The sequence below is a fragment of the Pelobates fuscus genome, chromosome 10 (genome assembly GCF_036172605.1).
Source record: "Pelobates fuscus isolate aPelFus1 chromosome 10, aPelFus1.pri, whole genome shotgun sequence".
Lineage (NCBI taxonomy): Eukaryota > Metazoa > Chordata > Amphibia > Anura > Pelobatidae > Pelobates > Pelobates fuscus.
The window spans coordinates 106,014,794-106,086,882 of record NC_086326.1 but is presented as its reverse complement, the minus strand read 5'-3'; the positions used below and the strand labels follow the sequence as shown (position 1 = coordinate 106,086,882).

General features: G+C 43.2%; 1 protein-coding gene across 1 annotated transcript; it reads right to left on the bottom strand.

Annotated features, from left to right (window-relative positions):
- Positions 1–16,496: 16,496 nt before the first annotated feature.
- On the bottom strand, positions 16,497–59,473 carry CBLIF (cobalamin binding intrinsic factor). The gene is made up of 9 exons (XM_063434712.1): positions 59,370–59,473; positions 58,793–58,984; positions 55,468–55,617; positions 55,054–55,206; positions 51,766–51,941; positions 45,682–45,868; positions 38,390–38,534; positions 29,842–29,960; positions 16,497–16,637 (listed from the first exon to the last, which is right to left on the bottom strand). The coding sequence occupies exons 1-9, from the start codon at positions 59,437–59,439 to the stop codon at positions 16,576–16,578; spliced, it is 1,254 nt and encodes a 417-aa protein (XP_063290782.1). The 5' UTR covers positions 59,440–59,473; the 3' UTR covers positions 16,497–16,575.
- Between the last annotated feature and the right edge of the window lie 12,616 nt (positions 59,474–72,089).

Genomic DNA, 72,089 nt, shown 5'->3' with positions numbered 1-72,089 from the left:
TAGACCTGAACTTACAGGAGAGATGGACGTAGCTCGCACTAGATCGAGATAATAAAGCTTGCAGCGCTAGAGCCATCTGGTCCATTCTGTGATCCATGGCATCAAATCTAGAATCGGAAGGACCAACCTGAGTGTTTGTACCCGCAGGATCCATGGCCCTGTCGTAATGTCAGGATCGGGACAGGGATCCAACACGCAGAGTACAAACAGGTACAGGGTACGTATACCGGACCTTAGAATGGCCGGACTAACGTAAGTAGTAGTAAAGAATGGTCTAGAGACAAGCCGAGGTCGAGGGAACGAGAGAGCAGGTAAACGAGAGACAAGCCGAGTCAAAGGGTAAAAGAGGTAAACGAGGTAGAACAGACAAGCCGGGTCAAAACCAAAGAAACTAACAGAATACAAGAGCACTGAGTGACTAGACAAGCTAGAACCACGACAGGGCAATGAACAAACGTAGAAAGCCCTCTTTTATACCCTGATTCTAAACAGGTAATCACGCCCCCGACGAATCCTCATTCGTGCTTGGGGCTTGATTGACAGATCGGGTTGGGTTGTCGTCATGACTTCGGCTACTGTACGCCGCGTCATAAAAGGAAGTAGATCCCTCGCGGCCGGCGTGTAAACGACCGAGGGAACCGCGAGGAACGAGTGATTCAACCCTTTTGCAAGGAAGAACGTCCAAGTGTCTCACCTCCACAGAGGTAGAGACAGCAGGTACCCTGACAAATGTGATGCATACTTTTAAAGTTATGAATAATGTGGGAAAACTGTATTTCTCTGCCTGTGCTAATTACATTACCCATTGTGTAAGGTCATTGTATCACAGGCAGAGGGGAGGATTTTGTGTGGGAGTGTGAGTGTATTGTACGTGTTTATTGGTTATTTTCAAAAACCCTGTGGGCAGTACTATGTTTGTGGATTGTGAATAAAAGAGGCTGTATGTGCCAGTACAGTCAGTTCTGCTTGACCTCAAAATGAAGTGTCGTCTCGTTATTTGGGTAATTGGATTGTATGCTGATTGCCAGGAGTGCAGGCTGATTGTATGCTTTTCCTGTTCAGCTGTTTACAGCATTCATATGTTTGAGAGCATTCATATGCTTCTCCGGTTCGGTGGTTGTGGTGTCTGCTAGAGTGCTTGGAGCCCTCAGGAAGCGCTAGGAGCATCCTTCAACGGAGGTACCCAGTCGGGGTGCCCGTCGATCCGTTACACTCTGCTTCATAGATTCTATTTCATATATCTCTTCTACCCTGATTACCCATTGCTGGAAGGAGGGCGTGTCAGGTTGCTTCTAATAGGTTGGTATCAAAGTTTTTGTGGCTGTCATCAAAAGTTTGGTCAATGTATTCTTATAAGCTATTAATGGTAACTCTTACTGAACAGGGCACACAGGCTAAGGATTTCCTTTTTCTGGATTCCTTTCTTAAACACCTAGTGTCTTATGTACAGACCTTCAGAGCCTTAGGCAAAGCACAGGCCAATATGAGAAGGATGACTCACCCTAAGAAGTTTGCTGGGACCTGAATAGCCATGAGCCATCTGCCTATTAATATAGGTTCTCTATGCCAGAACTGAAGTTCCTAGGAATGAAGACCCTCTGAGCAGAGGTCCACACTGACCTTCTTCTCCTTCAGGATGACGTCTTTACAATAAGTTACTATCACCTTTCTTCTCTACTAACAGTGGGGCACAGACTCAATCCATTATACCCAAGTTTGGTCCCTTATTACTTCTTGAGTGCTCCATGCTGTCAACGGTTATCTGATATCTGAAAGATACAGCAGATTGGTATTCCCGCTATCTCAGTGACTGGAATTTAAATTCACAAGTTTTTCATCAAATTTGGGATCTCTGGGGACCATTGGAGATAGACCTTTTCACATCTCGTTTGAATATTCAGGTGCCAGTGGAGACCGGATCCTGCAGCGTTGGCAACAAATGCTTTTACTCAAAGATTGGTCCTCCACCAGGAATTATGCCTTCCCTCTATTTGCGTTCATCCCGCATTTCATTCTTCACCTTCGTCGGGCACTCTGGTGATTTTGACCCTCTATTGGCCATCGCTGCCATGGCATCCTCCTCTTCTAGAGATAGCTGTCAATTTTCCGCATTTGCTCCAGTCCTTTCACTACCTACTGTGGGACCCGGATGGAACCTTCCACCCCTTTATCCTTCATGGCCTCCACTAACTCATAGTATGGCTAATTTCAAGGCACCCTGGTCTATCGATGGAGCTACGCAATCAACTATCCAACTTCTCAAAGGCGCATGGGCACCCAGCACAAGACAATCTTACAAGTATTGTCAGAGGTGCTGTCAGGGGTTCTTACATGAGGTGGGAATCTTTAATGCAGATATGTATGCTCACCCTTGCAGATCGACACAGTCCAAGGTGACCAGATAAGAAGCTACCTGGACTGTGAATCTGTGCACGGGGGCTGTGCAGGAAAGGATTCCAATGCAGTACCAACAAGGACATAAACAGCAGGATAGTCAAGGGATAGCCAAAGTCAAAGGATGTGTGGGGATATTTATGGGATAATAATAGTAAACAGTTGAGAATTGCCCACTATTTCAATTCTCAGATTCCCAAAGATCGTTATCGTGTAAGTGAAATGTATTCCATATAAATAAAATCACAATTTGTTATAAAAATAGATACAATTTATTGTGACAATTTAAATAATAATAATATGTAACATGCGTGATAATAATCAATGAATATTCAGTATAACATAGTATGCAATACAATATGGTAATGTAAAAACATCTCCCAATGGCTAACACAGACAATTGTCAAACACGATTTATGACTGTACTTCACAGAGAAACGAAAGTGGAACTTACACACAGACACAGAGCTTGCAGCTTAAGGCCATAAAACTTTAGCTGACAGTTAGAATAATCCTTTCAATGCTGGCTAGACCTCCTAGGTAATTAAGACCTATTCTCATGTAATTTTAAATAAAATAACATTTAAACCAGCTCATTAGTCATTTCCTAGAACCATCCAATAAGAGTAATCTACCATGTTCTATAAGCAGAATTTTAACTTGCCTAAACAGATATTTTATCTTATTTTAGAGCAAATCAATACACCTGGATAAATATCACGATATGCTAACATGTGATAAATCACATAAATACATCATTATTCTAATTCCATCTGCAGAATAGAATGGTTATAACTATGTACTTCTTATTTAACTAAGATTTCTAAATATCGAAATCTGATCGTGATTTATTTTGTCATATATCATGCTACCGTGTTTCTCCGAAAATAAGACCGGGTCTTATATTAATTTTAGTCACACAAAACACACTAGGGCTTATTTTCAGGGTAGGGCTTATTTATTTACGGTACCGGTATGTACATTGAACCCCCCCTTTAATTAATCCACCCCCCCTTTAATTAATCCACCCCCCTTTAATTAATCCACCCCCTTTAATAAATCCACCCCCCCTTTAATAAATCCACCCCCTCTAATTAATCCACCCCCTCTAATTAATCCACCGCCTTTAATTAATCCACACCCCCCTCTAATTAATCCACCACCCCTTTAATTAATCCACCACCCCTTTAATTAATCCACCCCCCTTTAATAATTCACCCCCCCTTTAATTAATCCACCACCCCTTTAATTAATCCACCACCCCTTTAATAAATCCACCCCCTCTAATTAATCCACCCCCTCTAATTAATCCACCCCCTCTAATTAATCCACCCCCTCTAATTAATCCACCCCCTCTAATTAATCCACCCCCTCTAATTAATCCACCGCCTTTAATTAATCCACACCCCCCTCTAATTAATCCACCACCCCTTTAATTAATCCACCACCCCTTTAATTAATCCACCCCCCTTTAATAATTCACCCCCCCTTTAATTAATCCACCACCCCTTTAATTAATCCACCACCCCTTTAATAAATCCACCCCCTCTAATTAATCCACCCCCTCTAATTAATCCACACCCCCCTCTAATCCACACACCCCCTCTAATTAATCCACACACCCCCTCTAATTAATCCACACACCCCATCTAATTAATCCACCCCCCTCTAATTAATCCACACACCCCCTCTAATTAATCCACACACCCCTCTAATTAATCCACACCCCCTCTAATTAATCCACACCCCCTCTAATTAATCCACACCCCCCTCTAATTAATCCACCACCCCTTTAATTAATCCACCCTCTCTTTAATTAATTCACCCCCCTTTATTTAATTCACCCCCCTTTATTTAATTCACCCCCCTTTAATTAATTCACCCCCTTTAATTAATTCACCCCCCTTTAATTAATTCACCCCCCCTTTAATTAATTCACCCCCCCTTTTATTAATTCACCCCCCCTTTAATTAATTCACCCCCCCCCCTTTAATTAATTCACCCCCCCCTTTAATTAAGTCCCAGACATAAAATGCCGGTATCTACTCACAGTTCAAAGAGTCCGACCACTGGGTGCCTCACCGCCCGGAATGGATCCTTCCGCTGAAGATCCGTGAAGGCAGACTGACGGCGCTGCGCAAAGGTAAAATGCCTAGGTCTTATTTTCGGGGTAGGGCTTATATTGCAGCCCACCCCGAAAATTTGGCTAGGGCTTATTTTCGGTGTAGGTCCTATTTTCGGGGAAACACAGTATTAGAAAATTTTAATTAATTTAGATTAATTAAATTAAGCCAGTATAATTACCAGTTGAGTAGATATTTTCATCAGATTAGTAGGTAGTCTCAGGAATTTGAATGTCATGGGTCTCTTTCTCTGTCTCCTGACTTAGCCTGCTTCCAACTGCTTCCTCTGCATACCTCTCTCTTCCCTTTGTCTTAACTTTTAAAGGGAAAAATTATCTGTTTGTCACTAGGTGATAGACCAATAGAAAACTGGAGGTGTGGTTACCTTCCAGATAGCAATTTAAGTATTTGGTCTATAGAGGGCAGTCTCGTCCCACTAAACATACCTATCCAGGAAAGAGTTAACTTTTCCTGGTGGCTATTTTGACGTCATTTAGTTTATCTTTATGGTTATCTATAACTTAAGTTTTCTGTCAGTTCAAAGTGTTTCTTTAAGTTTTGTCCAGACTATGTGTCTGGCAATTCTGCTATAATTTCTAATATTGACAGTTTACTTACAATGTGTCAGGGCTCCGCGGGCAGCGGTGAGGGGAGGCTGCAATCCTCTCGCAGCACTCACCCTCGGTCCGTCGCCGCCCGCGGTCCCCTCTCCCCTTACCGATAAGCGAGCGGCGTCCTCTCCTCTTGACACGCCGCTCGCGTCCTCCTCTCCTCCTCCCAGCGGCAGCATGTCTAACGCTGCATGCTGGGAGCCGGCACTATCATCTAAGCGCCGGGGTCACTCACGTGACCCGGCGTTAAAGCTACAGTGCAACCAACACAGTGGGGGGTATAGATATCCCCCACGTGTGTTTGTTAATACTGATTGGTGGTTAGCCAATCAGGATTCAGGCTAGGATTTAAATACTTACCTTTCCTGTCTATCTGTGCCCTGTTGTGGTCTTTGCTTTATAGTATTGATTCTGAACGTGTGCTTTCTGGTTACGTACTCTCTGGCTTGTTATACTGACTTTGTGACTTTCTCCTACCCTTTGACCTCGGCTTGTTTCTCGTTATTCTGTTTTCTGGTTCCCCTTACTCGGCTTGTCTCCTGACTATTCTGTGTGTGCTTAGCCCGGCCACTCTAAGGACCGGTACTGCACACTTTCTGTCTGTGTGTCTGTGTGTGTGTTAGCGTGTTGGGTTCCCCAGTATCGTGACACAATGGGACCTTATACAATATCGAAAGTAAAATTAACTTATTTAATCTTCTCTGTCACAAATGTCTGGGTTTAGAATTGATTATATTCCATTAGCATTTAGACAGTCTGTCCATCCCCCGTTCTCATCTCTTATCAATTTGGTTTGTATATACTAAGCATTCCTTTAGCTCTGGCAAAGTGGTTAGTTTTACAGAAGGGATAGAAATCTTGTGTCTTTTGTTAGCTGAAAATAACAAAATGGAGTCTGCTCTGTTCAGAATGATTTAGGCAATATACACTTTAATTTCTATCATAGCACAAAATGTCTGCCGATATAAATACCCTGACAGATGCCAGAGGTCAGGATTAACAAAGTGTAGCCAAAGTCAAGGGAAGCCAGAGACCAGGATAAATGAAGATAGAAGCCGGGGTCAATATGGAGTAAAAGTTCAAGAGACTGGAGCACAGGAACTGAACACAACCACAGGATCAAAGACTTGATAATGTTCCCAGGACGAAGCAGTGCTTATATACCCAGCAGATGACTGATCAATCTCAGGTGAAGCACAGGCATAGACAAAGTCCAGCCCCCAGTGCTGCAGACAAGCCAGGATGAACAGGACTAGAATAAGTTCAAGGACTAGGAACTGCTGTGGCTCAAAGGTAGATAGCAGGCCCAGGACAGCAAAGTACCAAGGGCGACCACATCTGGATGTTACGGTGAGAACCGTGACAGGTGCACATGAATGGTTGGTGCATGTAACAGGGTTTGGATCCCGTAATAGCTCCTTTGACAACTTTTCTCCAATTTCTGACTTCCCTCTTTGATAATGGGAAGGTATACCAGACAGCCAATTTGTACTTTTTGGCTATTTCAGCAGGACTTTGGGTATTGATGCTAATCCGTTCGGGTGTCCCCCATTAATGTGTTTGCTCCTTTTTGGCATTCATTTTGTGCGACTACCACTTCCACGGTACTCCACCCTATGGGACGTCTATCTTATTCTGAGAATCCTCACTGATTGGATGGATAATGATTCTTTATCCCTTGAACAACTTGTTATGCTGTTGTGCTTGATGAGAGAGTTTCATCTAAGGCATCTTGTAGTTTGGAAGATATCTTGAAAGCGGCTAATTGGTCTTCAAAATCTACTTTCTACGATTTTTACTTGACACGTGACTTTGACAAGAGGCAAATGGTGAAGGCTAGACGACTGTATCAGAGCATCTCCCAAACGGCAGTCTTAGGGGTGTTCCTTGTATGCAATGGTTAGAGCATACCAAAAGTAATGCAAGGATAAACAATTAGTCAACGGGCATCAGGGTCATGGGCTCCCAAGGCTCATTGATGCACATGAGGAGCAAAGGCTAACCAGTCTGGTCCAATTGCACAGAACAGCTACTGTAGCTTAAATTGCTGAATAACTTAATGCTGGCTATGATAGAAAGGAGTCAGAACAGACAGTACATTGCAGTTTTCCATATATGGGGCTGCAAAGCTGCAGACCAGTTAGAGTGCCCATGATGATCCGTGTCCACCACTGATAGTGCCTTCAATGGGGACATGAGCATCTGAACTGGACAATGGCGCAATGGAAGAAGGCTGTCTGGTCTGATAAATGTAATTTTTTTTAGATCAGGTGGATGGCACAGTGCATGTGCATAATTTACCTGGGGAAGAGATGTCAGCAGGATGCCCTATGAGAATAAGGCAGGCTAAGGCATTATTATGCTCTGAGCAATGTTCTGCTGGGAAAGCTTGGGTCCTGGTATTCACGTGGATGTTACTTTGACCAGCACAACCTTTCTAGAGATTGTTGCAGACCACATTTACCCCTTTGTGATAGTGGCGCCACATACAACAGAACATGTTCAGAGGTCTTGTGAAGCCCATGCCTCAATGCATCAGAGTTATTTTGTCATCACGGTTGGTGTTACACAATATTAAGCAGGTGGTTTTAATGTTGTGGCTGATCAGTGTATGACATATACAGTTATCAAATTTATATCATGCTTTTTAAGATATATATATATTTTTTTATGCCTGGAAATGCTAGCAGAATGCTTGGTTGTATAGGGAGAGGTATTGGCAGTAGAAAGGGGGAAGTGCTCATGCCATTGTACAGAACACTGGTGAGACCTCACTTGGAGTATTGTACGCAGTACTGGAGACCGTATCTCCAGCACGATATTGATACTTAAGAGAGAGTTCAGAGAAGGGCTACTAAATTGGTTCATGGATTGCAGGATAAAACTTACAAGGGAAGGTTAAAGGATCTTAAATGTATAGCTTGGAGGAAAGACGAAACAGGGGGGATATGATGGAAACATTTAAATACATAAAGGGAATCAACACAGTAAAGGAGGAGTCTATATTTAAAAGAAGAAAAACTACCACAACAAGAGGTCCTAAATTAGAGGGGTAAAGGTTTAAAAATAATATCAGGAAGTATTACTTGACTGAGAGGGTAGTGGATGCATGGAATAGCCTTCCAGCTGAAGTGGTAGAGGTTAACACAGTAAAGGAGTTTAAGCATGCATGGGATAGGCATAAGGCTATCCTAACTATAAGATAAGACCAGGGACTAATGAAAGTATTTAGAAAATTGGGCAGACTAGATGGGCCGAATGGTTCTTATCTGCCGTCACATTCTATGTTTCTATGCTCTTCTTTGACCTAGCAATTGTCAATATCTACCATGCTCGTTAACAAGTAGCTCTGCAGCTGACAATGAACTCCCATCTCACCCATCAAGGGTAATTCTACTGCCTGTAATGCCTAATTGAAGTTTAATGGGCACTCTAAGCCGCATAATATTACTACAGCTCATTGTTGTGGTTACGATATCAGCACCAATAACGAGCATGTCCCTCAGACTGAGCATGCCATTTCAATGCTTTTCCAGGGCAGCTCAAACACAGACCCCTGCTGAAAAAAAGGTACTGTATTTGTTCTGCGGATTTAATGACACACTTGCTCTGTGGTTTGTTTGTTTTGTAGACTCTGATGTCTCCAGAGGTGGACAAAGAAAAAGTATTGTGCATGTATTTGGAGGCTTCTTGTGGGATTACTTGTATGTAGAGTGGAATTATTGTGGTGTTGTGTCAATAGGTCGGTTTCAGTTGTGTTGTGTTTGTGGTATAATATGTATGGCTAGAGGCTGTAGTGTGTGTGGCTAGGGGCTGTAGAGATTGTGTGCATATAGGTGCTGTAGTGTGTGTAAGAGCTGTAGCTGTGCATACAGGGGATCTAGTATGTACATACGGGATCCAGAGTATTTATAGGTGATGCAGAGTGTGTGTATAGGGGATGTAGGGTGTAGAGGGTGTGCAGTGTGTGGATGGATGCAGTGTGTGGAGAAGTGATGTGTGTGTGTGTAGGGATGCAGTGTATTTGAGGGGTGCACCCATGTGTGAGGGGTGCAGTGAGTGTGTGACAGGTTAATTGTGTGTGAGGGGTGCCATGTGTGTGAGATTTTCAGTGTGTGGGGTGTAGTATGTGAGGGGTACAGTGTGTGACTGTGTTGGATGGGATAGAGCCTATACATTATGAGTAAAGAGTGGGAAGGGAGCAAATATGCTTTTTGTTTTTCTTTTCTTTTAAAGGTTCACTATAGGCACCCAGACCACTTCAACCACTTCAAACAGTGAGCAGTCGCGTCGCGGGTGGGGGCTGGGGAGAGGGGACTTTTTTAAAATTAATTTTTTAACTGTTGAATAGACATGCCCCTACTCGCGGTATAGCGAGTAGGGGCATAATTTACTAATACTAAGTAATCTTTACTTAGTATTAGTAAATTTGGCTGAAAGACCAATTTTGGGCTTTCAGCCTTTTAGTAGATAACTCCCTAATACCGTGGGAATTAGGGAGTTATCTACTTATTCATTCCTGTCATTACATTGACAGGCTAAGTAACTTACATTTTATATGAATGTGTGTTACGTGATTGTTGTACGTGTTGCAAATGCTTACAGCTGAATCCTGGCTATGTTTGTGGCGAAACCGACCTCGCCACGTGTCCTTGGAGGGGGCTGATTGCCCGCCTCTTTCCTTTGGACTATGGACCAGACTTTATGGGAATGTGATACCCCAGATAGCCATACCATGGAGCCTATTCATATAATGAAGGACTATGGGAAAGACTTTAGCTCCATGGCAATTGTACTGTGTGAGTAGGATCTGCGCGCTATTCGGTAGTTTTGTGCGCGCAGATCCCAGCTATCTGGGGATAGGTGAAATGTCTGTGTGTTATGTGTAAATGTGACCTTATGTATTTTAAAGTGTTTTATGTCGTTTTGCAACCATGTGGTTAATGGAGTCTGCCTCTAGTCCTGGATAATTGGATTACTTCTCCAATTAACTCCAGGGCAGAAGGGAGGAAACCAGGGTGCATTGTGGGGATGTTTTTCTGCCAGCCAGGAGGGACAAAATATACTTTTAGTAACTTTTGAAACCCTGGTCGGATTCATGCCATTTTTTAATATGTTGTTCCCCTGAATGGATTGATTGTGGATATGTATTTTTATGTGAATGTGATGTATGGTTTTAAAGTTATGAAAGTTGTGTAAAAGTACATTTTACACTGTATGCATAATGGGATTATGTGTCACACTAAGGGGAGGGGATGTGTGGGAGGTAACATCTATGTCATTGGTTCTTTTATGCCTCCCCCTGGGTGTGGCCTGTATGTGTGAGTTGGAAATAAAAGCCAGGCTGGATGAGCCAGTCCAGAGTTCCTGTTTTACCCTCAAAGCGATGTGTCGTCTCGTTCTTTGGGGGAATTGGATTGTATGCTGACTGCCAGGAGTGTAAGCGGATTATATGCTTTTCTTGTTCAGCTGTTCCAGTGTTCGAGTGTCTCCAGTCGGGAGAGTGGTGTTTACAGTAGCTGTGCCTGTCTCTCAAAAAGGGGATTATCGCCTAAACTGGGTTTTATTCTCTTGTGTGTGAAACGGTCCGTTACAATTGGTGGCAAGCGGCGGGATCGTTCCTACAACCAGAGGGACAAATACAGACAACACCAGTCCTGGATTACAAATTGAGGGCAACGCTAGTATCCGTACAGCGACCCTATCCACGAAGGAATTTGGGAAAATGGGGTTTGTGGACCCCTGGGCAACACGCACACCTGAGGAAGAGAAGGAATTAGAATGGAGAGATATTGCCCGTACAGAATTATGGCATGATGCCCTGGAGGAAGTCCAGTATCAACGGCAGCAGCGCTTTCCTAGTGCCGCATACCAGTTGGAGGAACAAATGGCCTGGCGGATGCCGCTTCTGGGGGACCAACCCGGAGGGGAGCGGGTAAGACAACTTGAGTACCTCGTGGAAAGGGAACTGAGCCTGGACGTCTCATACCGGGCACTGTGGTGGTGCACTGTCCAGCCAGAGACATGGAGGGCAGAGGGCATCCAGCCGGAGGGGGATCACTACACTAGCCCTGGCCGTTGTGGAAGGCCCTAACAGAAGACGTCGACTTCGGCAGTCCAGCAGAGTCACGGTACTGGGCTATCGTGCATTATCGGAGTGGGCTGTCACAGGGCCCGAGATCTATTGGACTGGGACAAGACCGCCACCGTTTCGCTGCCATGGAACGAGAGCTAGAGATGGATTATGTCAAACTACTAAATTCCTGCCAGCCGCAGAGAAGGAACACAGACCGGGAAGACTGGGTGGCAGACCCAGACCTGCTAGCCTACAGCTTGGAAAACGGGGCCGAGGTACCCCCTGCTCCACTACCAGCTGCAGAAGTGGGGGACCTCATGGACTGGCCCTGGAGAGACCCACAGATGGCAGGGGGAGATGGGACAGAGATCTCTCTACCGGCCCTACAGGGATGCTGGGCAGTCGGCCCAGATCCGCAGCGGCAGTGTGTGTCCCAGGGAGCTGATGGCGTCATCCATCCTCCCCAGCGGCAGGCTGAGTTACAAGGGGCAGAGGTAGTTGTTCCTGCCCCCCCGCAGCAAAGTGATATGCCAGGAAGGCAGTGTGAAGTGAAGAGAGAGGAGAGCAGCGTCCTCCCTCCCCAGCGGCAGTGTGTACCCCAGGGAGCTGATGGTGTCGTCCATCCTCCCCAGCGTCAGTGTGTACCCCAGGGAGCTGATGGTGTCGTCCATCCTCCCCAGCGGCAGTGTGTGCCCCAGGAAGCAGAAGGTGCAGTCCTTCCTCCCCAGCGGCAGTGTGTACCCCAGGGAGCTGATGGTGTCGTCCATCCTCCCCAGCGGCAGTGTGTGTCCCAGGGAGCAGAAGGTGCCGTCCTTCCTCCCCAGCGGCAGTGTGTACCCCAGGGAGCTGATGGTGTCGTCCATCCTCCCCAGCGGCAGTGTGTGCCCCAGAGAGCAGAAGGTGCAGTCCTTCCTCCCCAGCGGCAGTGTGTACCCCAGGGAGCTGATGGTGTCGTCCATCCTCCCCAGCGGCAGTGTGTAACCCAGGGAGCGGATGGTGTCGTCCTCCCTCCCCAGCGGCAGGCTGAGTTACAGGGGGCAGAGGTTGTTGTTCCTGCCCCCCAGCAGCAAAGTGATATGCCAGGAAGGCAGTGTGAAGTGAAGGGAGAGGAGAGCAGCGTCCTCCCTCCCCAGCGGCAGTGGGTGTCCCCGGGAGCAGAAGGTGCCGTCCTTCCTCCCCAGCGGCCGTGTGTACCCCAGGGAGCTGATGGTGTCGTCCATCCTCCCCAGAGGCAGTGTGTACCCCAGGGAGCTGATGGTGTCGTCCATCCTCCCCAGCGGCAGTGTGTGCCCCAGGGAGCAGAAGGTGCAGTCCTTCCTCCCCAGCGGCAGTGTGTACCCCAGGGAGCTGATGGTGTCGTCCATCCTCCCCAGCGGCAGTGTGTCCTGCAGGGAGCAGAGACAGTCAGTCTCGCACCCCAGCAGCAGGACAAGAGAATGAAAGGGGAGACAGCTGGTCTCCCTTTCCACCAGCAGAGAGAGTGGCAGGGAGAGGAGCCTGCTAACCCCTCTCCCCAGCGGCAGTTCACCGTCCAGAGAGAGGAGCTTGTTACACCCTCTCTCCAACGGCAGCCTAACCCACCCAGGGGAGATGTTAAGCCCCACAACTGTGCAGATGGGACCGTAGTCTCTGCACTTACAGCACAAGGGGTAGGGACGGTCGGTCCTGTCCCCCAGCCACAGAGCGATATATCCAAAGTGGAGACAGTCAATCTCCAGCAACCAGGCTCCAACCAGGCTACTCCCGGGGTAGTGCTGGCACCAGGACAGAGTACCGCTGGTCTCTGCACCCTCAGCAACCCACCAAGGCAGCCTACCAGTCCCTCACACCGTGGTAAGGCACCTGGACATGGACAAGATTCTCCCTTACCCAGGTGTAGTAATGGTTTATTGTGGGTGGGCTGTACTGCTGTTTCTGTCTTGTGGGTGGGCTGCTGGACTAACAAGGGCACTGACCGGCAGGAGGTCAAGTACCCTGTTAGTCTGGGGGGTAAAGGGGAGAAGTGTGGCGAAACCGACCTCGCCACGTGTCCTTGGAGGGGGCTGATTGCCCGCCTCTTGCCTTTGGACTATGGACCAGACTTTATGGGAATGTGATACCCCAGATAGCCATACCATGGAGCCTATTCATATAATGAAAGACTATGGGAAAGACTTTAGCTCCATGGCAATTGTACTGTGTGAGTAGGATCTGCGCGCTATTCGGTAGTTTTGTGCGCGCAGATCCCAGCTATCTGGGGATAGGTGAAATGTCTGTGTGTTATGTGTAAATGTGACCTTATGTATTTTAAAGTGTTTTTAATGTCGTTTTGCAACCATGTGGTTAATGGAGTCTGCCTCTAGTCCTGGATAATTGGATTACTTCTCCAATTAACTCCAGGGCAGAAGGGAGGAAACCAGGGTGCATTGTGGGGATGTTTTTCTGCCAGCCAGGAGGGACAAAAGATACTTTTAGTAACTTTTGAAACCCTGGTCGGATTCATGCCATTTTTTAATATGTTGTTCCCCTGAATGGATTGATTGTGGATATGTATTTTTATGTGAATGTGATGTATGGTTTTAAAGTTATGAAAGTTGTGTAAAAGTACATTTTACACTGTATGCATAATGGGATTATGTGTCACACTAAGGGGAGGGGATGTGTGGGAGGTAACATCTATGTCATTGGTTCTTTTATGCCTCCCCCTGGGTGTGGCCTGTATGTGTGAGTTGGAAATAAAAGCCAGGCTGGATGAGCCAGTCCAGAGTTCCTGTTTTACCCTCAAAGCGATGTGTCGTCTCGTTCTTTGGGGGAATTGGATTGTATGCTGACTGCCAGGAGTGTAAGCGGATTATATGCTTTTCTTGTTCAGCTGTTCCAGTGTTCGAGTGTCTCCAGTCGGGAGAGTGGTGTTTGCAGTAGCTGTGCCTGTCTCTCAAAAAGGGGATTATCGCCTAAACTGGGTTTTATCCTCTTGTGTGTGAAACGGTCCGTTACAATGTTTGTATACTTTTTATTTAAAATTGTATACAATGTAACATTCTTCTTCTTTCGCTGGTAAGTATATTAGTACTTGAGTAGAAATTCAGTAATTTTGGAACTTCGGCAATTCGGACATTTGGAAGTACCCGAATGTCCGAATTTCCTGAAATTCGTCCAAATTCATATTCGGACCGAAACAAATTGCAACCCAGTTTTCACCACTTTCCCAATGTACTAGGCCAGGCATAGGCAACCTTCGGCACTCCAGATGTTTTGGACTACACCTCCCATGATGCTTTGTCAGCATTATGGGTGTAAGAGCATTATGAGGGATGTAGTCCACAACATCTGGAGTGCCGAAGGTTGCCTATCCCCGTACTAGGTGATCAATTTATGTAGTAGAGCTTCAATTCATCAAGGGGAACAATCGCTACCTTTAAGCCTGGAGGAGTCCCCTTACCTTGATCCCCCAGAGACTCCAGTAAATGACTGGAATATTGCAACAAACGCCAGAAACTAAAAATTCCCCAATTCTCCATAAATACAGGTGCTATTTTTAAAAGATGGGTGCTCAGATCAGACCTATCTGGAGATGTATAATGAGTGGGGGTTTAAGGATGTTTCGGTAAAATGTTGTGGGGGTTCGGTATTGGACCCTCTGTGTTCGGGAGATGAGTAGTTTAGCGAGGAACAGAGATGCCAGGGCAGTATAAGCTTTGTATTGACCCCATGCTGGGGGTCTGTGTTTAAAAGGTAGCATTGTGCTCAATAAAACTGGTTATTCTCTCCAGTATTATTTGTAATCTGATGACTGGGGAAAGGGGCTATAAACACTGAAATGTCAGCTAAGATGAAATTCCAGCAGAGATATCCAGCCAGGATATAGGAGCTTTGCTACACTCTACCAGTATTGCAGAACAGTTTTTAAATTTTGCAGGAAGGAAAAGGAACGCCATATGCAAGGTTATTCACTAAAGTTAGAATTCAAAGTGAATTCAAGGGGAATATCAAATGTAAGGCCAGAGTAGCAGAACTGGAAGCATAGCTTTCAGAATTGTTCCAGTTTGGCTATATTGACCTTGAATTTGAAATTCACTTTGAATTCTCACTTTAGTGAATAAAACTGATAATCTCTAAGTAAAAGTTTTATCCCTTCATTAGCTATGTAAAGGGTTAAGAAATATATGGAAAATGAAATTTCTATGAATTAACATAAAGTTTATTTATTTATTTTTGATCGTTTTAGATTATTTTTTTTAATCCATTGCTTATGATAATTATGTTAGCTATGCATCCAATATTTCAAATACATTTTATGTATTTATTTTTAATTAAAGGAGCTTAATAAAGTTAGTTAAAAGAGTTAAAAAGAATCACACAACAAACATGTTTTTTTAAACGTATCAGTTTGACAGCTTGAAAGACTTTTTGATGTTTCTTGTAATTGTTGTAATTTATTCTTTGTAATTACTGTTTTATAGTGCTATTTTTACTGAAAATGCTTGAACAAGATTCAAATATTATTTGTATAATTTGGCTTCTAGTTGCTGTTACAACTGGCATTTTTAGGATACAGTATTTCTGTCCTTCAGTTACACACACATTTAATTTCAAGTGTGTGTGTGTAACAGATACAAAGGTAACAGGTACAAACATAAAAACATGAAGCAAGGCGATGTAGATCAAATTCTTATTCACATATACATTCAAGTGAACCTGTAATATTCTTGCCTGTGTAACTTACAGATAACATATATTCATATGACCTTTCTTTGCATATTTACTGAAGCTGACATTTTGTAGCTGACCTCCCTAAGCCAATCAGCGGTGCCCCTACCTGGCAGCTCTCTGTGCTTCCTCAAACTGATTTGGAGACATGGAGATATGGCACTAGAGAGCAATCTTTGGGGTTAGACTGTTTGTGAATTATGTGACCCCTCTGGGTAAGAAATTGCTAGAGGATCCCTGGCACAATAACAAGGTTATTTTTATGCAGTTGTTATGGTGCCCAGGGTATTCTTTTAAGCAGATTTACAAAGGAAAATTTGTAACTGATAAGTTCACTTTAAATGATTTATGTGCTTATGACAAAATGGGAAATATCTCTAACAAATATTTATGGTTTGATTTTCTTATTTGTTTTTGCTTGTTTGCTTTTTTAGCTGATATATAAGCATATTTAAAGCATATACCGTTTTTAAAAACTCCTGAAATAGGTCAAATAATGTAGATTTTGTAGGTATGATCCTATATTGCATGTATATATATATATATATATATATATATATATATATATAAATATATATATATATATATATATATATTTTATGAACACCAGACATGTCCGTAAAAGGATAAAAAATTACTGGAAAAAGAAATGAAAAGCAGAACATGCAGAAATGTGTATTAATTAGAATTTGCTGAAAATGGCCAAGATGTGTTCCTTGTTGGTAGGTTTGTATGAGCTTACACCTAGGAGAAAAGTAAGAAAAGATCAATAATTAATATACTGGAAAGGATGGAAGTTCTTCACATTTAGAATGCATCTTTAAACAGTGATAGCAGAAATTAAAGTCTAGTAGTGATGGCCAGTCTTTGGACACCCTAAAATCGTGTAAAAATAGTCTTCATCAACAAGAGTCTCAAAGATTAGCTGTTGCTGGTCTACACTTGATTATACTTAACTAAGCAGGTGCACATATTTATAATTTTGTTTTATGTCTTATGTGTATTGTTCTTTTATGCTAACTGATATTTTCCATGATTGTTTTTGCATTGTGGTAGCTTTTATATATCTTTAAAAAAAAAAATGTTGATTAACGACATACGTTTGATACACATAACACACACAAAAAAAAAACATGTTAAACTGTATGCTGTTCCTTTAGCAATACAGTATGCTAATAGGATTCTAAAAAAGTGGTGTGAAGGACTTTTATGCAATTGCCTATATCAGCGGTTCCCAAAGTGTGGGTCGCGACCCACTGGTGGGTCGCAGGGCGATTCCCAGTGGGTCGCGCTGACCCACACATCCAGGGCCGCCGGCTAGTCAGGCAGACTGACACCAGGAGGGAGCCCGGCGGCTTGCCCAATATGCCACCGGGCTCCCTCCAATCAGTCTGCCCAGCAGCTCCGGTCTGCAGCTACGCCGGGTGCAGAGCTGCAGGCCGTGTGATAGGAGTCTCGCGAGCTCCCAGAGCGTTACCATGGCAATACTGTGGAAGCTCGCGAGACTTTTATTACACGGTCTGCAGCTCTGCACCCGGCGGAGCTGCAGACCAGAGAGGTAACCCACCGGACCATCAGGGAGACACTGGACCACCATGGAATTTATTACAGGTAGGACACAGCCCCCAGACATCCCCCTGCCCCCCCATGCAACCCCTTCACCCCCTGTCCTCCCCCAACTAACCCCTTCACTCCCTGCCCCCCATGTAACCCCTTCACCCCCTGCCCCCCCATGTAACCCCTTCACCCCCTGTCCTCCCCCAAGTAACCCCTTCACCCCCTGCCCCCATGTAACCCCTTCACCCCCTGCCCCTCATGTAACCCCTTCACCCCCTGCCCCCCATGTAACCCCTTCACCCCCTGCCCCATGTAATCCCTTCACCCCCTGCCCTCCCCCATGTAACCCCTTCACCCCCTGCCCTCCCCCATGTAACCCCTTCACCCCCTGCCCTCCCCCATGTAACCCCCTTCACCCCCCCATGTAACCCCTTCACCCCCTGCCCTTCCCCATGTAACCCCCTTCACCCCCTGCAACCCCTTCACTCCCTGCCCCCCATGTAACCCCTTCACCCCTGCAACCCCTTCACCCCCTGCAACCCCTTCACCCCCTGCAACCCCTTCACCCCCTGCCCTCCATGTAACCCCTTCACCCCTTGTCCTCCCCCAAGTAACCCCTTCACTCCCTGCCCCCCCAAGTAACCCCTTCACTCCCTGCCCCCCCATGTAACCCCTTCACCCCCTGCCCTCCCCCATGTAACCCCCTTCACCCCCTGCAACCCCTTCACTCCCTGCCCTCCCCCATGTAACCCCTTCACCCCCTGCAACCCCTTCACCCCCTGCCCCCCATGTAACCCCTTCACCCCATGCAACCCCTTCACCCCCTGCAACCCCTTCACCCCCTGCCCCCATGTAACCCCTTCACCCCTTGTCCTCCCCCATGTAACCCCTTCACCCCTTGTCCTCCCCCATGTAACCCCTTCACCCCTTGTCCTCCCCCAAGTAACCCCTTCACTCCCTGCCCCCCCATGTAACCCCTTCACTCCCTGCCCTCCCCCCATGTAACCCCTTCACCCCCTGCAACCCCTTCAACCCCTTCACCCCCTGTCCTCCCCCAAGTAACCCCTTCACTCCCTGCCCTCCCCCAAGTAACCCCTTCACCCCCTGCCCCCCCATGTAACCCCTTCACCCCCTGCCCCCCCCATGTAACCCCTTCACCCCCTGCCCCCTCTCCACAATGTAACCCCTTGACCACCTGCCCTCCCAATGTAACCCCTTCACCCCCTGCCCTCCCCATGTAACCCCTTCACCCCCCTGCCCTCCCCATGTAACCCCTTCACCCCCCTGCCCTCCCCATGTAACCCCTTCACCCCCTGCCCTCCTCCCCATGTAACCCCTTCACCCCCTGCCCTCCCCCCAATGTAACCCCTTCACCCCCTGCCCTCCCCCCAATGTAACCCCTTCACCCCCTGCCCTCCCCCCAATGTAACCCCTTCACTTCCTGCCCCCCCCAATGTACCCCTTCACTCCCTGCCCCTTCCCCACAATGTAACCCTCTCACCCCCTGCCCTCCTCCCCATGTAACCCCTTCACCCCCTGCCCTCCCCCATGTAACCCCTTCACCCCCTGCCCTCCTCCCCATGTAACCCCTTCACCCCCTGCCCCCCCATGTAACCCCTTCACCCCCTGCCCCTTCCCCACAATGTAACCCTTTCACCCCCTGCCCTCCTCCCCACGTAACCCCTTCACCCCCTGCCCTCCTCCCCATGTAACCCCTTCACCCCCTGCCCTCCTCCCCATGTAACCCCTTCACCCCCTGCCCTCCCCCATGTAACCCCTTCACTCCCTGCCCTCCCCCAATGTAACCCCTTCACTCCCTGCCCCCTCCCCCAATGTAACCCCTTCACTCCCTGCTCTCCCCCCCAATGTAACCCCTTCACTCCCTGCCCTCCCCCCAATGTAACCCCTTCACTCCCTGCCCTCCCCCCCAATGTAACCCCTTCACTCCCTGCCCTCCCCCCAATGTAACCCCTTCACTCCATGATTACCATGATGTGCCAAGTTTATGCACCTAAAGCTTATTGCCAAGCTGTGCCAATTTTATGTATTTAAAGCTGCCATGATGTTCCAATTTTATGCCTCTAAAACTGATTGCCACAATGTTCTGAATTTATGCCTCTAAAGCTGGTTGCCATGGTGTGCCAATTGTAAGCCTCTAAAACTGATTGCCATGGTGTGCCAATTGTATGCACCTAAAGTTGCCATGATGTGCCAAGTTTATACATCTAAAACTGATTGCCATGATGTACCAATTTTATGCATCTAAAACTGATTGCCATGGTATGCCAATTGTATGCATCTAGAGCGGATTGCTATAGTGTGCCAATTGTATGCATCTAAAGCTGACATAATGTTCCAATTGTATGCCTGTAAAGTGGTTTGCCATGGTGTGCCAGTTTTATGCCTCTAAAAGTAATTGTCATGGTGTGCCAATTGTGTGCATATAAAGCGGATTGCTATGGTGTGCCAATTGTAAGCCTCTAAAACTGATTGCCATGGTGTGCCAATTGTATGCACCTAAAGTTGCCATGATGTGCCAAGTTTATACATCTAAAACTGATTGCCATGATGTACCAATTTTATGCATCTAAAACTGATTGCCATGGTATGCCAATTGTATGCATCTAGAGCGGATTGCTATAGTGTGCCAATTGTATGCATCTAAAGCTGACATAATGTTCCAATTGTATGCCTGTAAAGTGGTTTGCCATGGTGTGCCAGTTTTATGCCTCTAAAAGTAATTGTCATGGTGTGCCAATTGTGTGCATATAAAGCGGATTGCTATGATGTGCCAATTGTATGCCTCTAAAGCTGATTGCCATGGTGTTGCAAGCAAGTGGGTCTAGAAAAATTACCATTTTGAAAAGTGGGTCTCGGCCCATAAAAGTTTGGGAAGCCCTGGCCTATATGCTTCAGTTTAATTCTCTCCCTGCTATTTTAAGGTCTATATTGTTCGGTTCCAAATGTCAAGAATGAATGTATGTTAAAGTGTTTTATGTCTTTTTGTAACCATGTGGTTAATGGAGTCTGCCTCTAGCCCTGGATAATTGGATTACTTTCCCCTTTGTCTTCAGGATAGAGGCCTCTATAAAACCTGCTTAAACCAGTTGCCATGCTGCCAGCCAGGAATCAAAATATACTTTTACTAACTTTTGAACCCCTGGTCTGATTCATGCCATTTTTTAATATGTTGTTCCCCTGAATGGATTGATTGTGAATATGTAATTTTTATGTGAATGTGATGTATGGTTTTATAGTTATGAATGTTAGGTAAAAAGTATGTTAAACTGTAAATGTTCTGGCCAGCAGATAATTGAGCTATGTATATTGCTAAAACTCAATTATCTAGCCTGGCCCAGAGGAGGAGTTTTGTGTTGCATAAATTGTGAGTTCTGTGTGCCAGTAAATCAGTCTTGTTCCAGCATTAAGTTTTGGCTCATGTGTGGATTATTCGGCGATTCCAGGGATATTTCTACTTGTGGAATATTGGGTGATTTTACTTTTATGGGAAGAAGGGAATGCTTGACGGGGATATTTTCTACTACCGTCACAACTGGTTGGCAGCGGCGGGATTTTCCCTTCTACTTTCCTTTACACCAGGATTCCAAGCAGACACTGGGAACAGTGAATGGAAGGCTGGTACACCCTGCTTAAAAGAAATACACTGAAAGAACTACTGGAAGTCCGTGGAAGGATTGCTAGCAACAAAACCAAGCGGGTCATCATAGCAGAATTAATGGAGCTAGACCAGGAGAACTTGGTTGCAGCAACGCCAGCAGTACAAGAGATGGAGACACCAGTGATTCAGGAGGAGGAATCACCAGCCAACAAGGCAATGAGAGAGAAGCTAGCATGGTTCGGTCCGAACCCAACGGCGGATGTGGTGCTGAAAGTGATGAACCTGTTAGCGGAGGAGGCTAAACAAATAAGAGACGCAAAGCTACAGTTAGAACTGGCAGCAGTCCAACAAGCAGCCACACGTTCTCCAAACAGTGAGTACAGCACAGCAGACACAAGGAAGATTCCGTTTAGCGCTTTTAAAGCTTTTAATGAAGAAGACTGTGAAATTGATAATTACCTGGCAGATTTTGAGCGACAATGTAACCTGCACCGAATAGATAGAGGAGAGTGGGTTTCAATATTGTCCGGCAAACTGTCAGGCAAAGCTTCTGATGCTTTCCGGACCGTGCCAGAGCAGGAGATCCATAGCTACGCCAGGGTTAAAGAAGTGCTCCTGGCTCGTTATGCAGTAACCCCAGAGTCCTACCGACAAAAGTTCAGGGACTCACGCAAAACCACGAAAGACTCTTACGTGGAATGGGCATGCCAGTTATCCCTGTCGGCCCCTAACTGGGTTAACAGCAGCCAGGCCACCACCGCAGAGGACATTTTGCAACTAATGCTCCTGGAGCAATTTTACGATAACATCCAGACGGATGTCAATGACTGGGTGGGAGATCGCAGGCCCATGACTCTACCAGAGGCCGCTAAGTTGGCGGATTAATATGCGGATACCCGCAAGACAAACCCAGTCACGCCACGGGTACAACCTCCACGACCAACGGTGCCCTACCACCCACCAGCCGCTAGATACCGACCTCCTAACAGACCGGTGACATCTAACCCTCGCTATCCACGCCAGGAGGACAAGGAACAACGCTGCTTCCGGTGCCAAAAGCTGGGTCACATCAAGCAGAATTGCCCCATGGACAACAACACCAGGTCAAATTGGTCTCGACCTGGTTACCGCCCACCAGCAGCAGCCCATTGTGTAGACTCGGCTTGGGATCCCCAGGAGCTGGGTCAGGAAGAACCATTGGGCACCCTTTATGAAGCCCTCATGGTACAATCTGTTATTACGGACAACAGGAAACACCATTGTCAGCTGGTCATGGTTAACGGAAAAAACGCCCGGGGATTAAGAGACAGTGGGCGACCTTTGGTACAAAGACACCTTATTAAGGCATCAGAGAGACCGGGGAAATCAATTGCTGTGAGAGTGGCAGGGGGGGCAGTATACCGTATTCCTACTGCACAGGTACACCTAGACTGGGGTGTGGGAGCTGGCAATGTTCATGTGGGCGTCATGAAAGACTTACCTTCTGAAGTCATCTTGGGCAACGACATTGGCCCCCTGACTTCGACGTTCGCCTCTACCCCCACTCAGGAGGCCCACGCAGTAACCACCAGAGCACAAAGTCGCGCTGCCGAGAGCCATCCGCTTCCTACTGAGACCCAGGTAAGCCAACCCAACCTACCCTTGACTGTAGAACCCCTACCCTGGGACACCCCAGAAGACTTTGGGCGGGAGGTGACCAGAGACCCTTCCCTCAGAAAGTATCGAGAGAAAGCCAGGAGGGGCCAAGGGGGGTTGGAGAAGGAGCAATTTATCTGGGAGAAAGGCTGCTTGTACAGGCTCACCGAGACCCGGGGTAATGCACCACGGCCTAAGCAAAAACGCCAGCTGGTAGTTCCGCGGAAATACCGGCAGGAGTTGTTGAGGATTGGGCACGACGTACCCTTGGCAGGCCATTTGGGAATACGCAAGACAGGGTATCGGATAACCCAGAACTTCTTCTGGCCTGGCGTATCCGATGACGTCAGGGCGTATTGTCAAACGTGCGAGGTATGCCAACGTATAGGTAAAAAGGGAGACCACCCAAAGGCTAAACTAGTTTCCATGCCCATTATTGAAGAACCGTTCACAAGGGTAGCCGTGGACATTATAGGGCCCCTGGCCCAACCTAGCCATTCCGGCAAGCGGTATATACTCACCATAGTAGACTACGCCACCCGTTACCCCGAAGCGGTAGCTCTCTCGAACATACAGGCTGAGACCGTAGCAGAGGCCCTAGTTAAAGTATTTTCCCGAGTAGGCTTTCCCAAGGAGGTTCTGTCCGACCAAGGTACCCAATTCACGGCCGAGATAACCCAGCAGATATGGAAAACCTGTGGAGTTAAATCCCTGACTAGCTCCCCATACCACCCCCAGACTAACGGCCTGTGCGAGCGCTTCAACGGAACGCTAAAGCAAATGTTGAAGTCGTTCACAGGGGCGTACAAGGATTGGGAGCGATTCCTGCCACACCTTCTCTTTGCCTACCGAGAGGTGCCGCAGGAATCGACCGGATTCTCACCCTTCGAACTTCTCTATGGGAGGCGGGTGAGGGGGCCCTTAGATCTCATCAAGGATCACTGGGAGGGGCAGACAGAGATTGAGGGGACCCCGGTTGTACCTTATGTCCTGGAGCTGAGGGACCGCACGGAGGAATTAGCCCAGACAGTGCGAGAGAACCTCCAGGCGGCCCAACAGCGCCAGAAGGTATGGTATGACCGACGGGCTAGGCACCGGAGCTTTCAGATAGGCCAAAAGGTCATGGTATTAAGGCCGGTCTGAACAGACAAGCTCCAGGCTGCCTGGCAGGGCCCCTATAAAGTTATAGGACAGATAAGCGACACTACCTACACGATAGCCAGCTGCGAGGATGAAGATGTGAAACGAACCTTTCACATCAACATGCTCAAGGCCTATAAGGAACGGGCAGAGGAGGTAGCCGCTATCTGTGCACCAGCAGGAGAAGACACAGAGACCCTACCCCTTCCCGACCTATTGGGCAGTAACGAAGGGATGACCCAGATAGAGAAAGTCCAACTAGGTGAACAGCTGGAGCCGCAAGAGCGGGCTCAAGCTGTCCGCTTACTAAAAACAAAACAGGCCACATTCTCTCAGGAGCCTGGATACACACTCCTAGCCATACACAAGGTAGAGACTCCAGGACAGGCACCCCTGAGACAGCCTCCCTACCGTATCCCCGAAGCAGTCCGGGAAGGGATGCGGAAGGAAATAGATGAGATGCTTCGGCTAGGCGTAATCGAACCCTCAGAAAGTCCTTGGGCCTCGCCGGTAGTCTTAGTGCCAAAGAAGGATGGGACAACCCGCTTCTGTGTAGACTACCAGCGCCTCAACGACAAGACAGTTACGGACGCCTATCCGATACCACGGATGGACGAGCTGCTTGACCGTATCTCTGCAGGGAAGTATATGACCACAATAGACCTATGCAAGGGATATTGGCAGATTCCCCTAGCAGAAGATGCCATACCCAAGTCGGCCTTCATCACCCCGTTCGGTCTATACCAATTCCGGGTTATGCCGTTCGGGATGAAGAACGCCCCGGCCACCTTCCAACGGATGGTGGATCAGTTACTTGGGGGTCTCCAGAGCTTCGCATGCGCTTACCTGGATGACATCGCCATCCACAGCGATACATGGGAAGCGCACCTAGAGCACGTAGGGGTAGTATTAGATAGGATCAGGGGGGCCGGGCTGACCCTGAAACCCGACAAATGTCATTTGGGTATGGCGGAGGTACAATATTTGGGCCACTGAGTAGGATGTGGTAAGCAACGGCCGGAGCCGGCTAAGATCGAGGCCGTTGCCAATTGGCCCACTCCCCACACCAAGACACAAGTCATGGCTTTCCTGGGCACAGCCGGCTATTACAGACGCTTTGTACCCGACTATAGCGCCCTGGCCAAACCCCTGACCGACTTGACCAAAAAGAAGCTACCCCGACAAGTCCTGTGGTCCCCGGAATGCGAGGTGGCTTTCCAAGCACTAAAGACTGCTCTGGTTAATGCTCCGGTGTTGGTTACCCCAGATCCTAACAAAATATTTATTGTCCACGCTTCAATGTTTGGACTGGGGGCAGTACTAAGCCAGATCGGGGAGGATGGAGGAGAGCACCCGGTGGCATACCTGAGTCGGAAGCTGTTACCAAGGGAGGTCAGTTATGCCACCATTGAAAAAGTGTTTGGCCTTAGTATGAGCACTCAAACTCACACCTTACCTTTATGGCCGGGCTTTCACTCTCATCACCGATCACAACCCCTTGGTGTGGCTTAACCGTGTTTCAGGGGACAACGCCCGGTCGCTACGCTGGAGCTTGGCCTTACAGCCCTATGACTTTACGATTCATTATCGCCCAGGCAAGCAAAACGGGAATGCCGATGGATTGTCACGCCAAACGGATTTAACCTCGGACTAAAAGCTCTGAACCCGTCAACCCTACTGGACCAGGAAAGGTCCAACCGAGTTGCCGGAGCAGGGAGAAAAAGGGGGGCCATTGTGAAGGACTTTTATGCAATTGCCTATATGCTTCAGTTTAATTCTCTCCCTGCTATTTTAAGGTCTATATTGTTCGGTTCCAAATGTCAAGAATGAATGTATGTTAAAGTGTTTTATGTCTTTTTGTAACCATGTGGTTAATGAAGTCTGCCTCTAGCCCTGGATAATTGGATTACTTTCCCCTTTGTCTTCAGGATAGAGGCCTCTATAAAACCTGCTTAAACCAGTTGCCATGCTGCCAGCCAGGAATCAAAATATACTTTTACTAACTTTTGAACCCCTGGTCTGATTCATGCCATTTTTTTTAATATGTTGTTCCCCTGAATGGATTGATTGTGAATATGTAATTTTTATGTGAATGTGATGTATGGTTTTATAGTTATGAATGTTAGGTAAAACGTATGTTAAACTGTAAATGTTCTGGCCAGCAGATAATTGAGCTATGTATATTGCTAAAACTCAATTATCTAGCCTGGCCCAGAGGAGGAGTTTTGTGTTGCATAAATTGTGAGTTCTGTGTGCCAGTAAATCAGTCTTGTTCCAGCATGAAGTTTTGGCTCATGTGTGGATTATTCGGCGATTCCAGGGATATTTCTACTTGTGGAATATTGGGTGATTTTACTTTTATGGGAAGAAGGGAATGCTTGACGGGGATATTTTCTACTACCGTCACAAGTGGTTTGTTAATAACAATATAAACATTAGGCATGGGATAAATATTCCAGATCGGGAAAAGGGAAAAATATTTAAATATATATATATTTCTTCAGTATATTAAAAGCAGGAGCTTAAATGACAATTGGCCAATCCACTGTTTTTAATCTTCCTAGATTTGTTTCTTTTAGGATGTGTGCTATTTAGTGTGCAAGCGTGTGAGGTATAAATTAAAAAGTGGAATCTAAAATGTTAAATATGAAGAAAGATCACAAAATTTACATTTATCTACTTTAGCATAAAGACACATCAGAAGAAATATGATAACATTATACAAATATATACATGGAGCTTACACGAGATCCTACACTGAGATTTGAAGTAAGTGTTTCGCAGGTGTGAAATTCTCTACCTAGGAGGTTGTTTCAGCATTCAGCAGACATTTAAAAAAAAAAAATATATATATATATATACAATAAACAATACACAAGATCAAGCGCACTCTCCTATCTACTAAACAGCAACTTCAATGTTTACAGATTGTATGAGTTTTTAAAAGGCTTTTTTTTAAAAACACCTAATCTAGGCAAAAAATAATGGGGATTTAGTTACATTATATGATCATACATTGCATAAGCCTGCCACAACGTCAATGTACCCCATCTTTGGCAGGTCCTACTCTCACAGTCTAATGTCTGCTCTTATGAGATTAACCCACTTGGGGGAAAAAATCCATCTGAGGCTCTCTGCAGTACAAGGCTAAATAGGGACCTGAGATGAGGCACCTGTGACAGGGAGGGGTGCAAAACCAAGGAGTTGGCTAGACTATATATTATTTTTTTAAATTAATTTATTTTAATTTATTTGTGCAAAGTGGGACATTTTCAGTGGTATGAAAGTTAACACAAAGCCTGCCGATCCAAGGAGAAATATGTTATCCACTTTAGTTGTAAACTATTTGTTTTTATTGGGCAATAGAGAAAACAGATGTGTGGAAGGTTGAACTTGATGGACGAGGGCTTTTATAATCAATATAACATCGTAATGTAGTGGTTCTGGTGTCTAAAGCCTGTCCCTGCATACATCTTAATATGGGCAAACATTGGATTGGCTGAGATCATCAATCTCAATGAACTCAGACAAAGAGGCAGTGCGACATGGGAAATAAGGTAAGGTAACTTGGAGGATATATATCTTTTTACCCTCGTGCGGTGAGGAGGTGGTGGTCACGTAAATGGTGACTCTGGCCCTGTAGTGTTAGGAATACACACTTGTATTCCTAATGCTATAGTGTTCCTTTAACCACATAACAGACCATATCTGAACATATGTCTGGGACTGACCCTCTGTATTCCTGCTTAGAGAAGACTAAATGGTAACTTTTCAGTGACAGCTTCCTAGGACTGTAATACGATATAGAGCTTTTAGTGTCCCTTAATGTCTTGTGGTGATCTTTGACACTAACAATATGCAGGGCCGGATTAACATAGGGGCTGATGGAGCTGCAGCTCCAGGCCCAGGCCCATGGAATAGGCCCATTGTAAAAAAAAAAAAAAAAAAAAAAAAATTTTTTTTTTTTTTTTTTTTACAGACTACTCTTAGGTTTACCACCTGACTGGTATTTTAAGGCACAACTGGTATTGGAGGCTGCCTGGCCATGACGGTACTGCAGTAATACCGGCAATACAAATGCCGTATAAACAGCGATTACTCTGCAATACCAGCACCGGCCAGTAGGGGTCACTGTGTGTGGAGAGAGGCAGGGATAGGAAGTTACAGCATCTCCCTGCCTCTCTCTTCTCACTGATCCGTGAGAGTCCAGACAGCAGCTCCCAGCCTGCAGAGACAGACTACAGCTCAGGTATGTGAAGGATGGGGGAAAGGCAGCAGGGAGACATGTGGACACATTTCTCTCAGTGTCCCCATATCTCTCAGTGTCCCCATGACTCCCAGCCAGTGTCTGTGTCCCCATATCTCCCAGTGTCCCTATGTCTCCCAGCCAGTGTCTCAGTGTCCCCATGTCTTCCAGTGTCCCTGTGTCTCCCAACCAGTGTCTCAGTGTCCCCATGTCTCCCAGTGTCTGTGTCCCCATGTCTCTGTGTCCTTAGTGTCCCAATGTCTCCCAGTGTCCCCAAATGTCTCAGTGTCCCCATGTCTATGTCCACAAGTGCCCCATGTCTCCCAGTGTCCTCAAGTGTCTGTGTCCCCATGCCTCCCAGCCAGTGTCCCTAGTGTCTGTGTCCCTGTCTTTCAGTGTCCCTAGTGTCTTAATTTCCCCAAATGTCTGTGTCACCATGGCTCCCAGTGTCCCCTAGTCTCCCAGTATCTGTGTCCCCATATCTCTGTGTCCCCTTGTCTCTGTGTCCCCATGTCTCTCAGTGTCCCCTTGTCTCTCAGTGTCCCCATGTCTCTCAATGTCCCCATGTCTCCCAGTGTCCCCATGACTCCCAACCACTGTCCCCATGTCTCCCAGTGTCCCTATGTTTCCCAGCCAGTGTCCATAGTGTCTCAGTGTTCCCATGTCTCTCAGTGTCTGTGTCCCCATGTCTCTATGTCCTTAGTGTCCCCATGTCTCCCAGTGTCCCCAAATGTCTGTGTCCCCATGTCTATGTCCACAAGTGCCCCATGTCTCCCAGTGTCCCCATGTCTCTGTGTCCCCATGTCTCTCAATGTCCCCATGACTCCCAGCTAGTGTCTGTGTCCCCATGTCTCCCAGTGTCCCTATGTCTCCCAGCCAGTGTCCCAGTGTCCCCATGTCTCCCAGTGTCCCTATGTCTCCCAGCCAGTGTCCCAGTGTCCCCATGTCTCCCAGTGTCTGTGTCCCCATGTCTCTGTGTCCTTAGTGTCCCCAAATATCTCAATGTCATCATGCCTCCCAGTGTCCCCATGTCTGTATTCACAAGTGCCCCCATGTCTCTCAGTGTTCCCGGGTCTCTCATTGTCCCCATGTCTCTCAGTGTCCCCTAGTATCCTAGTGACACAGGACACACTAAGACATGGGGACACTGGGAGAAATGGGGACACAGACACTGGGAGACTAGGGGACTGGGCGACATGGGGACATTGGCACTGTGATACATAGGGACACTGATGCCAGGCTGGCCTTCCAATTCTTTGGACAGACATGCCCCCTTTCTGGGCATGTTTGCCCCTTTTGGCAGTTCTGGTCACGTGATTCGCTTCAGTGGTGCACCCTTTTACCCCGCCCATGGACACTGCTGTTATGGGGTATGGATTTACTTGAAAGATGAAAGCATTAATTAGATAAAGAGATTAGCATAGAGTATGTGTTTTCTTATAGCTGCATCCTTTGAGTTTCCCTCCAACACCAACTCCATCAGATACATGACTCTTGGGAGGTATGACTGTTTTAGTATTTTTGGTCGATAAGTTTCTGTAATTAGGCCCCATCATAATTGTCAGCACCAGGCCCACTGGGGTCTTAATCTGGCCCTGACAATATGGAATGTATATCAGCATAGAATTTCAAATCTATTAATATTAGCAAGTTAGTAACAAACTGTCCTATGTGTTAAACATATCAGGTGCAAAGGATAAAGTACATATATTAGAAATTAAATGTGGTCAGAAGACAATATGTATTCTTACCTAGTTGTAAAGGTGTTGTTTCATTAAAAAACTGCCAGTATGTCCTCTGGTTGTTATTTCCAGCAAGATTATTTATGCTTGAGACAAAGACACCCCACTCACTATCGGTAGTGGAAAAACTGGGGAAAAAAAGACAGACACATTTTGCAGGAATCAGCCAATTTAAAGGAACTTGCAGTAGATGGAAAAGTTTCATGCATCTAGTGTAGCTGAATATTTCACCTTTACGACAATGTGTTATGGTTTGATTGCATGTAGAAATGCTTTCAATTTATAACTAACAAACCAACTCATCAACCTTGATACTTCTATTATTTAAACAAAAAAAATTCTGAGTTTGGGTCCTGATTTACAAAATCCAGTCATTGGTCAATTCCATCAACAATGTCCACTTTTTCCAGTATGCAGCTGGATTGTTTTGTCCCATTCTTTTCAGGGCCATTCAGACTTTAGTGAATAACCCTTATAGTACCACTTTTGTTTGATCCTTAAATGCTTTTAGGTTTGTCCAATTATGTTTGACTATTTAAGTATTGCTCTGTGGAATCCTCATGGCTTAATCGAGACTACTGGTCTGTATTGACTTGCGTAATACTGCTCATTTTCAGCCTCTATTCATTATTCCTCCAAGTGACCTGACCGGTATCAGTACTCTTCTTGTTGGCTTATTACCTTGGTTTTCTTACCCTGATCATCCCTCCATACTCTGACCTTTATTGGTTTCTGACCTTGGTCCCATATCCTGACTACGCTTATGGCACATCCCTTCGTGCCCTGACCTCCCTGATATCTGATCTTGGCTCTGCTTTTAGGAACATGGATTACCCCCTTTGTGCTGTTCCTGCTGTTTTCCACACCCCCAAAAAAGGTTACAGTAAACTCCAAACACTCAATTATTCAGAGCTATTCTCTAAAGTGAGAATTCTCAGTGAAGTTAATATTTTAAGCCAAGGTAGCCGTTCTGAACGGATAACGTACTTTTTATATATGTTTTTATTTTGGTCTTAAATTTGTAATTCATTTTAATTTAATTTTTAATTCTCACTTTAGTAATAACCCTGCCAGTCTCTACCTTATAACGGACTCTGTACTTTGGTTTCCAAAGCTGCCTGATTTCATCACGTACTATGTACATTATTCTCCACTCCAGAACTGCCCTGTTATGCTGGACCTTCACCATGTGATCTCCTTTGTTCTTTACCTAGCATTGCTCTTCAGCTAAGTACAACTAAATGGCAAGTCTGCTAATAACCTTCACTGTTTCAAACCTATGACTGACAAGAGATGTTAAGGCGGTTAAAATGTGATTATTGTATATACTGTATTATCTACACTAATAATACTGCTATAATATCATTATTTTGAAGAGCTTTGTCCAAGTTACCTTTGTTCAAGCTAACTCTATTAAGTATGAGCTATTCAAATTATTTTGTTCTGCAGTCATTGCACAATGTGATACAATCACTGCCAGGAATTATGAATCCACCCTTATATTTAAGTCATGACAAAATAAACATTGAGAAAAACAACTGACAAGGAAGCTATTTTTTTTTCTGAGAAAATGGGTTGGCCACTCACTGTCTTTAATAATGTAAAAAAAGTGACACCATTACTCATGAATACAGTACTTGGAAACATCACATTCACCAAAAATACATGAAGCAATAACCCTGTGCAATAAAAAAAATGGCTGAATGGATGTTGGGCAGCATAAAATAAAATAACTTCCTGATTGAAGCATCAGATTCAAATGGACGTGTAGGGGAAAGTTGATGAGCACCAGACTGAAGACTTTTTGGCTTTGTTGACAATATAACACCGCCCAACCCACGTCCATGACCTTCTTGTTCCATAATAATTCTGATGAAGTGTACCCACCAATACTCTTCAATTACAGACCCCAAATTGTACCATCCCATTTTCAATAAATACATCCCACCAGTCTCTCTTAAACCCCTTGCACATTTGTATTTTACACAGAAACTATATAATGGCCATTATAGCTATCCTATTGCAATTGTATAGCCAAATTGCCCCAGAATCCATTCCACATTTTTTAACCCCCCTCCCAACTCCCTTACATCTAATTGTCCCTCTAGTCAGCCCCAAATGCTATATATTTTCTGTCCAGACATAGGTCCTTGGTGCCGCCATCTTTGTGTGGGTAGATGAAGTCCCTGTCGGATAAGTCATCTGCCCACACTAGATAGCGCTGTGAAATTCCTGAGCATGCTCAGTTAAACACTTGGGAATGCGAACGGCAATTTCATCCATTCATTCGTCAGAAAGATGAATTAATGAATAGATATGCCAGACGAACAAACAAACACCGAATATCAGTGTTCGATTGTTCGTTTAGTTTATTACAAGGAGGGAGCTACCTGTGCGCAGCTCCCTCCTTGTAATATGTAAAGATAGAAGCGGCAGGGAGCAGTGCAACATCCTAAGCCCCCCCATGTCCTCCCTCACTCTATGAGGGTCAATATGACCCCTATAATAGCATATGGGAGATTGAAATGTCCAGAATTCCCCTACTCGCTATGCCGCAGGTAGGGGCATGTCTACTAAACAGTGAGCAGCCTATGGCTGCTCACTGTATTAAAAATACCCCCCCCCCTCCTTCCAATAAATGGCCTCATTGTGGGGCATCTATTAACGATTGGGGGGAAATAATGTCCCCCTGAGGCCCCAACCGTGGCCTGCCGATGGGGCCTATTCAACTAAACGGGGGACATGAGTGGGTGGTGGTCAAAATGAAAACGAGGCCCCTACCCATAAGCGGAACCTATTACAATAAGGGGGGATCTATTGTCCTCCTCCCCGGCCCCCACCCCTGGGGGGGCAGGTGGGGGCCCTAAATAAAAATGTGGGGGGGGGGGCCTAGTGTCAGAATATTTATATTGGCAGACATTTTGTGCTATGATAGAAATGAAAAATGTATATTGTCAGAATCAATCTGAACAGAGCAGGCTCCATTTTGGATTTCAAGCTAACAAAGACACAAATTACTATCCTTTCTGTGACTAACCTAGCCGGAGCTAAGGAATGCTTAGTATATACAAACCAAGTGATAAGAAATGAGAACGGGGGATGGATTCTCTGTCTAGATGCTAATGGAATAGAAATAATTCTAAACCCAGACATTAGTGATAGAGAAGATTAGTAATTAATTTTACTTTCTAAATATTACAAGATCCCATTGTAAGTTAGGAGTCAATTTTAGTTTAAACTGTCATTTTAGAAGTAATGAAAAAAATTGCAGACACTAAGACTGAAGAAAACCATTTGAACTGATGAGTAAACTTAAATTATATTAACCATAAAGATAAGCTAAATAACATCAGAATAGCCACCAGGAAAAGTTAACTCTTTCCTGGATAGGAATGTTTAGTGGGACGAGACTGCCCTCTATAGACCAAATACTTAAATTGCTATCTGGAAGGTAACCACACCTCCAGTTTCCCTATTGGTTTGTCACCTAGTGACAAACAGAGAATCTTTCCCTTCAAAAAGTTAAGACAAAGGGAAGAGAGAGGTAAGCAAAAGAGTAAGGAAGCAAGGGGGCAAGGCAGTCGGAAGCAGGCTAAGTCAAAGTGAGCAACGAAGTAAGCAAGGGGAGAAGAAAGACAAGAAGTAAGAAGCAAGTGAGTCAGAGCGAGAAATAAACATTCCTTGACACTTAGCTACCTGAGAACATCTCTTTAACTGGTAAATATGCTGGTTTCATTTAATTAATCTAAATTAATTGAAATTTTTCTAATAGCATGATATATGACTGGATAAATCACGATCAGATTTTAATATTTAAAAATTTTAGTTAACTAAGAAATATATAGTTATAACCATTCCATTCTGCAGATGGATTTAGAATAATTATATATATTAATGTGACATATCACATGTTAACATATCGTGATATTTATCCAGGTGTATTGATTTGCTCTAAAATAAGATAAAATATCTGTTTAGGCAAGTTAAAATTCAGTGGTAGTGTGCTGGTGAAGCGCTATAAAATATTTAATTATAACAGTTGTGAATTTTTGTTATAATATTAACAATTTGTGAATAGACTTTAAAGTGTAAATATATGTATAAACAGTACCTTTTAGGTATACACAAAGGTGTCCTAAGTTGGTAATCAATACCTTAAAAAAAACAGAATATACCAAACATAGTGTAAACTGTGACAAGAAAAATTAAATTTAAATAAAGAGGGAAAATTCCCACTCACACTTTGGAGAGCTAATAGTGTATAGCTCAATTTGATCGCCCGTTGGGTCCGTGAAGGCGACCCTATCCCTTCTTTTTGCTGGATATTACTGTCTTGAAACTCTGAAATGTTGAAACATATATATGGTGCAATACCGTATGGTTCCAAATACGTATGAAAAAGAACAGGTTTGTACTCACAGACACAGAGCCATCCACATCGGCTCTGATCAAGGGTATATGTGGTTAAGGACCACACACCTTCTTTAAAAGAGCAGGAACAATGCCCACAGTGTTATAAAAATATAAGTATATTTATTACATAAAACTATTTGTAACAGTATAAAAAACTATATATAGCAATGTAAAAACACTGAATAGGCATATAAAAAAGTCCAAATAAATAAAGACCGGTATTCTCCAAGTTCCAGGACGCGTTTCGCTTTAACAGCTTCTTCAACTGGATAAAAAAGTCTCTTCCAGTTGAAGAAGCTGTTAAAGCGAAACGCGTCCTGGAACTTGGAGAATACCGGTCTTTATTTATTTGGACTTTTTTATATGCCTATTCAGTGTTTTTACATTGCTATATATAGTTTTTTATACTGTTACAAATAGTTTTATGTAATAAATATACTTATATTTTTATAACACTGTGGGCATTGTTCCTGCTCTTTTAAAGAAGGTGTGTGGTCCTTAACCACATATACCCTTGATCAGAGCCGATGTGGATGGCTCTGTGTCTGTGAGTACAAACCTGTTCTTTTTCATACGTATTTGGAACCATACGGTATTGCACCATATATATGTTTCAACATTTCAGAGTTTCAAGACAGTAATATCCAGCAAAAAGAAGGGATAGGGTCGCCTTCACGGACCCAACGGGCGATCAAATTGAGCTATACACTATTAGCTCTCCAAAGTGTGAATGGGAATTTTCCCTCTTTATTTAAATTTAATTTTTCTTGTCACAGTTTACACTATGTTTGGTATATTCTGTTTTTTTTAAGGTATTGATTACCAAATTAGGACACCTTTGTGTATACCTAAAAGGTACTGTTTATACATATATTTACACTTTAAAGTCTATTCACAAATTGTTAATATTATAACAAAAATTCACAACTGTTATAATTAAATATTTTATAGCGCTTCACCAGCACACTACCACTGGACTTACTCTTAAAGATAAGAACTTGGTGTTAAAGCTGCTCATTCGTTGTTTACACTTTGCAAATTAGCGCTAGTACTACCCTGTTTTGTTTGCACTTCTATTTTAAGTTAAAATTCAGCTTGTAGAATCCGGTAGATTATTTTTATTGGATGGTTCCAGGAAATGACTAATGAGCTGATTTAGATGTTGTGTTAATTAAAATTACATGAGAATAGGTCTTAATTACCTAGGAGGTCTAGCCAGCATTGAAAGGGTTATTCTAACTGCTAGCTAAAGCTTTATGGCCTTACGCTGCAAGCTGTGTGAAAGAAAGTTTTTCTTTGTCTCTGTGAAACCCTCATAAATCTCGTCTTGACAATTGGCTGTGTTAACCATTGGAATGTGTATTGCCATTGTATTGCATACCATTTTATACTAAATCTTCATTGATTATTATCACGCATGTTACATATTATTATTATTTAATTTGTCACAATAAATTGTATCTATTTTTATAACAAATTGTGATTTTATTTATATGGAATACATTTCACTTACATGATCACGATCTTTGGGATCTGAGAATTGAAATAGTGGGCAATTCTCAACTGTTTACTATTATTATCCCATAAACATCCCCACACTATTGTCCTCCAACCCCCACCCCTGAGTGGTGGGTGGGGGCCCTAAATAACAGTAAGGGGGCGACCTATGGCCCCCACCCCTGAGTGGCGGGTGGTGGCAATAAATTACAATAGGGGGGGATCTATTGTACTCCGCCCAGCCCCCACCCATGAGCAGCGGGTGAGGGCCCTAAATGAAAATGGGGGGACCTTTTGTCCTGCCCCCACCCATGGGCGATGGGTGGGGCTAAGGGTAAAAATACCCCCCTTCCACCTGGTGACTTGGGGTCCCCAAGCCCCTAGTCACCCCCCACCCAAATAAAATTAAATAAATCCCTACCTACCCCCTTACCCTAAAAATAGTGAAAGGGAGACAAAACTAAATACTTTAAAAAAAATTCATACTTACCATTAGAAGTCTTCCTTTTTCTAAAACCTTCTTTTTTTCAGCCCCAAAAAAGGCCAAATAAAAAAAAAAAATACCCGTCGAACTTATCAAATAAAAAAAAACCCGAGCACAAAAAAAAAAAAAATATCTGGCAGAAAAAAAAAAGACGCTAAAATTTAATCCATCTTCACTCGGCGAGGGCACGGTGCAGACTGAGCTCCGCAGGGCAGGGAAAGGCTTATAAAGCCTTCCCACGCCCTGAAATTTGACTCAGAGCACTCTGGTTGGCTTGGAATCCAACCAATCAGAGTGCTAGTCATTTTACACAGCATGGGAAAGTTCTTTGGAATTTTCCCACACTGTGTAAAAGGACTCAGAGCAATCAGAGCAAAAAGGAGACTTCTAATGGTAAGTATGATTTTTTTTTCCAGGTATTTAGTTTTGTCTCCCCCATCACTATTTTTAGGGTGGGGGGGGAGGTAGGAAGGGATTTATTTCATTTTATTTTGGTGTGGGGGGTGATTAGGGGCTTGGGGGTATTTTTACACTTAGCCCCCACCTGTAGCCCATGGGTGGGGGCAGGACAAAAGGTCCCCACAATTTTCATTTAGGGCCCCCACCCGCCGCTCATGGTGTACCACCGGACCAACAGGGAATGTAGTGTCCCCCCTCCCTGGACACAGTTAAGAGTCGGGGGTGGGGACCCAATCAATACAAACTGCTCACCCCCTTAGCACTTATCCCACATAGCATGCACACTGCATACACTACAGAAACACACACACTGTATGCACTACACAAACACACACACTGCATACGCAATACAAACATACACAACACACACACATACTGCATACACAAACACACACTGAATACACAAACACCCACACAGCATACACAAACACCCACACAGCATACACAAACACCCACACAGCATACACAAACAGAAATACTGCATAGACTATATACACACACTGCATACACTATACACACACTTCATACACAAACACACCCTCTGCATAGACTATTTACACACACACTGCATACACTACACGAGCACACACTGCATACACTATACACACACACTGCACACACTACACAAACACACACACTGCATAGAATATATACATACACACTTGCTCCTGTGTATCTGTATGTGTGTGTGTGTCTGTGATCTGTATGTGTGCCTGTATATGTGTATCTCTATGTGTCAGTGTTTGTATCTGTATGCTTACATTCAGGAAAAAAAACACTGATCAGTGCTAAATACATAAAAGAAAATTGTGGATGTTTTTTAAACTTGGGGGGTGGTACCAAATATAGGATCTGCTCTATATGCCAAATGCTCCAGGTACACCCCTGCTTCTGGCAATAGCTGCAAGCTGGATACAGCAGAGAGCTAAACATAGTCTTCCACTTCCACACAGACATGGCAGGGGTAAACACACAGGATCACTGCTGGCCTGTCTCGTTCAGTATCTTAAGTTAAAAAAGAATCCTGATTGTAAGTATAGTGTACTGCTTCTCAGTTTCCCCCCTATCTTGGTCAATTCATATGTGAATAAAATCAACATTAAGTGGCTGTAACCATCAATTTTAACACATCCTGTCCATCATGGGATACTGATATATGCCCCCACCAAAAAAAAAAAATCAGAAATAGCCTCTTTTCAATCCCCCTTTTTCTGATACCAGGAATGGCACTCTGAATCAAGAACCAAACCGAACATTCGGTTCCCACAACATTTGTGGTGGCTTGGAAATTGTAATTTTGTTAGATTGCCTGAACAGCATACATACGTTATCACACACTAACAAAAGATACAATGTAAATTCACTGTATTGTCAAATTCAATAGCTACCTCGTGACTGAATGCATTTTAACAGTATATGCATAGTAAGTTTAAACCAGAAACATATTGACTGAAAATTATACTGCGGTGCCATTTTAGAGTCAATGAGAAAATGTTCCCCCTTTCTTAAGCCCTGTTGGAAATCCATTTAAACTGGAAAGCTCAATAGTTCAGAATCTTGTAAGAAAACATTAACAGTTTCTAAAACTTGAGAATGGCCTCATGGTAAACAGAGGTAACAAATAGCCTAACTGTGGCTAACTATGGCTTTACTTGCTCACTGTGTGGAAGTGATGACACTAATCCTGTCTGTTTAGTTCCTCACCTGAACTCCTTGGAGTTGATCTGAGCAGCTTTTTGCATGACCTGCAACAAAGTTGAGCCTTCTGGGACTTCTACCTGGATAGTGTATTTGAAATATTCCTCTACTAGGTTATTAACTATGGTGTACTCCACTGTAATGCGAGGACCTGCAAAGGGGAAGGAGGAAGAACATATAGTTGAATCGATGATTATGAATTGCATTATTAAAAAAAAAAAAAAAATGGTACGTTATAATGAACTTAAATATATGACAAACAAAATCATCTATGATATAATATGAAAAAGATCATATAACAGCATGTGTAAATGAATTAAAGACTAAGAAATACATATTTTATAAACATGAACTTATATACCCAGCTGGAGCAGGAAAACATGAGCACTGTAATGACAGACGACCTATCTGTAATGACAACGTATCTTTTTTTTTTCTTTTTTTTTAAACTCACCTAATTCTTCCTGAGCTAGTGTGTGCGGCACACATAGCAAAAAGGACACACAAAGCAGATGTAAATACATGTTCTCAAGCAAAAAAAAAAAAAAGTAAGAAAATGTATAAATTACTTTCCTTATATAGAGCCAGCTGGCTTGTTCCACATATTCCTCCCCCACTTTGAAGCTTAATTCCCAACTACCACATTATCGTATCCTTCTGAAGACTGATAAACTTTTAGAGAGTAAACACCAAATGTTTTAAGGACCTGGCACCCAAAACATATTTAATGCGTGAGAACAACCCTGTTCGTGCTTCTAAGTGCCCTACTCACACACACTTCAGTGATAGCAGGCCTGCTCTGTGTTTACCCATAGTTAATGCCCAGGAAGTGCCCTGTACACCTTCTACATACATACTAATTTAATAATAACTTGGAGATATTGCAATTCTTGTATTGTCACATAGCAGAACCTTTAACATTTCTTCTAACATGTTCTAAGCCAGGTATAGACAACCTACTGACCCGCCAGATGTCGTGGACTACATCTCCCTGTGAAGAAAACTTTTGTTCTGTATTTTCTCCTATGTTCGGGCTTTTTCCTACAGTATTGTATGCATATTGAATCTATTGGTTCGGTAGTTTGAAACTACCGAACACCTACCACCCTCCTGGCTCATTAACTTCAAAAGAACCGTCTATTAAGTGCTCTCTGGGAGGCCGCTGTTCGTATAGCCGAATGCCATGTGGAACAGAAAACGGCGGCCATCTTGTTCGCACGAGGGGAGGCAGCGGGACTTGATCGTCAAGTGTCTGGAACTAAAATCGGACACTCGACCTCACTAACCACCGCTGGAACTACCGAACGCCTGCTTCCTTTAGTTGCCGAACAGCCAGGAGAGCGCCATTCAGTAGTTTTGTTCGTACGGACAAGGGGAGCAATCGCTCCTATGAGCCAGTAGGATCAATTTGGTACTTTATTAGTTTTTTACCTTTTTCTGAATTGACCGACCGCACACGCTGAATTCGTGGAACTGTTTTGGGCAGGAGCCTCGTGTGTGGTCAGTAAAATGTGACTTCCATACTTTTCAAGAACCCCTGAATCGATCTGTCTGGCTATTTGTGGGGATACCTTGTGTGGAAAGGGGTGTTCCAACTTTTGGGAAAATTGTGTGCCCTCTGCCTGGAGATAATTTATTTATTCTTTAACTTATCTCAATATCTCCCAGGCAGAGGAAGGGCGGAAGTTACTGTAAATCTGTATGGTGATTGGTTATTGTCTTTGTTTGCTGTGAGAGGTCCTCTTGCAGGAGGGTTTCTCATAAAAGCCAGTGTGTTTTCAATAAAATTCATTTTCCTGTTACACCCTTCATGAAGTCTAGGCTCATGTTTGGGGGATATTCTATTTGCTGGGGAGAATCGTCTTGGAAGATTCATCTACACTATTCCTCTACTTCCTACTGCAGCTATAATCACTTATGCTCAACTATTGGGAAAGGAATAGAAGACCGCAGTACCATAACCACTGCAGGTCATAACACTCCCCTGATGCTTTTGTCAGCATTATGGCTGTAAGGGCATTATAAGAGATGTAATCCACAACATCTGGAGTACTGAAAGTTGCCTACCCATGTTTTAAGCAGTAGCTTAGAAGTAAATCTGGTTACATAGTTACATAGCTGAAAAGAGACTTGCGTCCATCAAGTTCAGCCTTCCTCACATTTGTTGTTGCTGTTGTTCCAAAAGAAGGCAAAACACCTAGTCTGAAGCGCTTCCAATTTTGCCACAAACTAGGAAAAAATTCCTTCTTGACCCCAAAATAGCAGTCAGATGTCTCCGTGGATCAAGCAGCTATTACCCCACTAATTAGAAATTATATCCCTGTATGTTATGTTTTTGTAAGTATTTATCCAATTGCAGTTTAAACATCTGTAGTGACTCTGACAAAACCACCTCTTCAGAGGTCTCTTGCAGAGAATTCCATATCCTTATTGCTCTTACTGTAAAAAAAAACTTTTCTTTGCTTTAGATGAAATCTCCTTTCTTCCAGCCTAAATGTGTGACCTTGTGTCCTATGTATAGCCCTGTTTATGAATAGTTTTCCAGATAAAGGTTTGTACTGGCCCCGAATATATTTGTATAAAGTTCTAATATCCCCTCTCAGGCGCCATTTTTCCAAACTAAACAGATTAAATTTTTTTAACCTTTCTTCATAACTATAATGCTCCATTCCTTAGTTATGGTTGTTCTAGTACTACCATGTATACCTTGTCATTTAGGGCTGGCACAAGTGAAAGGCAGCCCTGCAGCTGTACTAAGGCATTTTTTGGGGCAGACTTGTATATCCAATAATGCAGACTAGGCACCTGCCTATTCACTTTACAAGTGCCTACACTACCAAAATCGACTGGCAAGGAGCAAGTGAGCTGCAATATATCTGTGCTCTGGAACACAGCTCCCTTGTGTACCCTGTAGTGATTCTGAGAACCTGAATGTGACATAACTTAGGCCACAGCATCAGTACTGGGTGCTCAAGGCAGCTGCCCAGCCAATGCACGGAGATCACAGCAGCTCCCCACTAGCCACCAGGGATGAGCATCCACTCCAGCTTTTACAGACAAATGTAAGGAGGCTGGATCTTTATAAAACCAAAAAATAAAAGTTGCTTGTGTGTGCTTGAATGTATATGTATGAGTATATGTGTGTGAGAAAGTGAGAAAATATATATTTGGGGTTTTCTTTGTTTGTTTTTTTTGTTCAGGGGATAAAAAACACTTTATAAATTCTCTGCCTATAGTCTATATCAGGGGTAGGCAACCTTCGGCACTCCAGATGTTGTGGACTAAATCTCCCACAATTACAGCCATAATGCTGGCAAAGCATCATAGGGGTTTGGCAAAAGCAACCTCGCCACTTGTACTTGGAGGGGCCTGCTTGCCAGCCTCGTGACCACAGACTATGGGCCCTGCAGGGAAACCTGTAAAAGACTACCGAACTTGACTGGCTGTTAGCACTGATTTCCCTGGAACTGTTTTGGGCGTAGGACCATGTGTACAGTCGGTCAAAACTATGACTTCCAGGAAATTCCTGAACCCCTGAACTGATCTGGGTGATTTTTGGATATGTTGTTCACCCAGATCGGGATGTAACTTTTATGGGGCTTTATTTGTTTTTAAGGTACTTTTTGGGGTTTCCTAAAAATGTTTTTCTGTGCTTGAAAATAATTGAGTTAGATTGGTACAGTTCCAGATTTAATTATGTCCCAAGCACAGAGGAGGGATTCTATTTTTTGTGTATGGGAGTGTCTCACTGTATGACTCAATTTTTATTAGTTTATTCACTTTGTGTCAATGTGCCCAACAAGGTCCACCTGGGTGTCACCCTTGTTGGGAAACTTGCATAAAAGGCCAGTGTGCCTCCATTAAACATCTGTTCCTTCTTACCTTCAACATAGAGTTGTATCTCATGTGTGGGGGGAAAGGGCTGTATCTATCCTGGGGATTGCTATATCACTATACTCCCCAGAAATTATAATCACTTGCTCTTATAAGAGATGTTCCTGCGACGCTCTCTGGGAGTAGGAGAGGTCTGCCCACTGGAAGCTGGATCCCAGTATTGGGTCCAGGATGGGTGAAGGACGGTGAGACCCCGGCGCAGCTGCATTGCTGGAAGTGGGGTCTGCAGTGCTTATGGTGTCTGGTGGAGTGCTGGAATTCCTCAGTGAGCACTAGGAGCATCGGTTGGTGGAGGCACTCGGTCGGATTGCCAGGTGGTCCGTCACAGGGGGTGTAGTCCAAAACATCTGTAGTGCCAGAGGTTGCCAATCCCTGGTCTATATTAAAAGTAAATTCTGCACTGTTTGACAACCTCACATCTATGGAAACCATGATTGTGGGGCTCTCACACAGCACCTGAGTACTGGTCATATACAGCTCAGAGAGAAAAAAGATGTCTTTGTAAGTGTGAGTAGAGTTTATGGGGCATTTAGGATTTTGAAATCATTGCAGGGCATGGTAAAAATGTTGGGTAAGGGTAAGAATCGAAATGCCAACATGTCTTAATTTACTCTATGTGAGTAGCCGAATGAATTTTACATTGCAAAGTTTTGGTTAAAATAACCAAAATGTTTAAATCAAATACTATTCAGCTGCTAGGAGGTGTTTAATGAATAGACTACACAAAGTTTTGTTTTGTGTTTTTTTATTTCCTATTGTCAATCTCTGTTTATTGAGGCATTGAAAGATGCACAGTATACATAAAGTAGAAGTTCAAACAAATGTGTATATATATTTGTAAATAAGTATCACAGAGGCTTAAACAGAAGTATGTCAGATAAGGTCAGCAATCAGAAAGAAACTCCTAGAAAATTCGGCCTCATCTTTAAATAATATATAAACAAGATAAATCATGATAATGAATACGTCAGAAGAAATGAAAGAAACAGTTAAGTTCAGAGCAAAATAACTGACAGAGTGATTAAAATAAAACTGGAGTCATCCTTAATACTCATGAGATAAAAGGTAAGAGGCCTTCTGCACAGCCCCGGATCAGTTCATGCCTTGTCTGCAGGGCCATAGGAATTGCTTATGAACGTCCAGTTAAATATATAGAAATAATCGTTATGGCCAATGATATATTTGTTGCTTAATGGGGTATTAGGTCCGTCATGACAGGTTCCCTTTAAGTGCCAGTCCTACCCTATCTCACAATTTTTTGTAAAAATTTTTTTTAAATTCTTTATTTTAGTGTGCAGGTGATCACAATAGATCGACAGACGCCACAACAGCGTATTTCAAGTTTCATACAAGTTAGACAGTGGCATGATAATTTGCACATTTTTTTATATTTAACATGCTTAACTAGACAGTTATTTTGTCCGAGTAAGGTTAGATGAAATAAAATAAAACATAAACGCAAATACAGATATTGGATGCTTAACATTGCTAGGTCACCTATGATATAGGAGTTGTAGTATGGGCACATTTTAAATCAGGGCTGTATCTGGTTTTGTAATACTGTATAGATTCACTGAAAGCCTAAATATAACTCAGTAATCTTTTGAACTAAAACGCTAGGTCAACGCTTATAATAAATAATAGCAGTAGTAGATAACATCATCATAAGAAGTGTCAGTGGGTGAGCGAAACAATGAGGTGTAGTAATCATGCTGTGGTGACTGACTTAGGTGTCGGCTCCACCAAATGTGACAGCAAGTTTGAGTATGCGTGGCGACGTATACCGGTACTTAAGCTGTTGCTACGCTTTTCAATTCACGACTCTAGAGAACTATAGCACAGTCAGGTGAGGTCTGTTAGTTATATCAAAGTGTGTAAGCCACCAAAGCTGCAGCTACAAGTAGGTTGTAATCAGTGTGTTATATGTGTGCATCAGTAGCTTGATGTGTGTGTTGCGACCCTTTCCTTTAGTGAACATGCAGGCTTGGTGTGGTCTATTATAGTAAGGTTGAAAGCACAGCGGGACAATACATGAAAATACAGTAAATGTATATAGTAGAGGGTGCTTGTCTGTATAAAGGGTCTTCCTCTTGGGGCCCCTTGTGATAGGCGTGGGAGTCCGGTTGGCGTTTGCCTGTGAGTATAACTGGTTCCTCACATGTGGTTAGTCCAGGTGTCCGTCAGCCAATGCCTTTCAGGGGCATGTTAGAGTCCAACTCGGCGCAGCCGGTTAGCCTGCCCAGTTTCATGAGTCCCAGCGATGAAGTACCTAGATGGTATGTCAGCCGTTGGACAGCTTCCAGCTTGTCGTTTTGTGTTTCCGTCTGACTGTGGGTGCTCCAGCCCGATTCATGGGTGCGTCTCTGCTTGGAACGGTCCAGGCGGGCCCTCGGCCCAGAAGAGTGGTGGGAGGCTGGCAAGGCTGTGGGCTGTAAAGCGGTGGTACCTGGAGGGGTGAGTACCAATTATGCTTGTGTTCCATCAGTTACTGCGGGTGTTCCGCTGGTTCGTGGCTTGGGTTTGAGTGGCTGTGCTTTGCGAGCTGCTCTCAGCCGGTGTGCTGGGTATTTCCCGCCATTTCCCGCCATTTTGGGCTCTTCATCCGTGCCAGGATTGCAGGTGTCCGTCGTCTGTTTAGTCGCTTGTTTGGTGGCGCCGGCGAAGGTGAGTGCTTGTTTGGATGCTGTTGAGCCTGGAGCTGCAGCCTCTCTTCCAGTTTACTCCAGAATGTTGTGAAGGCTCTGTCCAGTCTGACCTCTATGTCCGCCCATATTGCTGTAGTGTCTGGGTTCCTCGTGGCGTCCGCCATGTTGGCTGGATCGGCAGAGGTGCTCTTAGTTATAGTCCCTCTGTTCCTCGTGTGGTGTGGGTCAGAGTAGTCCCCCAGGATTAGACCGGGATTACCCCCACCGGTCCAGAGGGGGGGTTGCAGGGTACCTGCTCTACATTCTGTGCCTCTGTGCCTCTTGGGGCTGGGAGGTTGGCCGTCTCTCCCGCTCGGTGGTCAGCGGGCCGCATGGCTCCAAGTGTGCCGCTCGTTGGCTTCGGTGCAGCTTCTGTCCTCGGTAGTACCTGGTTGCTCCGTGCTAAGGTAGGTGAGGCTTTAGCTGGGTTTTGTCTCTGGTTGATTTGGGCTAAAAGTCGCTTTTTCGGCAATGATAGTGAGGAGCTCATGCAAGATGCGTCTTTGCTGCTTGGCGGTCAGGCCCCGCCCCCCCTATTTCACAATTTTTAAAGTGACAATCTTCACTTTTCATATTTTAGAATGCAAGCTTTCAAAACCAACGATATTACTCCTTTTCACCTTTTTTTATGAGGCTCTTTATGTATTGCATCCTGTAATATGAATTTGATTGGTGCTATGTAAATACAAAACTAGAATAATAATATAATAAGGGACTTACTGTTGTCAACTGTGCATTGCTTGTCCTTCACATTGACATAACTCATACCCTGCAGGAAGGGTAACACCTGGGCAGCTGCAATGGACAAAGAGAAGGTACCAAGTGGAATTTCTTGAAGGACTTTTTGTAATGTGAGAGGGCAGTTCCAAGATGTAGTGGTATAATAAGACTGTGCAGCAGTAAGTGCCTAAAGTAAAACAAAGGAAAAATGTAACTCAAAAAGAAAATGTAGATTTATCATTATATAAGTAAAACATCTGGTTGAGGCACATTCACAACTGCATTATTAGAGCAACACTCTTGTTATGGCTTCCTGATGCACTCTCTTACTGTGCACACTGGGACTGTGCGCTGTCTTGTGGTGTATAATATTCACCTCAATTCACCCATGATAAATCTCAGCTGAACATGCATACTTTACATATAGATATATATATATATATATTATTTGTTAGCCATTCTGTTGACTATTTACAACCTTTTGTGGTTCTCTGACTCTCTAGTGTGCCCATTATTTGATTTATATTTTGTAATACGATTATTTGGCTTGTCTACCACTTGTTGGCTTCATATTGTTATTTCACCATTAAAAAAGCAAACAAAAAAAAACATGTATTCTATTAATGGTTAATAATAAGTGTGTAGGGGTTCATAGTAATACCCTTTATGTCTCATTTGAGATTTTGCCTCTTTGGTTTTAAACAGCAAGGTGAATTGCTGTATAAGACTTTGGGTGTACCTTGATTTGTTAGGTGAGCTTACATTTTAATGGTCATTGGAATGGTAGTTAAATTCCTACTATTTAAATATGCATAAGTGTTTGTAATGAAGTGCAAGTAACTTTTTTTTGTTTTGTTTTATTCTTTGTTATTTGGGCTGATGAATATTATAGTCATTGCTGCTGCCCAAGAATAGTGGGGAATGCATGGCTTACTTTTGTGTGTTTGTATTTGACCATTCCATCTGTCCTTACATGCACTATAACATTAGCTTAGGAACAAGTGATAAGTCACTATTTGCATCTTTATCGTTGATTGCATAAGACTATGCCTAATGAGGTAGGGCATGTTGAGGTTATACTGTACCCTTCACACCTCCCAAAAGTATTTGTTCTTTGGTTGGTACTAATGTTCCACAATCAAATGTAAATCCTACATATAGAATTTTGAACACTATTGTGTTTAAAGATGTGCTTATGAAATAATCATAAATGGACATTGTGTCTATGCATTTGACTAGAGTTAATATTGCAAGTTTGCAACAATAAAAACAATCACTGTAGCAGCTTCACAACAAAAAGTTAATTATTGGGTAGTTGTTATAAAATTCTTTCTTTTGAAGACTGAAGAAAATGCAATCACATTTGTATCACATTAAAACAAATTAAAATTATATATAACTATTTAAAATGTCTGTCATATATGATAAACGTTTACTCTGGTACCTACTCAAACTATTTTTGAATAGTCATACATTTCAGTACCCACAGAATCATTCACTAAAGGGAGAATTCAAACTGAATTTAATGTAAATTTTAAATTTAAGGTTTAAATAGCTAAGCTGGAAAAATTCTTTAAGTCAGCTGTGCTTCCAGCTTGGTTACTTTGGCGTTAAAGGGACACTATAGTCACCAAAACCAATACAGTCTAATATAGTGGTTCTGGTGTCTGTAGCATGTCCCTGAAGACTCAGCAGGCTCAATATTAATGCTGCCTAGTAACACCTTTTGGGTGTAGTCACTCAGACGACCACTAGAGGTGCTTCCTATTTCAGTACTGCATTTTGTGCAGAACCTACATTCAGCGTCTCCATGCTACGCATGGAGATGCTGAACGCTCCCCATAGAGATGCATTGATTTAATGCACCTCTAATAGGAGATTGCTGGACATCATATTCGGTTTTGCTATGCGCATGCGTGAACACTTAAAAACACGCAAGATAGGTTTATTTAAATGCCAAACACGAATAGGAGACCCAGCTCTTGGTAAAGTCTGACAAGATGAAACGCGTCGAGCAGAACACATATCCAAGGAGAGAACTTAAGTACAAGCCAGACCAAAACTGACTTGTATCCAGTTTACAGGATCTTCAATCTGCCCTTGTATTGAAACCATCGGTGTCCAGAGGTACCATTGGCAGCTGTTTACTCCATTGGAGACTAAGCCTTTCTAGGGCTACAATACATGTCTGCACAATTAAGATAGATGTCTTATTGTGCCATTACTTTTGTGAGTGGTTTTACTGGTTTATTTTTGTATTAATAAATACTACACTATGATTATTTTTTTCTTTTGTCTTTACATGCAATTTACCATCTATTGAGCGGTAACTATAACACCACAAGAGGTCTGTGACGCCCTATATTGTGTACCCAGTGTGGATACACAAACTTGATTATATGTGTTTATGGGATTTTGGGAGTGATCCTTTTAGTGGCTTGCCTGCACTGATTTGCGGCACTTGTGTTCCACTTGGCCTTTTTTTCTGATGCTGATTCGCACAGTGTAATGTATTGCCATGCATGTGCAATAGCCTCCCAATGTTTTCCTATGGGAAAGCATTGGATTGGCTTAGATCATCAAGATTGATGATCTCAGCCATGGAGACAGGGCCAACCATGGCGAGACCATGTTAGCAATGGAGAAAATGTAAGTTTAAAGCCTTTTAACTATATTCTGAGGGAAGATGGACACTAAAACATCCAGTTCAGCACTACAGTGTTTGATGCCAGTCTCTCAGCACACTTACTCCTTCCCACTGCCATCCACTGATTACCTACTTCTCCAGGAAGGAGGGTGGCTAGCATCTCATTTCAAGCTCCCACATCATGGTTTCAGTGTGAGCACTGGAGGATGTGATATCATGACACATCCTTTCAAAACTCTAAGTAAATACCTGCCTTCCCCTTCACTACAGCAAACATGTCAAACTCAAAAACTAATCATTAGTGATGTCGCGAACACAACATTTTCGGTTCGCGAACGGCGGACACGAACTTCCGCAAACGTTTGCGAACCGGGCGAACCGCCATTGACTTCAATGGGCAGGCGAATTTTAAAACCCACAGGGACTCTTTCTGGCCACAAAAGTGATGGAAAAGTTGTTTAAAGGGGACTAACACCTGGACTGTGACATGCCGGAGGGGGATCCATGGCAAAACTCCCATGGAAAATTACACAGTTGATGCAGAGTCTGGTTTAAATCCATAAAGGGCATAAATTACCTAACATTCCTAAATCACAATGGATATGGATTGACACCTGACATATTGACACCTCGACATATGAATTGACACCTGTCCTCAGAGACCCTGATACACACTGACACAGAGCAGAATAGGGACTGCTCCCCCTACATAGGGTCACTTGGCAGATATGGATTGACACTTGTCCTCAGGGACCCTGATACTCACTGACACAGAGCAGAATAGGGACTGTTGCTCCTACATAGGGTCACTTGGCAGATATGGATTGACACCTATCCTAAGGATCCCTGATACACACTGACACAGAGCAGAATAAGGACTTTTCCCCCTACATAGGGTCACTTGGCAGATATGGATTGACACCTGTCCTCAGGGACCCTGATACACACTGACACAGAGCAGAATAGGGACTGTTCCCCCTACATAGGGTCACTTGGCAGATATGGATTGACACTGTCCACAAGGACAAGCTGCAGGCTTCCTGGCAGGGCCCATACAAGGTGGTAGAACAGGTTTGTGATACCACCTTTGTGATCGGTGCGGTCACAGGCACGGGAGGCAAGCGCATGCTCCATGTGAACATGCTCAAGCCATACCACGAGCGCACGGAAGAGGTAACCGTGATCTGTGCACCTGCCACTGAAGATTATGATAATTTGCCTCTCCTAGACCAAGAGGGCCAGAGCGGAAACCTGGGAGAAGTACAGTTAGGAGAACGGTTAGACCCCCAGGAGCGAACCCAGGTCCAAAGACTAATCCAGGACAAGGGGGCCACATTTTCCAACCTACCTGGGTACACTCCGTTAACCACTCACAAAGTTGAAACCCTAGACCAGACCCCCCTTCGCCAAACCGCCTATCGCATACCCGAAGCAGCTAAAGAAAATATGCGGAAAGAAATTGAGGAAATGATGCAGTTAGGGGTGATAGAACACTCTGACAGCCCCTGGGCCTCCCCCGGTAGTACTAGTACCGAAACGGGACGTTTCTGTGTAGACTACCGGAGGCTAAACGATAAAACAACCTCAGATGCCTACCCTATGCCCCGGATAGACGAGCTCCTAGACAAAATGGCCAGAGGCCAGTACCTCACCACAATAGATCTGTGCAAGGGGTACTGGCAAATTCCATTAGCCGAGGATGCCATCCACAAGTCGGCATTTGTCACCCCGTTTGGCCTGTATCAGTTTAAGGTCACGCCATTCGGGATGAAGAATGCCCCGGCTAACTTTCAGAGGATGGTAGATCGGCTACTGGATGGGTTTCAGGAGTATGCCTGCGCCTACTTGGATGATATAGCCATTTTTAGCTGCTACTGGCCCAAACACCTGACCCACATAGACGCCGTACTAGACCGGATTAGGGAGGCCGGACTTACCCTAAAGCCCAGTAAGTGCCATATAGGAATGGCAGAAGTTCAATACTTAGGGCACAGAGTCGGGAGCTTGCTACAGAAACCAGAACCCGCTAAAATAGAGGCAGTCCCCCCGCACTAAAACCCAGGTCCTCGCATTCCTGGGTACCGCAGAGTACAACAGGAAATTCGTAGCTAATTACAGCACCCTAGCTAAACCTCTCACGGATCTAACATGTAAAAACCTCCCCAAGATAGTAGTATGGGCCCCAGAGTGTGAACAGGCCTTCCAACAGCTCAAGACGGCGCTCATTAAATCACCTGTACTTTCTGCTCCTGATCCAACTAAACGCTTTCTCGTCCATACAGACACTTCTATGTTTGGATTGGGAGCAGTACTGAGCCAAGTCGGAGCAGATGGCGGCGAGCAACCCGGGGCTTATCTAAGCCGGAAACTTTTTCCCAGGGAAGTAGATACACTGCCATTGAAAAGGAGTGCCTGGCGGTGGTGTGGGCCCTCAAAAAGCTGCAACCTTACTTATATGGACAACCGTTTACCTTACTCACAGATCACAACCCGTTGGTGTGGCTGAACAGGGTGTCAGGAGACAATGCCAGGCTGTTGCGCTGGAGTTTGGCGCTACAGCCTTTTGACTTTACAATTCACTATCGCCCTGGGAAGCAAAATGGCAATGCTGACGGGTTATCCAGACAAACAGACCTTGAACAGTGATCTGTGAGTACTCCTCCGGACATCCCCAAGCCGATCCTGGCCTGCTTCAGGACGTCCTGTAAGCCTGGGTACTTATGCACAAAGCATTGTACGATCAGATTACACACATGTGCCATGCAGGCAGGCAACTGCAATTACATTACACACAAAAAAAAAAAAAATAACCAGACTGATGTTCTAGCCCTAAAAAGGGCTTTTTGGGGTGCTGTCCTTACAGCAGAGATCAGATGAGTCCTTCAGGACTGTAGTGGACACTGAATACCCTAGCCTAGCTATCAATTTCCCTATCAAATTAGCAGCAGCTACACTTTCCCTTCTCTATCTAAGAATGCAGCTTCAGAATGAATCTAAAATGGATGCTGTACAGGAGGTGGGAGGGTCTGGAAGGGAGGGTCTGCTGCTAATTTGCTGGAATGTGTCTGCTGACCGTGAGGCACAGGGTCAAAGTTTACTCAATGATGACGAATAGGGGGCGGATCGAACCGCGCATGTGTTCGCCCGCCGTGGCGAACGCGAACACGCTATGTTCGCCGGGAACTGTTCGCCAGCGAACAGTTCGGTACATCACTACTAATCATGTATAAACTAGTGCACGGGTAGGGATTAATTGCACACAAAAAAATAAACATGTAGAAATAAAAATGTATAATGACTCTTTCCAATGATCCATAATCCCTACAAAGAAATATGTGGAAGAATTCTTCTCAGGCCTCTGCAGGTATGAAACCATGGATGAAAAAAGAAAATATAAGATAACATATTGTACCTCTGTTCCTGATGTATCAATTTACCTGTCCAGCAAGACCAGTGCTGTATATATTACCAATGATTCCATCACTCATTTGGTTGTTCAACATGAGGTTTATTAACACGGACAGAGCATGCTTCACTGAACTAATTGTTTTAGAGGGAGCAGCATCCATGCCAAGAACACATGTAAATCCCATCACTGCTACAGCTGCGGTGTCTGTAAAATTCAAGCATAAGTTATAGGGTTACTCTATAGCGGATGCAGACTGCTATTCCAGTGAAGCAGTAGTGAGGTCACACTAACTACCTCTCAATATATTACAACCAATTTTGTGCAAATTATTTAGAAATGTCCATGAAGTTGCTACTGTAACGTATTCAACAGTAAATATAATCATTTTGAATCTAACCATTTGATTATACATTTATTTTAAACTATTCCATTAGGACTGTACTTGAGTGAAATGTTATCTCTGTTTAAGGCGTATTTGCAATTCCTGGAAGATAAATTAGCATTATATACAATACACTTGCATTTAAGCCAAGAATTAAATATGATTACATGTAAAATAAATATTTCATAACTGGACTATTCTCAAGACGCATCCCTTATAATAAAAAAAAAAAAAAAAAAAAAAAAAATCAATACTCTAAATACAAAAGGATGCACACTTGAGAAAACGTTGAAGGTATTTTTGGTGCATGTGTCCAATCCTCCGAGGTTTAAAATGAGTGTTACATGCACTTTTTTTTGCTTTGTTGCACGCTAACTATAGCCTCTATCATTTGTATGTTGTTATATTATATTATTATATTTAATTGTACAATAAAGTGCTCTATTTAAAGGGGAAATGTCACTTCTCTGGAAATTACACCACTGAACAAAACATTAACCTTTAATTTGTGTTAACTGTTTTCACATGTGATACCATTTTCTTGTTAAGTTTATTTTAATGATTTAGAAAATGGCATCACAGTCAACTTCAGCCAAGGCAAAGACTGGACAAAAATTGCAAATAAGCTGGAAAAACAGAAACATTTGTTTTTTTTTTCTCCTCTTCTCTCTATACTTTTCATATGTCGATGCCAGGGATAAAGTATAGAGCTTATCCAGCAATGCTTGGCAGGGAGCTTAGATGGGGTGCCCAGTTAGAGAATAATAAATATGTATTTCTACTTTTAAAGGGACACTATAGTCACCAGAACAACTACAGCTTATTGAATGTTTTGTTGAGTAGAATCATTACCTTCAGGCTTTTTGCTGTAAACACTGTCTTTTCAGAGAAAATGCAGTGTTTACATTACAGCCTAGTGATAACTTCACTGGCCACTCCTCAGATGGCTATTAGAGATCCTTCCTGGGTCATGGCTACCTAAAATGCATCCAAACATTCAGTGTCTCCACCCTCTGCATGCAGACACTGAAGTGCTGTGTTTGAAGCCCATGGAGCAGCGCAGCTAAGGGGAATGGGCCTTGACATTGCCAGGAGGCAGGCAGCTAGTTGTCAGTAGTTGGGGGCTGGTTTAAGGACATGGAGTAGGGAGGAGTTACTAGGGGGGTATAAGTAGCGGCCATCTTAGGTCTAACGGCACTTTTAATCCAAAGTTACACTTACCTGTTCGTTGTCCCACCCACCCTCCCTTTGCTTTCAGGTGTTTCCCGTTTGGTCACGGCGGCGGGGGATGGAGAGTAAAGTTGGGGGAGAAAAGAGTGAGAGGGGGGACAGTTTGGAGTTCAGGGCTAATAGGTAGGCCTTTGGACTGGTTTGGTAGGTTCGAGCTCGTAGGTAGCTCCGAACCAGGGTGTGTAGGGGTGTCTCGGTATGCCCCTACACTGGTGGTGCCCTTTGGTGGCAATGGATGGTGCCCTTGGTGGCAATGGTTGATGCCCTTCGGTGGCAATGGTCATGTTTCAGATTAAGCTAATATGTTACAATGTTGGTGTATTATGTTATGATGTTACGTTGGGGTGGGTCATTGTCAAGGGGTTAAATTGTAAAATAATGTGGTAAACTGTGCAGGCCAACGTGGGCCTGTTGTGTGACAATGACCTTTATAATTCTATGTTAATAATAAATAAAAGCTGTGATATATTTTTGCCAAAACCCAGGTGTCAGTGTCATTATTATAATTAAGTATGTGGTGGGGGGTTTTGTGCATATGCCGACAAGGACGACTGTGCACATGTCATGAATCATGCTGGCTCTGCCCCTGATCTGCCTCCTTGTAAGCCTCAGCCAATCCTATGGGGAAGCACTGTGATTGGATCAGGCCACCACTTCTGATGATGTCAGCAAACTGCTTGTTTTTTGTTTGTTTTTTTGAGGCAAACAGCATGCAGTTACAGCTTCTGGCTTGAATACAGTAAGATGTTGCTATATTTATGGAGGCATGAGGGACCCAGGGGGGCTAGAGGGTGGTTTTAACACTATATGGTCAGGAATACATGTTTGTGTACCTGACCCTACAGTGATCCTTTAAGTGTATTTTCCATAATTTACAAATACATATATGCAAAATATAGAGATAAGAAAAGATAATACTAAAAATCCTGAAAAGTGACAGTTCCACTTGTACATGTGTTCTGATGTCTATTTATTATATCTTTGATGTTTCTACTTCCATAATATGTTATCTACATGTTTTCAAATGAGCGGTCATTCTCTTTACCCTGCATATTTCAGATCAGAAACATATTTTCAACATATTACAGGGTTGTAAGCATTATCAAAGGGTTTCACAGAATGCTGGCGACATACATATGAGGGTTGCCTTATTTGGCAATTTTGATACCCTTTATAGTTATACAAGTCTATAATGAGAATTATTTTTTTTTTTCATATGATTTAATTGTTCTCCAGTGCCATTTTTAAAGATATATAATTATATAATTCAATTTGGATGCCTATCTATACCTTACCAGGTTGGCTATTATGTTAGGAATTAATACCAACTCTGTGATGAAAGATCTTTCTTTAGTTTTCACCTCACTACAAACCCCCAGTGAAATGGATGCAGTGATGCTGGACCTCTGATTCTTTACACAGCCTGGAAAGCTCTGTAGGAAAACCACTGTTTATGACGTTTGGCCTATCTTTCCACAACTGGTTTGTACATGATCATTCAAGTAAAATAATTACAAATTTTCCTCATTGCTCAAAAAGAAATGTAAAATATGCTCACAGTTCTATAAATATCGTCAGAATTGCCATGAGAAGATATTATGGATAAGCACTATTTGATACACCTACACTAGGTCAATCTCATCTAAATTTTATAAATAAATGACTCTCAACTGCTCAGTACATGTGAGAATGCCTGTTACTTACCCACAGAGAAATCAGGTGAAGTAGGATTTGATGGGACAGCATTTGCCAGCGTTGTCCCAGCTTGAAAGGCAACGTGACTGTTGACAACACACAGAGTCAAAACATCCAAAGCCACTTGGTAAAATGTAGTTAGGGGTTGTTTTTTTTTCTTTTCTGCAAGTGTCATTAGACAGGTATCAAAAATGTGAAATATGAATCTGCATTACATGAGTAATTAGAACTCTCGGATAGAACAACAACTCAGTTATTCACTAAAATCTGAGACCACAATTGCAATATTTAGGTGTAAATAACACATTGTGACTTTGAAGAAATCCTTCAGAATCCTTTATGTTTGCCTAAGATGACAGTTCGCTACAATATGGAGTTTAGTAAATAACACAGTAAATTCCCCTTCATCTGGAGGTCACTTACCAATACTTTTGATCTCCTCCATTGTTTTCTTTTCTAGGAGACTTACAAGGTTCAATTTTCCATTAGAGTATGGTATATTGGTGATGTCACAGCACGATGAGCGAAGAGCGAGTACATAGAGTGCTACTTTCCCAGAGCTAAAAGGCAAATCTGTGAGGGAGACAACACACAAATAGATGATCAAATCCAGTTCTGGCACACAGTATTAGCGTAGCAATTTAACAAAAATAGACTTACTGCATTAAACATGCATTTTAAGGAATAAAGCTGATGTTATTCTGTTTTAAGAAAATGTTGAGATATTGACATGGGACAAACATACACTATGTATTAAAGACATAGTCATAGTAATAGAAAAAGGGTGCCTTTGCTATCTGCATAAGTGACAATCATCTGGACAGGACAGTCCCACATATTGGAGTACTGTTCCAGCAAATCTAGGTCCTGCTGGCAGATTTCAAAATGCTGTCAGGAGGGTACTGGGCACGAGGACCATGTATGGAGCACTTCAGCCCCGCTCTGTGCATAGTCAGCTTGAGGGGAGGACACACCCATGCACACCTGCTCTATTCCCTGCCCACCGGAGTTGGGCCGGGAATATTGGCAGGTAGATATCTGTACATAAAGTATTATCTTATTTAGCTTGTTCTATACAATATTGCTTCATGTGGATACATTAAGCTTCTAGAACAGGGATCTCAAACTCTGGGCCACCAGATTCCTACAACTCCCAGAATTCTCTGAATGCATTAGATCAGGGATAGGCAACCTTTGGCACTCCAGATGCTGTGGACTACATCCCCCATAAAGCTCTTACACCTACAATGCTGACAAAGCATCATGGGAGGTGTAGTCCAAAACATCTGGAGTGCCGAAGGTTGCCTATTAGTGATGTCGCGAACATGAAATTTTCCATTCGCGAATGGCGAATGCGAACTTCCGCAAATGTTCGCGAACCGGGCGAACCGCCTTAGACTTCAATAGGCAGGTGAATTTTAAAACCCACTATTGGCCACAATAGTGATGGAAAAGTTGTTTCAAGGGGACTAACACCTGGACTGTGGCATGCCGGAGGGGGATCCATGGCAAAACTCCCATGGAAAATTACATAGTTGATGCAGAGTCTGGTTTTAATCCATAAAGGGCATAAATCACCTAACATTCCTAAATTCCTAACATACCATCAGGTATGATGTTGTATCGATCAGGTAGTGTAAGGGTTACGCCCGCTTCACAGTGACAGACCAAACTGCCCGTTTAACGCACCGCAAACAGTCCATTTGCACAACCGCAAACTCCCCATTTGCACAAGGTTGGATACCAAGCTAGTCATGTCCCGTCCTTGTCCTCACTGATGTCATGGAAGGTCTCTTCCTCCACCCAGCCACGTACAACACCAAGGGTCCCCGAAAGGTGACAACAAGCAATATCGAAGGTTCGATATTCTGAGCCCTCTCTGATTTACTGTACACAACTATTCGATATTCCCACAAATTTTGTATAGCATTTTATGTTTGTTTGAGACCACCTTAAAAATATTGGATATCACTAAAAATCATGATCACTATATACTTTCTCTACAAACCTCTAAAACGAACCAAACTACTCATCCATCGGCTATACCACTTTATCCCACCTAGAACTAGTGCCCAGTTAAAATACTTGACTCTTACTTACCCACACTCAGTCATGCCACACACATTTCACCACTACTCTCACTGAATCCCTCTGACTACGGCTAAATTCATCTTCTACATCAGAACACTACTCCTAAGATTGGGTTGTATCCATGTCTCGGGTCTTTCATTTAGAATAGGGGCAGCTTCGGTCTCCTTCAACACTGACACTCCAGTGCATATTATTAAAAGATTGGGCAGATGGAAATGCTCAGTCTACAACCGATATATTCCTCATCCCGAGAAAGAAATGAGGAAAGCTTTTAAAAGTTTGGCTTCGTAAATTTGATGCAATAAGTGTATTTTTCTTTAATACCTTTTCACCCTCTTTGCATGAACCCGATTTACATATATTACTAATATGTTTCTGAACATATATATTATATTATTCACTCACTCACTCACTCTCTGGGCCGGCCTAAGACATCATGCTGCCTAGGTCCAACGATAAATGACTATGGGGGATAATGTATAATAAACACAGGTTACTGGCTATGGGGGGGGGGGGGGTGGTAATGTATAATAAACACAGGTTACTGGCTATGGGAGGATAATGTATAATAAGCACAGGTTACTGGCTATGGGGGGATAATGTATAATAAACACAGGTTACTGGCTATGGGAGGATAATGTATAATAAACACAGGTTACTGGCTATGGGGGGATAATGTATAATAAACACAGGTTACTGGCTATGAGGGGATAATGTATAATAAACACAGGTTACTGGCTATGGGAGGGATAATGTATAATAAACACAGGTTACTGGCTATGGGAGGATAATGTACAATAAACACAGGTTACTGGCTATGGGGGGGATAATGTATAATAAACACAGGTTACTGGCTATTGGGGGATAATGTATAATAAACACAGGTTACTGACTATGGAGGATAATGTATAATAAACACACACAAAAAAATAATAATAATACAAAAAAAAGAATGCAGCTTCAGAATTAATCTAAATTGTATGCTGTCTAGGAGGTGGGAGGGTCTGGGAGGGAGGGTCTGCTGCTGATTGGCTGGAATGTGTCTGCTGACTGTGAGGTACAGGGTCAAAGTTTACTCAATGATGATGAATAGGGGGCGGACCGAACATCGCCTATGTTCGCCATCCGTGGCGAACGCGAACATGCGATGTTCGCCAGGAACTTTTCGCCAGAGGAACCGTTCGGGACATCACTATTGCCTATGCCTGCATTAGATGATCATGAAAGTTGTAATTCCGAAACATCTGGAATTGAAGATGCCTGTTTTAGTTCTAAACTGTATTAATATTAGATTAGTGTAAAACCATACAGAGATATTCACTAAATTGTCAGGAAATAGATGTGAATTCAAAGTGAATTGAAAATTATAGTCCAAAATAGCAAACAGAGCACATTCTCCATATCAGCTATTCTCCCAGTTTGACTATTTGGCCTTAAAACCACTTTGTATTCTGTCTTAATTGAATAAAACCCTGTAAGTACCATTAGACTGGATAAAGTTTTATTATAGCAACTTTAGGCAAATGTCGCAATGGTCTCTAGGGAACATGTTTTATAAGTAGCATAACTAAACATTCATTTGGTTAGTCGAATGACAACAAACAACAGGACTGAAATCTGTTAAAAGAAAGCTTATCTCTGAATTAGGGCTACTCACTTTCAGAAACCTTTGTAACTGCATCTTCTTTCAATTGTTTTACCAGGAGATCTGCAGTTGCTGGATCGAAGGTTTTGTCACCCAAATTCAATGCAAGCAAAACACTAGGATTTGGAGTGACGCATGGTCCCACAGACCTGGCCATGTTCAGAAGAAGGGCTGTCACTGAAGCCTTCCCACTATCTGGAACAGCTGAGGGAAGAACAGAAATCTCATGAAAAAAGTTATTTGGTTACAAATATACAATTATGAATTACTATGAGAGAGACAGAGACAGAGAGAGAGAGAGAGAGAGAGAGAGTGAGTGTGTGTGTGTGTGTCTAATATAAGAGACATTTGTTATTTTGTTATATCCCTGTATACAAGGAATTTTATTTTTATAAAAAAAAACATAAACAGTAGTGTGTGTGTGTGTTTGTTTATTGTGTGTTCTTTAATTGTTATATTAGATCTATCTCTTGGATATGCCCCATCCTCAAAAATGACATCTTATTACATAGTGCTGCCCTTGATCATATGCAATAAAGCTCTTCACTTTATCTAGTTTGTTTTGTTTTGTAGTTGTCTGTATACTCACAGCATACTGGATCAGCATGAGATGCATAGGTGAAGACCAGGAGCACAACACAGCACTTTATCCACAGCATCCTCGGAGTTGTCTATCTATGCTACAAAATATCTCTAGCTTCCCCTATTTATACCTTTGCAGTCTCTGGCATGCTTCCACGTATTGTGTCATGAATCTTACATCACGCCTCAGCTATTGTTTCGTGTTACTCAGAGAATTAATGCAAATCCTGAAAGTTCAGTGTGTTAAAATGCAGAGATTATGTGACTCTGAAAGTAAAGCAAACTGGAAAAGGAAATTAACAAATATAAATACGTATGTGGAACCTTCCCTACTATGTAAGATTTGCATAAAGTATTGTGTTTAAATCACTATTAATGTTAAAGAAAATATTGATTTCCATCAGGGGTAGGCTATAGGCCAATAACACACAGTTGCAATACTTTTATTTATTTACTTAGAGCCTCATTAGGGTGTAGTTAAATTATAGACAATAAACAAAGTCAGTGTTTGGGTGATCCACCCCACTTCCCAACACACAGAGTTCACCAGTGCACCGCTTAAAAATATATTCACACTTACCCCTCAATTATTATTATCATTTTACTATTTATATAGTGCCATCACATTCTGTAGCGCTGTACATTGGGTCTCAATATACATAGGGGGGGATTATCCACATGTAAAAATTTAAATAAATATATAATCATATAGTATGTTTATGGAAATGTGAATTTAAGGTGAGTATATAGATGAACATTTTTTAGAGCCTTTTTTGTTATCGGCTCTAAACAAAAAGCAAATCTGGGCCTTTTAGGTGGAACCAGGGAACCTTCTTCTTTGCTTGTTATCAGCAGCAAATGTGTAGTTAAATTAGTACCTCACCTTCCTACACATCATTTTTCATTTGTGACTACATATTCAATCAATTTATAATGCATGCATGTGAGGTTGTATGCAATGTGTGTGTGTAATAAAGAGCAAATAAAGTTGAGAGTATGTGACTGGTTGAAAAATGTACACCATAGATCCAAGAGGTTTACCGCACTCCACAAACCAGTTGCTAAGCTGGACCTGAGGCTAGCTAGACCCCAGTCATAGTAGGTAGAACAGAATACTTGCTGTGTTCTCCAATAAGCCGGCCTGTTTACACACAATGAGTGCCTGGAACATTCTGTTCTTCCTATTGGATAAAAATGTGACTGGATTGTGAGTGAATGTGAGCAGGTAATTTGGCATGGGACTGGCTGAGTGACTTATGTGACTGAGTGGGTATTTATCTGAGAGTCTGAGGTAAGTGACTGGGTGGATTACTGGCTTAGTGGTTGAATGTATGTGACTGGATGTGGCTATATTACTGGAGTGGATTTATGTCACTGTTGGTATGTTAATCTCTATAATTAGGGGCAGCCTGGGTTTCTTGGCAATATACTACCCTTATACAATCACATACACTCTCTGACACTTGCATGCATACATATGAACACTCTGCTGCCTACAAACACATTGCTTTGTATTACAGTCAGCTAATTAGATATCGGGTTAGCATAAGTGTTAGGATTAGCTAACGCTAGGTTTATGGTTAGTGTAAGCATTATGGTTGTCTAAAAGTAGGGTTGGTGTAAGTGTAAGTGTTTGAGTTAACTAACCTTTAGTGTTATTGTAATTATTGTTGTAAGTGTTAAGTTTAGGAGTGTAAAGACAAAACTTGGTGTTTCTTTAATAACCTCGTAAAATGTGAATTCAAAGGGAATTTTTATATTTTATCAAAATAGCTGAACTGAAAGCATAGCTGACTTTTGATTTATTTCTAATTCACCTATTTGAAACCAACTTTGTTCCCCAGGCAATAAACACTTTAGTGAATAACTCGGTATGTGTTGTTAAAGGCTATGGACCAGTTTTACATCCACCCCTGCAAGAAGCCCATTTAATTTGAAGACTGCAGCTTAACCCCTTAAGGACTGGACTGTTTTTGCAATGTTGTACATTTGCGACCAGGCCTCTTTTTACACTTTTGTGGTGTTTGTGTTTAGCTGTAATTTTCCACTCTCTCATTTACTGTTCCTATACAAATTATATATTGTTTTTTTCAGGACAAAAAAGGCTTTCTTTACATACCATTATTTATATAATCTCATGTAATTCAATAAAAAAAAAAAAAAATATGATGAAAAAAATACATGTTTTTTGACTTTTACTTGAAAAATCTTTTACTCATCTACAAAAGTGAATGTAAAAAACTGTCCTGAGTTTTAAAATACCCAGTGTTTACATGCTTTTTTGCAAGTTATAGGGCTTTAGGTACAAGTAGGATATTGCGGTTTCAAAACATACATGTTTTCAAATTTATCAATAGTGACATTGTAACACTATTATCTGTCATAAATCTCTGAATAACACCCCACATGTGTGACGAGAGCAATCTCGCCACATTGCATTGGAGAAGCCTGGCTGCCTGCCTCTTGCCTTTGGACTATGGCCCTGGGAGATTGGGCCCTTTAAAAACAGTATTCGGCCCTAACAGAGTGCATGCCACTCATTCTGGCCCTTTAAACACAGTGGGGCCATTCGGTACTTGCCCTGTGTGAGCGGTGATACCCCCAGATAGCTATGCCATGGAGCCTATTCATATAATGAAAGACTCTGGGAAATACTTTAGCTCCATGGCAATTGAATTGTGTGAATAGGATCTGCGCGCTATTCGGTAGTTTTGTGCGTTCAGATCCCAGCTATCTGGGGATATGTGAAATGTCTGTGTGTTATGTGTAAAAGGTGACTTTATGTATTTTAAAGTGTTTTACTGTCTTTGTGTCCCCATGTGGTTAATGGAGTCTGCCTCTAGCCCTGGATAATTGGATTACTTTCCCCTTTGTCTCCAGGATAGAGGCCTCTGTAAAACCTGCTTAAACCAGATTGCCATGCGGCCAGCCAGGGACCAAAATATACTTTTACTAACTTTTGAACCCCTGGTCTGATTCATGCCATTTCTTAATATGTTGTTCCCCTGAGTGGATTGATTGTGAATATGTAATTTTTATGTGAATGTGATGTATGGTTTTAGAGTTATGAATGTTAGGTAAAAAGTATGTTAAACTGTAAATGTTCTGGCCAGCAGATAATTGAGCTATGTGTATTGTAAGAACTCAATTATCTAGCCTGGCCCAGAGGAGGAGTTTTGTGTTGCATAAATTGTGAGTTCTGTGTGCCAGTAAATCAGTCTTCTTCCAGCATTAAGCTTTGGCTCATGTGTGGATTATTTGGCGAGACCAGCAAGTTATTACTCTGTGGCTTACTTGGTGATTTTATTTTATGGGAAGAAGGGAATGCTTGACGGAGTAACGGATTGTACCGTCACAACATGTACATATTTTTTTAAAGTAGACAACCCAGGGTATTCATTATGGGGTACGTCCAGTCTTTTTTAGTAGCCACCTAGTCGCAAACACTGGCCAAAGTTATATATAATTAAAAAAGATTTTTTTATTAACATTAACTTTTATTTTTATTTTATTTTACACTAGCAGGCAGTCCCCCTGCAGGCAGACACATGGACACCTATTGTGACCATGTGATCGCTCTGTTGAGCGATCACATGACCACAGGGGTCCTAATCCGCCATGGGGAGACTGCCTGGGCTGCAGGCAGTCTCCCCACAATGGGAGCACCACCGATCACCGCCGGGGGAACGACGGCGATCGGGTAAGTACATAATACCGTTAGGACGGTTCAAGACCGTCACCGGTCGGCAACGCAAAAATGCAGATGACGATCCTGAACCGTCCTAGGTCGTTAAGGGGTTAAAGGACCAGTTTTAGATCCACCCCTGCAAGAAGCCCATTTAATTTTACTCGGCTAAACCCTCCCACCCTGGTTCCTTGTAACTATATAGCATGCTCTTCCAGCTGTTTGGAACCAGAGTCAATCACCTCCTTATTACCTTCACATGCTATCAGCTGCTGCAGTGATACTATTAACTCTCTATGTCTATGCCATCTCATACAAATTCTTCTGCTACCCTTTGTCTCTTCTCCACAGTTTAACCCCTTAAGGACACATGACATGTGTGACATGTCATGATTCCCTTTTATTCCAGAAGTTTGGTCCTTAAGGGGTTAACCTTTAGATTGTAAAGGACAGGGCTCTCTACCTGTTGTATCGGTCTGTTCTCATTGTGTTTTCTTTTTCCCAATTGTGCAGTGCTGCGGAATATGTTTGGTGCTTTAACCCCTTAACGCCGTTACGGCGTTCTATGCCGTCGTGGCTTTAAAGGGCTTTAAAGCCGTTGCGGCGGCATAGAACGCCGTAACGGCTTGCAGCCCCAGGAGCTAGGAGGTACTCACCTCCGCCGCGATCCTCTTCTGGGGGGCTGTCTGAGAGCCCAGGCAGCCCCCCTCCGGCAAATGAGGCCCCCGGGGGCCATGTGATCGCTCTCAAAGAGCGACCACATGGCCCCCTATAGCTGGCTATGGATCTGCCAGCAGGGGGACTGTCTAAAATATTAGACAGTCCCCCTGCTGGTAGGTAGTGTAAAAAAAAGAAATATTAAAATGTTATAAAATAAATTAAATGCCTTTTTATATATATATAATATGTATATATTATATATATAATATATATACATATTATATATATGTAACGTCATACGTAATGTATTTTAATATTAATATTAGTATATATATTAGTATTAAAATACACTTAGAATGATGTTACATATATATAATATGTATATATATTATATATATAATAGATCTACATATATATATTATATATATATATATATATATATATACGTATAATTACAATAATAAATAAATAAAATAATTAAATAAATAAATAAAATATTGAAACAAAATATAAAATAAATTATATATTCATATGTAATTTCATTCTAACTGTATTATGTTATTAATATATATATATATAGGAAACAGAATACACTTAGAATGACATTCTATATATATCTATCTATATATAAAATACAAATAACCGCAAATATATATATAGAGATAAATACATATAATTACATAAAAGATTACATTAGTATACACGTAGAATTTATATACCTATAAATGCATATATATTAAAATTCTACGTGTATATTTAAGTAATTTTTTAACATAATTATGTCAATTGATTAATTAAAATTTGATTGACATGCCTGACAACACAGGGAGAAAGTGCAGAGAATTTAATTTGCAAGCACTATATTTGACCCTGTAACTCTCCAAGACACCATAAAACCTGTATATAGGGGGTACTGTTTTACTCGGGAGACTTCGCTGAATTCAAATATTAGTGTTAAAAACTGGTAAATTGTATTACAATGATGATATTTTAAGTAAAAGTGAAGTTTTTTGCATTTTTTACAAACAAATGGCACTTTTATGGACTATATTATTGTTGTAATATGTTTTACTGTTTTAAAACACTAATATTTGTGTTTAGTGAAATCTCCCGAGAATAACAGTACCCCCCATGTACAGGTTTTATGGTGTTTTGGAAAGTTAGAGAGTCACATATAAGGCTTGCATTTCATTTTTTTTACATTGAAATTTGCCAGATTAGTTATGTTGCCTTTGAGACCGTATGGTAGCCCAGGAATAAGAATTACCCCCATGATGGCATACCATTTGCAAAAGTAGACAACCCAAGGTATTGCAAACGGGGTATGTCCAGTCATTTTTAGTAGCCACTTAGTCACAAACACTGGCCAAATATTAGTTTTTTGCTTTTTTCACACAAAAACAAATATGAACGCTAACTTTGGCCAGTGTTTGTGACTAAGTGGCTACTAAAAAGACTAAACATACCCCACGTTCAATACCTTGGGATGTCTACTTTCTCAAATGGTATGCCATTATGGGGGTAATTCTCATTCCTGGGCTACCACACCGTCTCAAAGGTAACATTACTAATCTGGCAAATTTCAAGTTGAAAATGGAACTTTCTATATTTGACCCTGTAACTTTCCAAAACACCATAAAACCTGTTAATGGGGGGTACTGTTGTACTCGTGAGACATCGCTGATTACAAATATGTGCATTTTGTTGCAGTAAAACCTAACAGTATTATAACATTTACAGCTAAAATGTGATCTGATCACCTAGTGGACTATTTTATATAGCTGTGTATAGCCTTGGTGATTGTTACAAAGATTCTTTATCACACACACTGCATACACATATGCATATTTCTCCTTTATACCCGGCGAGAGATGGACTCGCTATCTAACTAATTGTTACATTGGTTGCCTAGCAACGATTTTACACGTCAGCACGCACGTATCACGGCCAATCACGTCACGTCACATGATCGTGAGTGCACTTCCGGGTATACACGACGGAGGTGAGGGAACTGTATCACGATTGGTGAGTACATTATTTACTTTTTGTATATATTTGTCATATTTGTGGGGGTACATTGATCCTGAGGAAGACCCTAAGGGGTCGAAATGTCGATCGGATAATGTTAACCCTATTTGGAGAATAAAATACCGATTTTATTATTGATCAAGACCTGAGAGTGCATCTCTTATTTCTTCATATATATATACTACAACGTGGGATAGCACCTAGGCATTTAAACTATTTGTTTTGGAAAGGGTGAGTGCCAAGGTACATACTTTTATATATATATATATATATGAAACAAGGGGGGGTGGCTGCGCTTACCTGAACATGGGGTGCTGCTGAGGGCCCAATAATACAATACACAAGATCCAGCGCACTCACCTGTCCATAAAACAGCAACTTCAATGTTGACAGATTTTTTTTTTTTTTTTTTTTTTTTTAAACACCTAATCTAGGCAAAAATAATGTGGGTTTAGTTACATTATATGATCATACATTGCATAAGCCTGCCACACCGTCAATGTACCCCATCTTTGGCAGGTCTTACTCCAACAGCTACTCTACCCACCTGCCAAAGATGTGATACATTGACGGTGTGGCAGGCTTATGCAATGTATGATCATATAATGTAACTAAACCCCCATTATTTTTGCCTAGATTATCACATTCCTGGGCTACCATATGGTCTCAAAAGGCAACACAGACCTAGTTACTAATCTGGCAAACTGAATTGGGCAAGCCCTATATTGACCCTGTACCCTTTCAAAACACCATAAAACCTGTATTGTTATACTCAGGAGACTTCGTTGAACACAAATATAAGTGTTTAAAACAGTAAAACGTATCACAACGATGAAATCACCAGTAAATGTGCAGTTTTTGTGTAAAAAAAAAACCAACTAAATGCAAAAAACAAATATGAACGCTAACTTTGGCAAGCATTTTTGACTAAGTGGCACTGGCTACTACAAAAGACTGGACATAACCCATTTTGAATACCACGGGTTATCTACTTTTAACAATGGTATGCCCTGATGGGGTTAATTTTTATTCCTGGGCTTCTAGGCAACATAGGCCCAGCAAACAAATCTGGCAAATTTCAATGTGCACACATGGAAAATGGAAAAGCTCTACATTTAATTCCTGTTAGTTTGCAAAAACCCATAAAACCTGTACATTGGGGGTACTGTTGTACTCAGGAGATGTTGCTGAACATATATTGGGGTGTTCTTTGTCAGTGACACATAACAGGAACTGAGAATCCATGTCAAAATTACATATGGTTTGATGGGGGTAAATTATATTGGCCGGCTTCAAAAATGTCCCAAAAAGAACATGGGTGCATAATGACCAGCTTTGAAAATTCCAAGTTGGAACACTGGAATGCGCACCCTCCAAATAAGGTCTTTCAGGCCCCAGAGAACCTGACACACCTATACATGGGGGTATCACTGTACTTAGGAGATGTTGCTGAACACATATTGGGGTGTTCTTTGTCAATAACACACAGGGCCGCCATCAGGGCATGACAACCGCAACGGTTGTCATGGGCCCGGCGGTCCTGGGGGGCCCGGACTGCTCAGGTCGTCCGGGCCCCACATTCAGTGGGAACATACCGGGTCGCAGGGCCCGGTATGTTCCCACTGGGCCAGCCTCTTCTCCTGGGGGGCCCAGCAGCCGGTCACCTCAGGGCCCCCCAGAGGCTGGCCCTGCTGACACCCGGCGGGCGCGCGAGGGAGCACTCTCCTCTGAGTGCTTTCTCTTCAGCTCCCTCACGCACTGTACTGATGCCGGAGCCGGAAGATGACGTCATCTTCTGGCTCCGGCATCAGTACACGGCGCGCGAGGGAGCTGAAGAGGGAGCACTCAGCCAGAGAGAATGCTTCCTCGCGCGCCCGCCGGGTGTCAGGAAATTTGAGTGAGTGGGGGTGGGGGGGAGAGGGAAGGGAGGAAATTTGGGGGGGGGGAGAGGGAAGGGTGGAAATTAGGGGGGGGAGGAAATATGAATGAGTGGGGGGGAGAGGGAGGGAAGGGAGGAAATTTGAGGGAGGGAGGGGGGGGAATTTGAATGAGTGGGGGAGAGAGGGAGGGAAGGGAGGAAATTTGAGGGAGTGGGGGTGGGGGGGAATTTGAATGAGTGGGGGGGAGAGGGAAGGGAGGAAATTTGAGGGGGGGGAGGGAGGAAATATGAATGAGTGGGGGGAGAGGGAGGGAAGGGAGGAAATTTGAGGGAGGGAGGGGGGAATTTGAATGAGTGGGGGAGAGAGGGAGGGAAGGGAGGAAATTTGAGGGAGTGGGGGGGGAATTTGAATGAGTGGGGGGGAGAGGGAAGGGAGGAAATTTGAGGGGGGGAGGGAGGAAATATGAATGAGTGGGGGGGAGAGGGAGGGAAGGGAGGAAATTTGAGGGAGTGGGGGTGGGGGGGAATTTGAATGAGTGGGGGGGAGAGGGAGGGAAGGGAGGAAATTTGAGGGAGTGGGGGGGGAGAGGAAGGGAGGAAATTTGATGGGGGGAGAGGAAGGACATGTTTTGGGGGGAGGAAGGAAATTTGAGGGAGGGGAGGGAGAGGTAGGAATTTGAGGGGGGGGAGAGGAAGGGAGGAAATTTGAGGGAGGGGGGAGAGGAAGGGAGGAAATTTGAGGGAGGGGGAGAGGAAGGGAGGAAATTTGAGGGAGGGGAGAGGATGGGAGGACATTTGAGGGGGGGAGAGGAAGGGAGGACATTTGAGGGGGGAGAGGAAGGGAGGACATTTGAGGGGGGGAGAGGAAGGAAATTGGGGGGGAGAGGAAGGTAGGAAATTTGGGGGGGGAGAGGAAGGAAATTTGAGGGAGGGGAGGGAGAGGTAGGAATTTGAGGGGGGAGAGGAAGGGAGGAAATTTGAGGGAGGGGGGAGAGGAAGGGAGGAAATTTGAGGGAGGGGGAGAGGAAGGGAGGACATTTGAGGGGGGGAGAGGAAGGGAGGACATTTGAGGGGGGAGAGGAAGGGAGGAAATTTGAGGGGGGAGAGGAAGGGAGGAAATTTGAGGGGGGAGGAAGGAAATTTGAGGGAGGGGGGAGAGGAAGGAAATTTGAGGGAGGGGGGAGAGGAAGGAAATTTGAGGGGGGAGGGAGGAAGGAAATTTGAGGGGGGAGAGGAAGGAAATTGGAGGGGGGAGAAGGAAGGAAATTGGAGGGGGGAGAAGGCAATGAGAGGGAGGGGTTGAAGAAGGAAATTGGAGGGGGGGGAGAAGAAGGAAATTGACGGGGGTAGGGGGAGAGATTGACATCCATCACACATACACAAGCAATGCATCCCTTACACACAGCAACACACAATGCACCCTTTCCACACACTCAGTGCATCCCTTACAGACACACACACTGCATCCCATACATACACAAACTCACCTTGCAGCCCTTACACATACAAACACAGATTCACACAATGCATTCCTTACACACATCAGGACATCCCCCCCCCCCCCCCCCCAGCACACCCCTGTGAATAAACTCATTCGTGGAACATGAAGGTGGACCCTGGGACCCAGACCTTGAGCTGTGTAAAGGGCCCTCAAAAAATGGAGCTGCTTCCCGTTCTCCCAGAACATTGATTTTTGTGACCACAGTTACAAACCGCCTCCAGAGAGCCTGTTCTACACCAGACCAGTGGAGCCAGACGGCAGCTGAAGCCCATCATCATCCTCATCTGGTTGTAAGTAGGCAATCTAGTATATTATTTGTGGCACTAATCTTTAATTTACCTCACATTAAAGGGACACTATAGTCCCCAGAACCACTGTAGCTTAATGTAGTGGTTCTGGTGTCTATAGCCTGTCCCTGCAGGCCTTTTATTGTAAACACGGCGGCACTGCAGCACTGTGTTAGTTAACATGGCAGATCATATGGGTGGGGCACTGTGATGTCACATGGGGGGGCGGCAAACTTTACTTTTGCCTAGGGCGGCAAAAATCCTTGCACCGGCCCTGCAGACACTGCATCCCTGTGGGCGGACTCGGGCGGGGGGGGGGACCACTCGGGTGCAGGCGCCAGGGGGCCCAGACCTTGAGCTGTGTTAGGAGCCCCAACATTTCTGATGGCAGCCCTGATAACCCATAACAGGAACTGAGAATCCATGCCTAAAGTACAATGTGAGAGACAAAAAAATGCAAAAAATTACTACCCAAAAGTTTGAAAAAGACTAGTGGTAGAATTAGTACATGGAAAGTGTTAAAATACCACCATTTGAAATACCCTAGGGTGTCTTTTTTTGCAAAAATATATGGATTGATGGGGTAAATTACATTGTCCGGCTTCAAAAATGTCCCAAATAGGACATGGATGCATGATGACCAGCTGTGAAAATTCCAAGTTGAAAAACTGGAAAACGCACCCACCAAATAAGGTCTTTTAGCCCCCAGAGAAATCGACACACCTATACATAGGGGGTATCACTGTACTCAGGAGATGTTGCTGAACACATATTTGGGTGTTCTTTGGCAGTAACCCTTAAAGTTCTTCGTACATGTATTCTTAAATTGCTATGTGTGTCAAAACATTCACCAATTATTTTATTTTTTAAATTTGGCATAGATTGCTGGTAAAATGGTTGCATGCAAAGAGTCAAAATAACCCAAATTTAACACCTTACGTTGTCTTGTTGTAAAAAAATATAGACATGTGAAGGGTTATTCAGGGATTCCTGACAGATATCAGTGTTACAATGTAACTTGCGTTAATTTTGAAAACAAATGGTTTGGAAATAGCCTTATAGCTATTATAGCCCAATAACTTTACAAAAAAAAGCTAAGAACATGTTAACATTGGGCATTTCTAAACTCAGGACAAAATTTGTTCTTTGGCGGTTGTAGATGAAAGTTAGAAAAGGTGTGTTTTTTAAATTTTTTTCATCATATTTTCTACTTTTTTTTAAAAGTAAATTATACGGTATGATGAAAATAAGACAATTTAATTGGGAGAAAAATTGTATATAATATGTGTTGGTACAGTAAATGAGTAAGAGGAAAATTACAGCTAAACACAAACACCGCAGAAATGTAAAAAGAGCCCTGGTCCTTAACGGTGAGAAAACTGAAAAACGGTCTGGTCACTAAGGGGTTTAATCAGTAAACCTATCCTTTGTCCTCCTTCCCTTTAATCCTGCAGTACTTTTGCTCCAATATTACTGCTGTACATGAGATTTCTGAGAGGTGTAACTTAGCTGTTATTTTTACAGCAAAAAGCTGCAGCAAAAAGAAGCCCAGAGAGGTCATGTATTTTTAAATATTTTTTTCCGACTTGTTATCTCATGAAAAAAACTTGCTTGTTGGCTGAAAGCTGGTCTATGTTTGGGGAAGTTTCCCTAAACATAGATTTGCGGGATTCCCTGTGCTAGTGAACTGGTCTATGTTGGGGAAATTCATGTGCCCCCGAGCAAAGCTTTGTTGATGCCTACAAATCAAATAAGTTTTTGGGGAAGCCTTTCATTATATTCCCAGCCCTACATAGGGAGCATAACTTAAATCATTGGCATGGGATTTTGTACAGGTTAAATTATATATTGTCACTAGGAAGTCTATTAGCAGAAGGGGATAACTCATTTTACATATGAGTTTCTCTCTTATCTTTTGTAAACAATGAAACATATTATCTTAAAAGCTACACTAGATTTTCAGGGGGGCAGGGGTGGAGGTGGTGGATTTAATCCCTCATGCTACAGTTCCTACATCATGGGCAATGATAATACACCAAATGAGAGTGATGTGAAAATGTGCTCCATTGGAATGAGGGTTAATCATGATAAAACTGAACTTGGAGAAGAGGCGTGTTATATTCCTGGTAATTGTGCAATCTCTGAACCAGCTGCTGCTGGTTATTTGACTACAAGGAGAGATAAACCGAAGGGAACATGAAATAACTATATTAAGTAAATACTGATAAAACTTTACAGGAAAAAAATATATTTAGGAGATAACTCGATTACGCATGATTTTATGTAGGTTTTATGTAGGTTTTTTAAAATATATATGTGTTTGGAAAAGGGGGAATAAAACCTCAAAGATGACATTACATTACAGTATTCAGACACATTTACAATATTAAGACCTGCTAAAATGTACTACCTTCTAGTTAAATACACCTGTCAGCTGATTTTACTCCCATAGATTTGGAGGAAAATGAAAGAAAAGCTCATTCACCATCTGCTGCTAATCATAGATCCTGACACACCTGACAAAATTGCATTATAATTTAAAGCAACACTTCAGACCCTTAAGCATTTTAGCTAGCTCATTTGGAATTGCTTAAAGTAGTCTATTTTAAGTAGGCTATTTTCAAAGGGACACTTCCCTGCCCAAATTAAATAAAAAAAAGTTTTAAAAATCACTGTTTCGTAAACAT

Excerpts from the sequence above, each read along its gene's own strand:
- CBLIF (XM_063434712.1), bottom strand. The coding sequence starts at position 59,439 with ATGCTGTGGATAAAGTGCTGTGTTGTGCTCCTGGTCTTCACCTATGCA. Across the intron at positions 38,535-45,681 it reads GCAATGCACAGTTGACAACA|GTCCTCGCATTACAGTGGAG; the intron begins GTAAGTCCCTTA and ends TCCCCTTTGCAG. Across the intron at positions 16,638-29,841 it reads AACAACACCTTTACAACTAG|GTGTAAGCTCATACAAACCT; the intron begins GTAAGAATACAT and ends CTTTTCTCCTAG.